The following is a 72,089-nucleotide window of genomic DNA, read 5'->3' as shown; positions in this document are numbered from 1 at the left end:
GCCTCGGGCATGGATGTGTGTGATGTCCTTACGTTAGTTAGGTTTAAGTAGTTCTAAGTACTAGGGGACTGATGACCTTAGAAGTTAAGTCCCATAGTGCTCAGAGCCATGTGTGGAATAGCACGGAAGCGGTCCGAATTGGGAGCATTCGATCCGGAGTGGATGGCAGATGGAACTCCAGTCACCACCCAGACATAAAACTTGATCCTGGTCTGCCAGACAACCAGTCTCAGGGAACACCTGATCAACACGTCGAGATACGGCTTCGAAATACTACGTTGGGAAGACACTGACCACTGCTAGGACACCCGATCTCGATGAAATGACTAAATACTGGGAATGTAGTGCTTTACGGACGTATTGTGTCTACATCTGTACTTGGCAGCCAACTTAGCGCAAGAAGATTGGGACAGCTTAGAGGGTGTATAACGGTAGCTGCTGGCAAGCATCAAGCATAACGCTACACCACGAAAACTGTCAATCTCTGAGCGTACGAACAACAGAGTACAACGAACACGTGACACCTGAAAGGTGGTACAATTCAGTTATGAAACTTTCAACATAGCGTCCCTGAACGTACTTGGAAGCGACCTTAGCTTTGCGGTTACTCGCAGAAACCTACACATGCAGGAAGCTAACCAGAGCCAGGCCGCCCAAACTGATGATCTCAAGAAATAAGAGGATGGCCCACAAGAGACTGTGGGATGATGATGGCATAGTGGTATTACCCACAGCCAAAGGGAACCCCGTGGTCATACTGCGGAAGACTGACTACGATCTGAAGATCCTTCAACTTCTGGAGGACGCTGCTTGTTATCCGTAGCGGTAGGGTGGATAGAAAAACGAAAGCTCTTGTTCAGGGCAGATGTAGACCAAAATTTATACTGTCATTTATACACGGCTTGTCCTACAATAGTACAGTTAAAGTATTAAAACTTGAGACTGTGATGTAGAATATGGTTCACAGTATTCTGTGTAGGTTTTGTTTGATAATCTTCATCGACATTCGTTTTATAAGGATCTCAATTTTGAATTCTTCGAGGAAGTTTCAAGAATTTTTCAGGCTTGTGTCAAATTTAACTATGTTAGCTTTTACAGTTCCTGAGAAATGGTTCATTATATATAAAAAAACACTCTTCGGCTATTCTCATTTAAATTTATTATTTGGTTTGTAATAATATTCCCATACGTCTAGTGACTAATGCTGTCCATTTCCCTAATCTCCATTCTTTACCTTGTCTTCCTTGAAAAATCTGTTCTCCTACCACCTTTGTTTAGTCAACTTCTGAAAATTTTCTTATGCTTGCCGGGCCTTTGTCAGTGGAGCTTCATCGGCACTTCTGACTATCTTCATACCGAATGCACCTGGATGGAAACCTAGTCTCTGTAGACACTTAGCCCTACCTACATTTTCAGTATTGAACGCTAGACAGGTATCACATCCAGCTATTTTCGTAATATTTGAAGTCACACCCGTCCATATGAGGTAACTTTACCCCTCCTTCGTGTTTTATATTTTCCCATGTACATATTTTTTCCAGTGGATCAGGATAGGCTACGTATCTGAAAATTGGTTTTATAATATTTAAAACAGCAAGTCGCAAACCACGATTATGGGTGAATGGCTTTCCAATGGCTTCTGCATCAAAATGTTTTCTCCACGATATGTCTCGAAGGGAATGTTGAGGATGCTCATGTGTGGGAAGTTTGTGGAAGAATGTCGCCTACACTGCTTGCTGCATTGCTTTCACACTATGTGTAATGTCCTTGGTGTAGTTTCCATGTTATAATTGTGGTCTGTGAGTTTCTTTGTCTTTCAGTCTCTTAGCACCTCAGAGTAGCTTCCTAATTTCTTTCGCTTTATTTCTTTCACAGCCTTCTGGATACATCTGCATTTCGTTTATACTGACCGACAAACAGGCACAGAGGGCAAAAGAATTTTTCGAAAACTTTTTTCTATTCAGGTTTCGATAACTAAACTTTTATATGTCCTTCGTACAGCATCAATGTAATAAATTAAGCAAAGAAAATTACCTACTTTTTCGCTGGTTCGCCCTTCATCTGCCCTTAAGGTAACAGGCTGGCCTGAGAAGGTTGCAAAGCGACTTAAATCTAAGCTTTCCCAGATTAAACTGGTAACCCAGATTATATGGATTACGCAAAATCCACAAAAAGTGTACCGCTACCTACCACTGTGAGAGACTTTGGTGCAGCCACCTACCCGACAGCACGATATGTGGGAACGTGCATCGACCACATCTGCAATTTGTCAGACTACGTGGAACGTCTCTAACATATATTTATCTCGGAAGCAAACGTCATGATCCGTGTGATGGTGGATCACTGTTCATCAGGGTACCACTCCAGGACACATTCGATTTGATCGGTGACAGATTTGATGCAGTTTTTCTGGATATTTTTCAAGCGTATTTTGACATCGACTTACTACGTCGTGGCCGGTTCTGCGAGCAGACTGAAATTGTAGCGATAGGTAGCCTCCTTTCCTCCGGTAGCAGCCAATCCGCTTATGGAGATGTTAGAGGACGAGGACGTTACAACTGCCATCTGTCATCTATATATGGATGACATCTTCATCATCTGGTCGCACTGCCGGGAAAGACTGGACGAGTTCTTGGCCTACCTGAACTCATGCCACTGCAACATAAAATTCGCCATGGAGCAAGAGAAAGATGGTCGCCTTCCGTTCCTGAATGTCTTCGTGAGGAAGAAGACAGGTGACACCTTTAGCCACAGTGTGAATAGAAAGCGAAGACACACTAATGTATAAGTAAACGCTCACAGCTGCCATCACCCAGCACAGAAGATTTGGGTGCTTAGAACACATATACTCTGAGCCAAGATACTTTCGGACTCTGGCAGCTTGACCACGGAATTAGAACATCTTCAAAGAGTGATCACTGACAATGCATATTCAACCACAATATCCGCAAAGCATTGTATTCCACCAGATGAACTGATACACCAGAAGAGGAACAAGAAGAAGTGACTAGGAAGGTACCTTTTCTACCGTTCTGCCAACATCAGTAGAATGCTGAAGAAACATGAAATCAGATGTGTGTTCCACCTGCCCAACAGCATCGGGGTTCTTCTTGGAACGGTCATGGATGATCTGAGGTTACGATAACCATGTATTTATCACACTATTTGAGTCTCCGGAATGTTTTATATAGGTCAGACTGTCAGACCAGTAGAGAACATGGAATATGATAAAACCAGGATTCTGGCCCAAGCCCCCAGATTGTGGGAAGTATCATCAATGAATTAATTAAAATCAAGACGGCAGACAATGCAGTCTGTTAGAAAGCAGGATACCAGCTCAGCACTGCGTGGAATAAAGAGTTTGAACTGCAATGGAAGCATAGGGAAAAAGTTCGCAGCTCTAGTAAAGAACCTCGGACAACTGTAGGTGTAAGTGGCTGGATTAGACCACATATGGAGCATAGGGCGGTAGCTACCACAGTGGGAGACAGCCACAGCCGGCTCAGAGGAGATGTGGGACAACATCAACAGCCTCTGACCTCAGGGATCGCGCGTCACTGGAGCAGCTCTAATGAAGAACACCAGTCGTCTCCACTGCTGCTGCAGTCGGAACGGACACAATACGAGACCCTAGCAGCAGCGTGAGACTGGAGGCAGTGCATCTCGCGGATGCGGCCCGAATACGGGACACCAGGTGACTGGTTGACTGATACTTCTGTTAAGGACAGCCAAACACGGGCGCTGACAAGAGAGGAAACAACCAATCCAGAGCGGACGGCAGAAGGTATTATAGGCACCACCCAGGCGTAAATATGGGATCGAATAATCCAGGCAGCCCCTATCAGGGAACACCGAATGAAGACGTCTAGCTACGGCATCAAAATACCGTGTATAGAAGACGCGGATCACCGGCAGAATTTCGCAAAATGTATGTGGGAAGAGGTAACATGTTGTCCAATTTTTCCCGGAAAGTGGTCTGTCGAAATTTCAATGGTAAAACCACCCGTCATGCACAACGCTCTCTTTTAGAGCACTACATGGCAATGCTCCAAATAGATGCAATCTAGGTGACGTCAGTTGAAATAAACGGTCATATATGTAACCTGTTTGTTGTTCTTGACCATGTAAACTTACTGGAATTTATTATTTTAGACCTTGGTCATAGCCTTCGATGAGATAGCGACATACAAATTATTTCAGTAACGTTAACTTATACTTTTATTGGAATGAATAGTTTTTAAATTGATTAGTTTGTATTTTACACTATTGACTACCTTGTATCAACTGGGTTTCACACTATTTTTTCGGTCCCTTATCATTTCTTTCCTGGTGTTTGGAACGAACTTGTCTAAGTAAATTACGCCACTGTTACCTTAGTATGACGACAGTACAGAATTTTGTAAACATAACTCTAGTCTACCTTGCCCACCGTTCACTACTAGTAAACAAGGTTTACCTAACATATGTCTGATTGGCAATGCGTATGTTCTCCTTTTTATAGTTCATTATTAAAATAATAATAATAATAATGTACAATGTTCCACGCATATATCATTATCCATTAGAATAACGGTTTGTCGCTTAAGCTTTTGTATACGCCCATTTTTAATACCTGATATTAACCTATAACAAAACGATTGTGCATATACAGCTTCATTTGTATTTAGTGTTGTTGTTGTTGTGGTCTTCAGTCCTGAGACTGGTTTGATGCAGCTCTCCATGCTACTCTATCCTGTGCAAGCTTTTTCATCTCCTAGTACCTACTGCAACCTACATCCTTCTGAATCTGCTTAGTGTATTCATCTCTTGGTTTCCCTCTACGATTTTTACCATCCACGCTGCACTCCAATACTAAATTGGTATTTAGTGATACCACGTAAATGGCTAATGTTCAGAGTGATGGCATTTTAACGGAAATGACAAAAAATGTAATCAGATTCATTAAAATTATCCATTATGTAATATGGTTATAATAGAATTGTTTTGCATAATAACTCATAAATTACTGTTGTTGCATTGTTTGTTTATGTATGGTATGTTGTATTTAGGGCCTGAAGATGATGTTGTAACAACAACAAAAAATGGCTCTGAGCACTATGGGACTCAACTGCTGTGGTCATAAGTCCCCTAGAACTTAGAACTACTTAAACCTAACTAACCTAAGGACAGCACACAACACCCAGCCATCACGAGGCAGAGAAAATCCCTGACGCCGCCGGGAATCGAACCCGGGAACCCGGGCGTGGGAAGCGCGAACGCTACCGCACGACCACGAGATGCGGGCGTTGTAACAACATCGAAGCTAGTTGCCAATAAAACCAACACCTTAATACAGCTGGAGGAGTTACGTCATTTTTAACAAATGCCTTATTAGTCACTTTCTTCGCGCATGAGTTACATTTCCTTAAGATTCTTCTTATGGACCTCAGTCTCACATCTGCTTCTCTTAGAATTAGTTTCATGCGGTCATTCCACTAAGAGCATTGTTTGTTTATGTATGGTATGTTGTGTTTAGGGCCTGAAGATGATGTTGTAACAACATCGAAGCTAGTTGCCAATAAAACCAACACCTTAATACAGCTGGAGGAATTACGTCATTTTTAACAAATGACTTATTAGTCACTTCCTTCGTGCATGAGTTACATTTCCATAAGATTCTTCTTATGGACCTCAGTCTCACATCTGCTTCTCTTAGAATTAGTTTCATGCGGTCATTCCACTAAGATAGATCTGAATAGTAACTCCTAGACATTTTATGGTAGATACAGTTTCCAGCAGTTTGTCATCAATAGTGTAGCTGAACCGAGTGGATTTCTTTTTCGTAAGTGTGTGCGATATATTACATTCTCTCTTTCTCAGGTTCAACTGACAGAGTCATCATTATGCATTATCAATCCTCTCTGCTTGTCATTCTGCAAATCGATACGACCTTTGGCATTGCTGCTATTCTATAGACAACCGCATCATCTAAGAACAATCTTAAAGAGGTTTCGAGGCATTCTAGTAAATCATTAATGTGCACTGCAAAATAGTAACGGTCACATCACACTTCCTTGGGTACTCCAGAAATTACCTGTATACCTGTCCAGTTCGTTCCTTTAATGGTGACGTGTTGAGTTCTATCTGCAAGGAACTCTTGAAGGTGATTGCAAGTCTGATATTATACTCGACAATCTCGTATTTTTATTTCACGAACCAAAAAGTTGAATGCAAGCGTTCAAGCGTCCATGAATTTTCTTGTACAGGTGCCTGATATCAGTTTGTTGGATGGAGTTCATGCCTGCTGCTGTTCGTATAGGGACAGGGACGGTTAATGGCGGTTGTGGGCGACGCTGGACTTGTTGCCCTATGATTTCCAATATATGCTCGACTGGAGACAGATCTGGTGATCGAACAGGCCAACGCAACATTTCTACATTCCATATAGTATATTGGGTTATAACAGCTGTACAATGGCGAGCGTTATCCTAGTGGAAAACACTCCCTGGAATGCTACTCGAGAATAGCAGGTCAAAAGTTCAAATCATCAGTATGACGTACAGATTCTTAGTCAGGGTGAGTGGGATACCAACGGGAGATCTCCTGCTGTCATTATAATCGTATCCGAGATCATAATTCAAGGTTCAGGTCAAGTGTGTCTAGCATTCAGACAGGTTGCTTCCAAGCATTCAACTGGCCTCCTTGCCAAGACACGGCCATCACTGGAACCGAGGTGGGATCAGCTTTCATCGGAAAGACCTCAGCCCTCCCCTCCACGACCTCTCGCTTGGTGGCAATGAAATCGCAAATGACGGTGGTTCGGGTTCAGGGGAACGCACGCTAAAGGGCTTCTGACTCGGAGCTGTCCTTGAAGAACCCGATTTGTAACCGTCCATTGTGTCACTGTGCTGCCGGTTACTGCTCAGATTGCTGCTGCAGATGCAGTACAATACGACATAACCATACATCGAACAGCTCGCATCTCGTGGTCGTGCGGTAGCGTTCTCGCTTCCCACGCCCAGGTTCCCGGGTTCGATTCCCGGCGGGGTCAGGGATTTTCTCTGCCTCTTGATGGCTGGGTGTTGTGTGATGTCCTTAGGTTAGTTAGGTTTAAGTAGTTCTAAGTTCTAGGGGACTGATGACCATAGATGTTAAGTCCCATAGTGCTCAGAGCCATTTGAACCATACATCGAACACGATGGTCTTCCCTCTCGGTAACGCCGTGTGGTCGTCCGGAGCCCGGTCGTCTTGCGACTGTACATTCTCGTGACCACCTCTACCAAAAATCATGTGTACCGGCTGCATTACTGTCGTGTCTTTCTGCAGTAAGGAACATCTAGCTCTTCGTAGCCCTTTTACAGATATCGCTCAGGCTCACTGAAGTGTTCGTAATTGCGTATTCGTCCCCTTAAAGGTGTTCTTGACTGTTATCAACTCACTACGTGCAATTTCATAGATAACTGACGCTCACCACACTACAGCGTGTTTTGAAGCAAATCTGATTTGCATCCTCATCATGGCACTATTAGTGCCACTCTTATGTGACTGATGCGAAATTTGTATAGACACAATCTTCCTGATGTAGAAATACACGTACCAACTATCCTTTATGTCACATTTCTCCTTCTTGGTGTTACGGCTTTTTTTCCGGCCACATATTATCGAATTTTTTACTGCAATAAATACTCCAAAATCACCGGCGACTAACCTGTCCTTACGATAAATAATCCATTCTAAGCGACTTTGGATTTAATTGTAATTCACTTCAAGTTTCAACGAACTTTCCGTTTCTGCACTACTGGCTATTAAAATTGCTACACCAAGAAGAAATGCACATGATAAACGGGTATTCTTTGGACACATATATTATACTAGAACTGACATATCATTACATTTTCACACAATTTGCGTGCATAGATCCTGAGAAATCAGCACCCAGAACAACCACCTCTGGTCGTAATGACGGCCTTGATAAGCCTGGGCATTGAGTCAAGCAGAGCTTGGATGCCGTGTACAGGTACAGCTGCCCATGCAGCCTCAACACGATACCACACTTCATCAATAGTAGTGAATGGCGTATTGTGACGAGCCAGTTGCTCGGCCACCATTGACCAGACGTATTCAATAGGTGAGAGATCTGGAGAAGGTGCTGGCCAGGGCAGTAGTCAAACATTTTCTGTATCCAGAAAGGCCCGTACAGATCCTGCCACATGCGGTCGTGCATTATCCTGCTGAAATGTATGGTTTCGCAGGGATCGAATGAAGGGTAGAGCAACGGGTAGTAACACATCTGAAATGTAACGTCCACTGTTCAAAGAGCCGTCAATGCGAAAAAGAGGTGATCGAGACGTGTAACCAATGGCACCCCATACCATCACGCCGGGCGATACGCCAGTATGGCGATGACGAATACACGCTTCCAATGTTCGTTCACCGCGATGTCGCCAAACACGGATGCGACCATCATGATGCTGTAACCAGAACCTGGATTCATCCGCAAAAATGAAGTTTTGCCATTCGTGCACCCAGGTGGTCCTGTCTGTGATGCAGCGTCAAGAGTAACCGCAGCCATGGTCTCCGAGCTGATAGTCCATGCTGCTGCAAACGTCGTCGAACTGTTCGTGCAGATGGTTGTTGTCTTGCAAACGTCCCCATCTGTTGACCCAGGGATCGAGACATGGTTGCACGATCCGTTACAGCCATGCGGATAAGATGCCTGTCATCTCGACTGCTAGTGATACGAGGCCGTTGGGATCCAGCACGGCGTTCCGTACTACCCTCCTGAACCCACCGATTCCATATTCTGCTAACAGTCATTGGATCTCGACCAATGCGAGCAGCAAGGTCGCGATAAGATAAACCGCAATCGCGATGGGCTACAATCCGACCTTTATCAAAGTCTGAAACGTGATGGTACGCATATCTCGTCCTTACACGAGGCATCACAACAACGTTTCACCAGGGAACGCCGGTGAACTGCAGTTTGTGTACGAGAAATCGGTTGGAAACTTTGCTCGTGTCAGCACATTGTAGGTGTCACCACCGGCGCCTACCTTTTGTGAATGCTTTGAAAAGCTAATCATTAGCATATCACGGTATCTTCTTCCTGTCGGTTAAATTTCACGTCTGTAGCACGTCATCTTCGTGGTGTAGCAATTTTAATGGCCAGTAGTGTAATACTGTCTGAACATTATAACTTTCAATCTGCCTTACTACTTCTGGGACATCTGCTTGGATGCTTCTGCAGTATACCAATACCGTATTATACTTACACGATCTGAGAGGACAAGCATTCACCGAGAATACTGTCACTGCTATAACTTCGATTTTTGCATGCAGTTCGTCTCTGATTACAATAGGATTTCTCTAATCCTAAAAACCTCATACACGCTTTACCATAAGCCGCAATTTTTCCAAGACATTTAGAGAAAATATAGGCTTCTACCGTCGTATTAACTCATGCTTCCAAGACCCTACAGGCTTTTGGGAAGGAATACAAAAGATAATAGTGAAATTCTAGTCAACATTTCAGTACAGTCCCTAACTGTGAAGAGCCATCTGAACATCTCTGCTGGTTCGCTTCCACTCTCAAACGAAGAAATCGTGAAAATAATCAATTCGCTGGAAAACAGTGAGGCACTTTGCGAAGGAGGAATTATTGCACACATATGGAAAAAACACATAATACCAAAAATTCACATAATAATATCAGAAGACCGCTAAACAGAGAAAATTCTAAAAGAATGGAAGAGCACCATGTACAAACATTTCACAACAAAGCAGATAAAACTACTACGATGGATTACATAGGAATCTCACTGCATCAGTGATTTACAAAGTTCTCTGCAAAGCTTTGCTAAACCAACTCTAGACTCAAGGGCACCATCACACTGGAGAGTATCTGGTGGCGTTCCAGAAAAGGAGACTCCGTTACGAACAAATCTGGAATCGCAAAACCAAACTACACGTCAGACAACGTTGGAATATCACCGTCAAAGTTGTGAATTTCAGAAAAGCTTAAGACTCTGTTGTGGGAAAACGCTGTTTAATAGCCTAGAAGTGTTAGAAGTCTGTCGGAACACCTGACCCATCATGAAGAAATTCTTATCATGAACCACCCGAAAAGTGTATTTCTTGGGAGAAATCTCCTATTCAGTCGAAATTCACACAGGAGTCCGATAAGAATATGGCTTATCAGCACTGTTGTTCAACATTGTAACGTCCCGGCGGGGTCAGGGATTTTCTCTGCCTCGTGATGACTGGGTGTTGTGTGCTGTCCTTAGGTTAGTTAGGTTTAAGTAGTTCTAAGTTCGAGGGGACTGATGACCATAGCTGTTAAGCGCCATAGTTCTCAGGCCCAGAGCCAACATTGTAACGGAAAAAAATCATCATCGAACAAGACGAACACATCAAGGGTATCCAAATTGGAAAGACAAAGGAAAAAGAATCATTGTCAAATTCTTAGCCTTTACAGACGACCTGCCTATAGTAACGAAAAACGAAGATGAAGCCCAGGTAGTACTAGAAAAACTATGTGAAGTTATCTTCGAAACTAGTGTCTAAGTTTGATATGAAAAGACTCAGTATATGGACCCAAATCAACCGGAACACTCCCACTGTAAAACATGACACATTTCTGTCACTTAACAGAAATCGTCCAACCTAGATGACGGGACACTTTCTCCCACACAGAAGGAATATTGAAACATCGAAATGCGTGCGAGCTGACATGGAATCACTACAAAAATGAGTGATACCTCTTAACTCAAAAGGACGCTATTACAACACGTTACTTTTGCCAGAAGCCTTATGTGCTTCAGAAACCGCAGCAATTAAAGGGACGATAAAACGTCATGACATAGAGAAACAAAAAGGGAAAATTTTTAGAAAAAAAGTATGGCACTGTTCTCAGAGTAGTAACTTGTCTCAGACGAACGAGCAAGCAAGTGTATGAAAACACAGACAAAATCATGTATAAATTTCGGAAAATATACCTGTAGTTCTACGGGTACCTACGTATGATAGGTCAAAGCAGACTCTCTAAGAATATTGTTACATAATTAATGGAAGCAAATTAAAGAGTAGTCGGATGAAAGAAACGCAGGAATACATGCAAAATTTGACAATTTTTGGCAGAAGTATATGAGAACAGAAAACAATTTAAAAGTAGAATGAAATGTCTCCTCGAAAGAATAAACAGGGAATATATGGACAAACGAAAGGAAGGAAAACACTGTGAATAAAAAAAGACCTTTAGAGAAGAAAAGAGGAAGAAGAAGTGAAGCTGCTATTAAGTGATGTTTACAGGCTCTTCTAAGTGGGAGTAACCGAAATAACAATAGTAATATGTGTTATCCACTGTAAGAATTTCTGTATCCACTGATAATACGATCCAATATTTACCGACGGCACATCAAAAAGGAGAGCAGTATCTCTCCTGCATCTATGGGGAAATTCAGTTTCTATTTATAAACGTAAATAGAATTAACCTAATAATTTTACAGAAGAACATACATTTTCCTACATTTATGCTATATATTTCATAATTCCTCTTCAAATCTAAGTATACCTTTTAGGGGAGTTGCTAAGCAAAGCTAAGGTAATCCATTCGAATGAAGTCGTTCAATGTATTTTAGCAAACTGTCATGCAGAAGAGGCTGTTGTCCGATATATCCTTTGAAATAATCTCCCAATTTCTCTACAGCCGGATAAAACATGAAATATCGGAGGAATAGAAAATAGCAAAGATTATTTCAACAACAATATGGGACTGTGGGTACGCCATGATGCAGAACACTTCTGTTTTTTTATTCATTTATTCACAGACTAATTTCAGCGACAATATCTCCACAACTGTGGGTTCTTTTAATTCTAGGCTGTTCAAAAATAGCATAGTTATAAACATTATAAAACATAATTACATATGTACAGTTCGACTCCAAATATTGCGTTCAGTAAATAGTTTTATAATACCTTATTTATTTTAAATAGTAACATGGTTTTTTATATCTATTCGGCATATTTTCTGGTATTTTTGTTGTAATGGCAACAGCGACAAGAAACGTATAAATCATGACATGACTTAAAGTAAATAAGGTGGTTTGAAACGATTCACAGAATACAATATTTGGAACCAAGACTACAAGTGCAGCAATATTTTATAATATTTATAACAATGATATATTTGGATGTTTTAGAATTAAAGAACCTAGTGAAGATGATGTATTGGGAATAAATGAATTAAAAAGAGATTTCATTAAGGTGGACCAACAGTTCCATTTGGTTATTTTTATGCACACACGAACCAATGGAAGAGTTTCAAGATAAAGTGATTGTAATATCATCATACAAGAAACGCGAAAGAAGTAATGTAGCTAATTACGGGGTTGAAAGTATTCTGAATATCGCTTACGAAATCTACAGTAAAATAATAAATGAAAGGCAACGAAATATCTCCTATACAGTGCTGGGGGAGGGTTTCCGAATGGGAAGATGAGCAAAACGAATTCCAAAATTATTTAGATAAGATATCTGTATGGTGCGGAAAGTGGCAGTTGACCTTGAATAAAGAAAAAAGTGAAGTTACTGAAATGAGTATTAAAAGAAATCCACTAAATTTTGATTAGCGATAAGTCACACAAATCTTAAGGCTGTTAATTCAAATAAATACTTAGGGTTGACGCATGCGACGTAGTCCAGTGACATGAAATTAGGATCAGGCCTACACAGATCTGTCATCATTCAAACATATCGGACATGTTCCCACGATGACAGATCTGTGTTGGCCTCATCCTGTTTTGCTTCGATAATTTTGAGGTCATATCATATAATAATTCATTAGACGTACTGTAAGCGGGATCTAAGTCTTCTTCAAACGTAATATCGCTAGCAGGGGAAAACGTCCGACGATGTTTTCATTGGCTAAGATAAACCCATTCACGTTAAATTTACATGAACTGAAAATGGTCTTTACGTCTGCTTTTTGTGTAACTATGTTTGGAGAGATTGTTTGCTATGACCTGGCCTCTTACGCAAATTAAATTGGTGAAGAAACAGTGGTTGCCTCATGCGCTTTGTCCTGAGCCTAAGATAAAGCCGTAGCAAATATTCGGAAAGGCAATGTATGAAGCAGTAGAATCAGTAACTCAACAGACTTCTACAAAACTGCTCCATGACACGGTAACATTTCACAGTGTAGAGAAACGCTTTGTGTGTAGGTAATACATCTTTATTGCTCTCCCTCTCTCTCTCTCTCTCTTTCTCTTTCTGTCTGTCTGTCTCTCTCTCTCTCTCTCTCTACTTATATATATATATATATATATATATATATATATATATATATATATATATATATATATATATATATATACAACAAATTTAATCTTCTTTATGTTTAATTACTTCGTTATTATTAAGTAATTAAGCGAAATATATTTTTTTTACATTCTAACCTAAGAACTTTTTCAAGTTAAATGGGTGCCTAAGAGAAGTAAGGAAAACCTTACGTAACAGAATAGCGACTAAAATCTGGACTCGTGGCGAACTGTCTCACGGCTGCACGTGCAGAAGTTTATTTTCGGTGTTCGCAGCTGTTTCATTAATGTCTGTATTGTTGTCATTAATGTGGAACCTGCACTCAGTCAAACAAGTAGTATGATACACATACATCCTTACCAAATGCACATTTGGCGTAATCCTTCTGCCTTTTCGTATACTCAGTTGGCAGCGGTCGCAGAGTGTCGTTATGAATTTGAGGCGCATCTGATATATAAACGATGTGAAGATGAGCTGTGGTACCACTTGGACAAAGCACCGTTAACCGTAAGTGATTCTTAGTTTTACTTGCACTGTACGTTTCCGACAAGTTTTTCTATCGTACTTTGTTCTTTCGTATAGAATTTCTGAAGTGGTTAGAGGGCGATACCAACTCAGATTTGCGAAACTGATCACTACAAATCTCTTGAAAATGTCTAAAAATTATCTCCGGCACCCATAATAACAGTGTTACGGTTTATCAGGCCAAAAAACTATTAACAGCTATATTAACTTAATGCTGGTACTTGCCTAAAAGAGGTTGAACGGTTATCGTCACTGAATTTTGGAAGTAACGGTATCGTTACATAAGTATTAAAATTATTGCAGCCGCTACGATTTTTCAGGTGAAGTGTATCGGATACCAGGAATTACTCTCATTTCCATGTGCAGTAGGTTCCACTTTTTAACGTGGAGGTTCCATGTTTGTTCAACCCATATCAATGATTTTGTATTGTTGCTTTTCTACTATAAGCAAGTTACAACAGAGCTATTTGGTACTTGGTTGCCACTCTTTCCAGATGACTGCTAGCCCATATCTTAATCTCCTTAATGGTCCCATCTCAAACGAAAATAAATCTCTTCACTGAAGAATACTTAAATTGTCAGTGGCAAATATTATATAAAATTCACTCAAAAAACTTGTAAATTCTACACGTAATTTTTAAATTATGGTTACTGAATAGTGTACACACAAGCAGTGTGCCGTTGAAAGCATATACTTTTTACGCCAAACATATAATTTATACTTAACAAAGTCAAAATGTAATAATGAGGCATTTCCGACCTTACTCCGTTGCTTCCACCCGATTTCCCCCAATTGTAGCATATTTGTAAATTTTTTTCTGCATAAGAAAGAAGGTGAAGATATTTTTAACGTTGAGTACGTTTATCAAGCCTGTTAAAACTATTAATCATTCTATTACTAGTCTGACTTTGTAATACGACGCTGTAAGTTCCTCATTGAACAAAAACATCACAAAGTAATATACACAAGACAAAAATCTAACAAGTTACTTTGCTTAACCACTACGCGTCTTACACTCTCAAGACGCATGGCAGTACTGAAATTGCGTCTATTATCATGGTCTAACTCGTAAAGAGAAATATGAGGGTTCACGGTTTCACCCCCATAACCGATTATAATCCATAATAACCCAACTTCCCCCGAAAGAAAGGCTTTGCGACAACTATGTTTTCCGAAGCTCCAATTTAAAAACTTCAATTATTTGTTAATTTATTTTTATTCTGTCTTTCGTCAATGGACCACATTTTGAAATATGTTTCATTGGCTCAGTATTTACTATTGTATTAAACATTATCTAATAATTATTGTTAATAACATTACACGGATTCAAAGAAGGTATAACTCGTTAAAATCGATTTTCTGCTCCTGTATTAGATTTAGTCTTTACTCAGTGGTTGTAATTTGTAAACACAAGTAGCGTGGTTTATTTTTTATTTTAACAAAATGATGGATTCTCTGTAGCTAAACAGAAGCGAAAATTATGACCAGTTGAGAGACTGACTATCAGGTTCTTATTTAGCGTCACTTCTCTTTATTTTTGTATGATTTACCGTAATTTCCAATTCCTCCACTACATACGTTGCTTAAGAATTTTGGGTCTTCTTCGACTTTCTTTTTCCTTACCCTATTCCGCGTCTTCACAGCGTCGCTTTGTTAATCTGGGTTTGACAACGTTAGCGGTAGATGGCGGACGGATGACCTTCCAGTCGCTAAACTTCTCCCTCTGAAACGGAATTTGGTGCCCTCGTTTGTCTGCGTCTTGATTTATCACATGCGAAAGTATGTAAACATTTTCGGAATGTTTGTATCTCATGTAACTGTGACGGTACTTGGGTACCACCCCGCTATTCCCTTAGTCTGTCGTGGTGAACAGCCTAAAAACCAGATCCATGTAGGCCAGCAAATGGGCCGTCGTCATTAATCCGCCCGGCGGATTGATCCGTAATGGCCGCGCCTCCCGGAAACCCGGAAGTGGCGTGCTAACACGCGCGGCTAACCTGGAATGCCTATACATTTCCTGGATTTTCTTTTATTCTTTTAATTAATGTTTTGTATGTGTTGCCGGCCGGAGTGGCCGAGCGGTTCCAGGCGCTTCAGTCTGGAACCACGCGACCGCTAAGGTTTCAGGTTCGAATCCTGCCTCGGGTATGGATGTGTGTGATGTCCTTAGGTTAGTTTGGTTTGAGTAGTTCTAAGTTCTAGGAGACTGGTGACCTCCGATGTTAAGTCCCATAGTGCTCAGAGCCATTTGTATGTGTTTGCTGCGGCTGACGTTATGATTTTGGTGGTTGAAGTTGATATTTTTCTTAAATCTACAGTTGTAACAAAGACCCATAGATATGAAAGATATCTTACGACTGTTAAGAAATTCTCTATCCTACAATATGAGGGACTGTCAATAAGTGAAAAGGCAAATTTCTGAAGGCAAAAAACTGTGCATTGTTACAGAATGAGACTTTTAATACTTCGATACCTCATTCCCACCACTATTTTTCTTTTTACCCACGCAAAGAAGCCTTTGTCTTCTTGTTTGACCCGTTTTCCCACAATTTCTTAGACATGCTCTTTGTTGCTAAACTTTTTCCCATGTAATGCCTCCTTGTGTGGATGAACCGAATGAAGCTTGTTTAGAAAGAGTCAGATTCACTTCCATGACGCTCTTTCATGCCTGTACATACTTTGAGTCCTGTTTTGTTGAGTTTACTATTTCCAGACCTACCTTCTACTTGCTTTATTCTAGTTTAGTTCGTTATTGATAATATTATGAACTTTACCAACACCTATTACCACTATTTTTGCTATAAGTTCTACAGCAACACGTCGGTATCCATGAATTATGTCGTCAATGTGTGTTTCAACGAAGGACATTTCAACCGGGCCGTCCACGACGTTGCTCATCATTCACTGGGGTTCGATTGTTTTTGAACCATGTTACCACCTAGTAAAAATATTTATGATTGTACAAGTTTCACTACACTGCAAAGTAATTAGAGAGAATAATTTCACAAAAACAGTATCACTGAACCATTTTCAGCTAAGGGGGAAACTTCAACTGGACACGCCTTCTTTAAATGTGGTAGTCCCAAGGATAGCCACCTAAAGCCATGAAAGTACAGAACTTCTGCTACAAACTGTTTCATTTCCACATCAGTTTGTCTCTTTAATTATTAAATGTACCACGTACATCTACGAGGCCCTGCCGAATTTTAATTTATACTTTTACGTGTGAAAACTCTTAAAGCTTTTTAAATAAAACAAATATTATCAACATGCAACATCTCCGTTTTTCATATCTACGTATTTGGACCACTATGCCGCTAGAGCGCTCGGAATCGTAGCGTGTAACATGGTAACCCGGTACTTGAGAAACAGTGTGCTGTGAACGAGTTTCACGAATCCGAAGAGTTTGTCCACACACGATGCTCCCTCTGCTTCAGCGTAACAACACCAGACCACACACGACTGCTGCGACGTCTACAACGACCTGACGCCTTGGGTTCACTGTCATTGACCATCGTCCATACAGTCCCGACTTCATTCCATCCGATTTTCTTCTGTTTGAGAAACTTAAAGGACATCCACATAGACATCACATTGATAGTAATGAATCTGTGCAAGCAGAAGTGAGATTGTGGTTCCATCAACAAAGTAAGACATTCTAGAGTGACGGTATCAACAAACTGGTTTGTTCTTAGGAGAAATGTGTTTGTCGTCATGGTCGCTATGGTGAGAAATAGATATGTAGGCATGAAAAATGAGGATGTAGAATGTTAATAACACCGTTTTATTCAGAAAGCTTTGAGAGTTTTCATGTAAAAAATCAGAAGCATTACTTGTCAGTATTCAGTCTAATGTTCAGTCATTAGTCTCCATTAAATGCTAGAACTAATTTCTTTGATATCGAATGTATCTATACTGTTATTGGGCTTATCCATGCTCTTTGACACATTCCCGAGTCATTGTAAAAATAAATGATTGCATCGCGACTTTAACATTTTCAGAGGTTGTGGTTCCATTTGAAGCCACACAGGATTTTCTCTGTTCGTGGTGCATGCACAGTATCCACATCAGGAGCCACCCATTTCGTCTGCAGTACATACTGCCTGTAGCGGTTGCAGTTTCAACAACTTCATATTCTTAGAATTGTAGCAGGGAGACGAGAGAACCTAGAAGCAATCTTTGTACACAGTGCACGATTCTCTTTTTTTTCTAACTGTGATTCAGTTTGCCTCTTTAAAGTGTGTTTGTGCATTAGGATTAGGCACAGAAAGCTTTCCTGTTCAAATATATACACTGTGTATTGAGATAATAGTTAAATTTATGAATTTATTTTCATAACTACTGTGGTGGTTTCTTTTTGAAACACTGCAGGTTTAAGGGCAACATGAGTAACTATGACAGGTTGTTGTATTTCCAGTCTTACACGATGTACTCTCGCAGAGTAAAGGAGGAAGAAATTCTGGCATGCCTTTTGGAATGAATTTCTTTCGATGCCGACTCGGACGGACAATAGCAGTGACAATGGAGATGGTGTGTTAGCTGAAAACGGTGGTCTCGATTTTCGAACGAAAGTATTCGTGTGTTCTTGCATTATTTCAAAGAATTAGTTCAAAGAATCAATTAGCAAGGAAATGTAGAACTGTTGTCCTAGTAAAAAATAAATAAATGAAAAAAAAACAGACAACTTATGCAAAGTGTCTACCAGTAAATTGCACCTCAGGCACTGTGTATATGTACCAGGAGGATGAACATCACACAAGCAGAGAATGTGTGCTCTCTGTCAGGCAGCCCGGTGCCTAACTACTAAGACGAACTGCATTTTGCCTTTTAACAAAAAGTAACGATATTCTTGTACAGAGTCTCAATTTCAATCCACCCAATATTTATTCAGTTTGTGTATGTAGCACGTGTTTGTCACACTGGTCTGTCTCAATGTATGTCTAATAATCTAAGAAGGGGGCCCAGAAAATAATTCACCGAATTTTTTTTTCAGCCGAAAACAACGCGAAACGTTACGTATGTATTATTCGAAAACTTCTAAGTGAGCGTGCCAGCTTTCCGTCACTTCCGACAGATAGCGTAGCTGCAGAACAGTTTCAAAGTGGCGTCTGTAGATGATCCACGTTACAAGCAACGCTCGGTTATTGAATTTCTCACTGCAGAGAAAGAAACTGTGGGGAATATTAACAAATTCTTGTGCAAAGTCTATGGAGTACCAGCTGTTGACAGAAGTACAGTTAGTCGCTGAACACGGAGGGTGACGTCACCATTCGCCGGACCTTCACGACTTGCAGCAGGCGGGGAGACAATCCACGGCTGTCACACCTGATACGTTGCAGCGAGCTGATGTTGTCACTGGCGAGGACAGGCGCATTACGATACGACAGCTGGTGCTGTATCTCTTGGTTAGCAAAGGAAGTGTGGATGAAATTATTCGCACTCATGGATATTCAAGCGCGTGAAAGATGGATTAAACGGTGTCTAACTGTGGATCACAAATCGCACAGAAAAAAATTGTCACGATTTGTTGCAACGATTTGAAGCTGAGGGGGAGGCCTTCTTGTCCCGGGCTCTGACATGTGATGAAACCTGGAATCACCAGTTTGAGCCTGGAACAAATCGATAGTCGATGGAATGGCTCCATTCCCACTCCCTACAGAAGAAAAAATTCAAAGCACCTGCTTGCACCGGTAAGAGCATGATCATCGTATTCTGGGACTGTGAAGGAGTGATTCTCATTGATGTGATGCGAAGAGGCGGTACCATTAATTGAGAACCATATGTCAACACATTAACAAAACTCCAGGAGCGCTTCCAGCGACTTCGGCGGCACAGCAACTCAGGAGATATTTTGCTGCAACACGATAACGCTCGTCCCCATAGAAGTCTGAGAACTGCTGAACACGTAGCAAAAGAAGGTTGGACAGTGTTACCCCGTGTACCCTACAGCCCCTTTGGAACTTCCACTTCTCTGGGACATTAAAGGATGCCATTCGTGGAAGACATTTTGAGGACGGTGAGGAGGTGATCCACACAGTGAAGCACTGGTTCCGCCACCAGGACAGGGATTGGTACCGACAGGCCATACACGCCCTTGTTTCGCACTTGAGGAAGGCCACAGAACGGGATGCCGACTACGCGGAAAAATATGGTGTGTAGATGCAACACCATTCTTTCCTGTGTCTAATTAGCATTACGTTCAATAAAGAACTGCTGAAGAAGAAAATGCGGTGCATTGCTTTCTGGGCAATCCTCGTAATAAAAACAAGAAAATTCGAAAGATGTATTCAGTAATTTTTGAGAACATCTCTAATGGAGAACGGCGGTCTTGCAAACTGTACTTTAAAAGTGAACACAAATAGTCTCGACTGCAAAAAACGTTTATTTTGTGGTAACTGGTTTCGGTCAGATCCTCATACCATAACGGTGGACGATGGCGGTGAATGGAATGGTTGTAACTCCACTTAACGTTCGTGGGGTTATAACATCCGCGCTCTTCACCGCCACCGCCTAGCTTAATGGTATGAGGATCCGAATGTGGCCAAGAACTGATCAAAACCGGTTACCACAAAATAAACTTTTTTTTGCGTTCGAGACAGTTCGTGCTCATTTTTTAAAAAAAGGTAATGTTCAATGTTTCGCTCCTGATGCCGGATGCCCCCTGCTGAACCTCGGCACTTGCCCGGCGTCCCGTTCTCTTGCAGATGACGTCCTCGCTGTTGCTGGTGGTTGGGGCGCTGCTCCTGGCCGGGACTGCCGTTGGCGACACTTGCGTCCTGCCGGACGCCTCCACGGAGACCTTCGACGTCACCACCGTGAGTCCCCATCGTTTCTCTCTTTTGCAATGATTTTTCCAACAATTACCTGTGACATCGGTCACAGTATCTGGAGCTATTACTAGATGTACACTACTGGCCATTAAAATTGCTACACAACGAAGATGACGTGCTACAGACGCGAAATTTAACCGATTAGGAAGAAGATGCTGTGATATGCAAACGATTAACTTCTCAGAGCATTAAAACAAGGTTGGCGCCAGTGGCGACACCTACAACATCCTGACATGAGGAAAGTGTGGTGTCACCCCCAGACACCACACTTGCTAGGTCGTAGCTTTAAATCGGCCGCGGTCCATTAGTACATGTCGGACCCGAGTGTCGCCACTGTGTGATCGCAGACCGAGCGCCACCACAAGGCAGGTCTCGAGATACGGAATAGCACTCGCCCCAGTTGTACGGAAGACGTAGCTAGCGATGCACACTGACGAAGCCTCGCTCATTTGCAGAGCAGATAGTTAGAATAGCCTTCAGCTAAGTCAATGGCTACGACCTAGAAAGGCGCCATTAGTAACATTGCATGTATCTAAAGAGTCTCACTTGTATCGCCACAATCTCCAGATGTACCAAAAGGATAGATTAAAGTTAAGTATTCCAGAAGCTACGTACGTTTCTTTATAGCATTCATTACGTATCCTGTTTCAGACCTCACGCCATCCTGCTTTAGCTTCGCGCGTGCCTTTCGGCTTCCTCTCATTGAGTCTAGGCTGTCTTGTCTAGACACAACAGAAAGTTTACCACCGATTTCTGATATACAAACAGCAGATGACCCGCGTTGCCTGGTGAAACGTTGTTGTGATGCCTCGGGTAAGGCGGAGAAATGCGTACCAACACGTCGCCGACTTTAATAAAGCTCGCATTGTAGCCTATCACAATTGCGGTTTATTCTATCACGACATTGCTGCTCGCGTTGGTCGAGAACCAATGACTGTTAGCAGAATATGGAATCGGTGGGTTCAGGAGGGTAATACAGAACGCCGTGCTCGATCCCAACGGCCTCGTATCACTAGCAGTCGAGATGACAGGCATCTTATCCGCACGGCTATAACGGATCGTGCAGCCACGTCTCGATCCCTGAGTCAACAGATGGGGACGTTTGCAAGACAACAACCATCTGCACGAACAGTTCGACGACGTTTGCAGCAGCATGGACTATCAGCTCGGAGACCATGGCTGCGGTTACCCTAGACGCAGCATCATAGACAGGAGCGCGTGCGATGGTGTACTCAACGACGAACCTGGGCACACGAATGGCGAAACGTCATTTTTTCGCATGAATCCAGGTTATGTTTATAGCATCAAGATGGTCGCATACGTGTTTGGCGACATCGCGGTGAACGCACGTTGGAAGTGTGTATTCATCATCGCCATACTGGCGTATCACCCGGCGTGATGGTATGGGGTGCCATTGGGTACACGTCTCGGTCACCTCTTGTTCACATTGACGGCACTTTGAACAGTGGACGTACATTTCAGATGTGTTACAACTCGTAGCTCTGCCCTTCATTCGATCCCTGTGAAACCCTACATTTCAGCAGGATAATGCACAACTGCATGTCGCAAGTCCTGTACGGGCCTTCCTGGATACAGAAAATGTTCAACTGCTGCCCTGGCCAGCACATTCTCCAAGTCTCTCACCATTTGAAAACGTCTGGTCAACGGTGGCCGAGCAACTGGCTCGTCACACTACACCAGTCACCACTTTTGATGAACTGTGGTATCATGTTGAAGCTATATGGGCAGCTGTACCTGTATTCGCCATGCAAGCTCTGTTTGACTCAATGCCCAGGCGTACTAAGGCCGTTATTACGGCCAGAGGTTGTTGTTCTGGGTACTTATTTCTCAGGATCCCTGCACCCAAATTGCGTGAAAATGTAATCACATGTCAGTTCTAGTATTATATATTTCCCCAATGAATACCCGTTTATCATCTGCATTTCTTCTTGGTGTAGCAATTTTAATGTCCAGTAGTGTATGTTTGTGACAACTGTACTGAATGTTTTGACCTTCGAAATAGACTGAAACACAATATCTTGGTGGTGTAATGGTGAAGTGGACCACAATCAATTAGACATTGCTCAGCACCGCAGACGGAGCAATAAGCTCGAACTGATCATAGAAATACTGAACGCATAATGAGAGTATCGTGCACGGAAACACAACTCCGCAGACATATGAGAACCGTGTCGAGGTTTATCCATTCTGGGAGGTCGGATCGTGATCCTTTTGAAGCTGAATGGTCCATATGAGCACCTGCCCAACACGATTGTCCTGATGTGACAGCAGCGTAAGAATATAAGAGCCATTATTCCGATGGAAGTCCACAGGCGTATGGCCATAGTTCAGGACATCACGACACAAATGACGTCCATTCTACTGATTTGACCAGCAGCCTTACTGAATTTCACAGCTACCGCAGCGTACATTAGGACGAATATAGAAACTCTACTGTTAGCTTCTACCACCAGAGCGTTACGGCTACAAGTGCCGCTCGCCAGGCTTCCACTCATACTCATCTAGTGTCTAACCTGCCTCCGGCTGTGGCCCCCAAAACGTGAATGTTCCAAAAAATGTGGTTTGTTTTGAGACAAGATTCTTCGTTGGCATCAGTAATAATCAGCTGCCAATGTAACGGCGACGTTAAAAGTGTTTCAGGTAGTAACATATATATCATGGGACAGGTGCCCCTTCCATATACCAATTTTAAACTTCTAGTGTTTACTTATGGAAGACAGAAGTGTGAAGACAGCATTCACATCACAACCCAGCGCCCCAACTTGTCATTCTTAGACGATCAGGGCGATGTATGCTGCCTTCAAAAGAATACCTCAGTGCCTGTTGACACACTTCTCATGTTATCCAATCCACTCTTTAAGATTACCGTGTTTCCTGGCCTGCACGACATCTGCTGCTGTTGTGCGTGTGTGCCAAATGATGAGACAGCCTCAATTACCGACATTATTGATGAAATTGAAGGAAAGGGAAGTGCTGATACTTACAAATTTGGTACCAGATATCCCTTTGTTTGATTGCGTGTGGTAGGGTACTGTGGTGTGCGTACTGTAAGACCTTCAGTACACACATACCATCAGATTATTTGACTTGTCGCTCTAATGAAGTAGACGAGTGCCAGCAATATGTCTCGTGGTCTTATCATGGCCTGTTTATCTTCTGCTGCTAGGTCAGACGATAGAAATGCCACTTGCACACTTAGAGTAGCAGATTGATAGTGACCAAAATTGACAATCTGAAGTTCCTTTGGTATTGGTACGTTAATCATACTCTCACATATATCTGATACTTGACAAAAGTATCTATACATTTATCTTCATGGCTATGTACAGGAATATGGTAATCTTATTAGGCGCAGACTTAAACTTGACTATAGACTGGTACAAACTAATGCAGACTGGTACAGACTGGTGCAGACAAAAGCAGACTGACTAATCGTAGGTCGGTACACTCGTTATAATACCTTGCGCGTTTATGTATCACTGCACGAGTGTGATCCGTGAGGATAAAAGGTTCCACGTAAGCAGCAGTCTCATTGGCTGTGTTACATATTAACACGTGGATCGGCGGAAGCAGAATTTGGTCCGTCTCTATGGCAGCGCCATCTCGTAGTGCGGGGACGGACGAGCGCTGCGCCTGCGCTGTTGTGCTTAGCGGGGCGCGCTCTAATGGGAAAGTTGTGTAAGCGCTGACTACGCGGAACTATGTACACAACAGGTATGAATGCTAAAATTAATGGGCAAGATAATTGGTGATGTCATTTTCACTTTTATACAATATTCGCTGGTATTATAGTAACGCATTTTCCTTTCTACACAAGTATTTGCATGGATGGTATCAGAAACAGTAATCTATACTGCAACTGCAAGCCAGGCAGAGTCTGCGAGAGGTTCTAGGTGCTACAGTCTGGAACCGCGTGACCGCTACGGTCGCAGGTTCGAATCCTGCCTTGGGCATTGATTTGTGTGATGTCCTTAGGTTAGTTAGGTTTAAGTAGTCCTAAGTTCTAGAGGAGTGATGACCTCAGAAGTTAAGTCCCATAGTTTTCACAGCTATTTCAACTTTTTTTTATTTTTTTATTTTTGGCAACTGCAGGATCATAGTCATAGGTCAACTATCCTCTGTTTATGATCGTAAATAGTGTGTGAATAGAACACATTCATGAGGTATAATAGTTCCTGATGATCATTTACCATTTTCGGTTTGGCGTGCCAATACGTTTTAACTTGCTCCTTTTCAATCGCTTAGTTTAGATAAATATTGGAAGAGAGTTACACTGCAAAATAATTTGTTTTATTGCTGTAGTAAAGTGTATACTCCTGACGACAATGTGAAGCAGATGTGGCTGTGAGTGTTTTGTGTGGTCCACAGGCCCACAAAACCTGGTACCTCCAGTACCGCTACCCCTCAGCTGAAATGGACCCCCTTGGCTGCCTCATTCTCACCCAGGACCCCGGTGAAGCTGCCAACCAGATGACGCTGAGTGGTGCCTTTAGCAAGGATCCCTCGTGAGTACCTGTAAATGTACTTCATCTGCTGATTACTACCATTTTCTTCAGTGTGATTTCCGACGGAAATGTTTTTCGTTGTCCAAAGTTTCACAGCACATACATGCTTGACTATAGTGAGTACAGGTTTCTGAATGCTAATATTTAGGTATCGCTTATGACGAATTATTAGGAAACATATTAAGACTGTGCCGGACTGGGATTCGAACCAGCAGTCTTTGCGTCTCTACCGACTGAGCCATATACGCAACAGTCGCGTTTTGCGAAAGGCAGAATTAGTGGGTACGAGGTTGGTCCAGTCACAGAGCTGTAGTCTGCCACAAAATTTCATGTCAGCTCTCACTCTGCTGTACAGTAAAAATTCATTCCGGAAGCGTCCAGAATCATTAGCACACTGTATAAGAAATTATCTTCATGACACATTCAATATGCTTTTACAGAATTTTTTTTTATCGTGAGGTCATCCACATCCAGCTTAAATTCGAGATGTGAACTCATGCGTCATACTATTTTATAAAGACATATCCTTACCTAGAGATCAGATGCATCATTGTTAAGATGTCTGTGTGATGCAGTGATGTACCGTTATCTTTTCTTGATTTAACGCAAGATATTGGTTTGAAAAAAAGGAACAGAAAGTAACTGTATTGTTTATTTATCCATGTCAATGTTGGTTCAGCCCCGTATCTGTTGAGTGACTTACTTAAAGAAATACAGTAACCAGCCACCCTTTCTGCAGCTTTCATTATACCAAAGACGTGTTTCTGCATTTCTCGCCATTCCAGTAGGCGTAACACAATATACAGGGTGATTCAAAATGAATACCACAACTTTAAAAATGTGTATTTAATGAAAGAAACATAATATAACCTTCTGTTATACATCATTACAAAGAGTATTTAAAAAGGTTTTTTTCACTCGAAAACAAGTTCAGAGATGTTCAATATGGCCACCTCCAGACACACGAGCAATATCAACCCGATACTCCAACTCGTTCCACACTCTCTGTAGCATATCAGGCGTAACAGTTTGGATAGCTGCTGTTATTTCTATTTTCAAATCATCAATGGTTGCTGGGAGAGGCGGCCGAAACACCATATCCTTAACATACCCCCATAAGAAAAAATCGCAGGGGGTAAGATCAGGGCTTCTTCGAGGCCAGTGATGAAGTGCTCTGTCACGGGCTGCCTGGCGGCCGATCCATCGCCTCGGGTAGTTAACGGTTGACTTTCCCGTTAGTGTGGAAAGTTGCTTCATCACTAAACACAATCTTTGAAACGAAAGATTCATCTGTTTCCATTTGAGCAAGGATAAAATCACAGAAATCGATTCTTTTAATATTATCAGCTGCAGACAGCGCTTGAACCAATTTCAGACGATAAGGTTTCATAACTAACCTTTTTCGTAGGACTCTCCATACAGTTGATTGTGGAATTTGCAGCTCTCTGCTAGCTCTGTGAGTCGATTTTCCTGGGCTGCGAACAAATGCTTGCTGGATGCGTGCTACATTTTCATCACTCGTTCTCGGCCGTCCAGAACTTTTCCCTTTGCACAAACACCCATTCTCTGTAAACTGTTTATACCAACGTTTAATACACCACCTATCAGGAGGTTTAACACCATATTTCGTTCGAAATGCACGCTGAACAACTGTCGTCGATTCACTTCTGCCGTGCTCAATAACACAAAAAGCTTTCTGTTGAGCGGTCGCCATCTTAGCATCAACTGACGCTGACGCCTAGTCAACAGCGCCTCAAGCGAACAAATGTACAACTAAATGAAACTTTATAGCTCCCTTAATTCGCCGACAGATAGTGCTTAGCTCTGCCTTTTGTCGTTGCAGAGTCTTAAATCCCTAAAGTTGTGGTATTCTTTTTGAATCACCCTGTATATCTCTGTCAGATAACGTTTTTATCGATTGAATTTGGAACGTTGCTTCTGCCATTCCTTTTCTAATTTCTGGACTGGAGGACTGTGGCTTTCAGCAGTGTTGCGGTGAATTTATAAGCGTTCGTACTACTGTTCATATTAAGACAGAAAAATGTGCCACAAGCTATAGAACAAACAGTACTACGAATTTTCAAAATTCAGTCATTAAAAGAGTTATGTTCGTGTAGATATGAATGTAATATGCCACTTGAAGCTGACCTGGAGTTCAACAAGCTTCTTGGCGCAAATAAGGCTATACGAGAATTGGGTGTATTTGGTATTTCATCTGGCAACGTACATTGTATCTTCAACTAAAATAGCTTTCTTTCTTTCTTGTGTTTTGTTCTTGCTATACGCTGACTCCGTCAACCATCTCCTCCTGTCTTGTAGTAATATTTCCTCTTCTTCTTGACGACTTCGCTTTGCATGCTCAGTACTACACACGCATTGCTGGAAGACTCACTGAGGATGCTGCTGGAGGTAGCTGAATATGGTGAAACGAAACGCATGAAACTGGTATTTACAATAGCTATCCTACCCACTGTTTAAACTTTGAATAAAAATAGTGTGCGGTGGCAACCGAAGACTTCCTAAACAAGTACGCATGCTCTTTCTACCAACAGCATTGTTGAAAAGGTTGGAGAAACGGCCAGAGATTCGTGCACAAAATGAAGTTAAGGTGAAATGGCCGCAAGAAAATACGAAGACGTCGAGACGAAATGATCTTCGTAAGGACAGTTTCAGCATATTGAAAACATACTGTGAAATTAAGAGTAAAACTGTCAATATTAATATAATCACAGAGGGGAGAGTTGGTAGCTGTGAGTAATTCATTGAGGTTCTCTGGGATGGAGAGGGACTGTCTGACGACCTGACAAAAGAAGAAATGGAAGTCAGCCTGTCTACTTACTTACTTTCCGTGTCCGGAACTGGACTTCAGACTTCCAAAAATCAGCAGCCAATATGGCCTTGTCATTTGCCCTCCATAAGTCATTCATTGTGCAGGGTTGGTCTAAATATGGACAGATAAGCAGGTGTTAAGAATCCTGGACAGAACCACACAGACATAGAGTGTTCTCATTCTCTTTTAGGTGACCCCAATGCTGCAGGTTTGTCTTGCACTTTGGCACTTCTAGTGCAAGACAAACCTGCAGCAATGCGGTTTCCTAAGAGAGAATGAGTAAGAATGGGGGATCTGTTACAACAGCGTCCAAAGAAACTTGTGAGGTACTAAGGGAGAACGCGTGGGTAACATTCGTTCCGAATCTCTAAAATAATGGGGGAAATGGCAGTCAAATGACTGTTTAGGTTCATGTGCACAGTGTATGAAGTAGCGGGCATACAAACAGGCATTCAGAAAAGTCGTCCACACTATCTGAAGAGTAGGTAAGTGATAGAAATATCGCACACCTTGCCCATCCATTTTGGAGACAAGAGTTATATACAGAACTGAGAATCTCTTAAGTGGTAATCATCATGGCTTAACGAAAGGTAAACGCACCTTAAAGGCAGTTTTGATGTTGCACTTGATAACGGAATCGAGAATTAAGAAAAATGGAGACACCCAGAAAAAGCATTCGACAGTTTTGAATCGTGCAACGCATTCTAAGTTCTCAAAAAATTAGTTATTAGTTGTAGAAGAAGACGGGTATTACTTAATATGTGTGAGAACTAAGAAGAAATAATAATATTATCATACAAAGGACTAAATGCTCGAAATGAAAAATATGTGAGACAGGGACGTGGTCCGTGTCTCCGTGTCACTGAGTGTTCGATCTGAACGTCATAGAAACAATCACGCAAATAAAAGATCTGCTCACGACTGGGTTTAAAATCAAGAAAGAAAGGAGGTTAGTCATAAGAGTCGCCGATGACATTGCCATCTTCGATGAAAGCGAAGAAGTATTTCAGGAACTGCTTTCGAAAATGAGTTGAAAGTGAAGCAAAGAAGGACGGAAATAACGGGAAGTGGCAGAAATGTGCTCGAATTAGAAAGCGTATAAAACGGCGATGTATTTTTTACCATCTTTATACAATTTATACATGCAACAAGTAATGACGAAAATGAGAGACAGGTTCGAGAGAGGGATTAAGATTCAGCGTGAAACGATATCAATAATAGGATTCGCTGGTGACTTTGACGTCCCGAGTGAAAGCGAGAGAAAAAGTGCAGTTTTTGTTGAATGAAATGAACACACGGTATGGACTGGGAGTAAATCAGAGAGACACGTAAGTCATGCGAAATAGTATAAATGAGACTAATGAGAAACTTGAGTTCAAAATTTGAGAGAATGAAGTAGACGGAGTGAAGGAATTCTGTAACCTTGGAACCAAAATAATGCATGACCGACGAAAGCAGACTTAAAGAGGCAAGAGGTATTTTATGGGTATAACAAATCCACTGTTATTCTAGATTGATCCTAATTGGAAGACGAAATTTCTGAGAATATACGTCTGCAGTACAGCACTGCAGGCTAGTGAATCATGGACCGTGGGAAATCAGAAACGAAAATAGTACAATCGTTTGAGATGAGTTCAAAATTTTTGGAGGCCTTGCGTACGGCAACAGGAGTGACCTCGTAATTGTTGAAAGGATGCTGCAGTTCACCAGTATGAAGGAAGAAGTGTACCAAAATCCATGTTCTCGCAGGTTAATGTAAGATCCTACTCCGCAGTGTACATTATTACACTCATGATTGTCCGGATCCTTCACTGGTTGCTCGGTCCCCTGATTTTTCACCCATAGAGCGTGGCTGCGGTGCGAAGGGAAAGCGTATACTTTCATACCACCAAACTCCTTGACCTGAAACGGTACGATTTCAGGTCTGGCTCACAAATCCTCAGGATGATGTTCCAAGGCTTCCCGTCGACAACGAAAACGTTATTGTAGTCGTGCCCGCTGGAGTCACATCTAACACTGGTGCACATGCGCGGCATCAGTCCGAATGGAATGACAGCTTAATTGGTCAATATCCTTTATTTTGTGAATATCTCCACAAAGTTTGACAAATTTCGGACTAGTGCTTCATGGTGCCACACTTTCAATTTTTGTCAGAGTTCAAGCACTAGTGCTGCGGATTTTCCTGTATCATAATATCTATTACTTTACTTAGTAATGTCTCTTTATAGTTAAATTAAAAAGACTTTGGCATTGAGCAACACACATTGTTGCAGGACGCTCATCACAGCCGATGTCACAATGGAGGGTAACCGTCTTCATTGCACCTACTACGGAAAATGTGAGTACAAGCCTTTGCACTAAAAGGAGTTTCACTGAGAGCTCGATCACATACCTCATTCTTATAACATATTTGATTAATAGAACTACAATAGCCCATGGTCGAAATTTGACCACTTGTGTTCATAAAGTAAAGAAAGTCATTTATTCACATGATTAAATGGATGTTTTCCGTATTCAGATTCTTAGTTCTTACCAGTACACTAAGAAGGTTTGAGGTTCTTACCCTAACGTTCTAGCCGGCCGGAGTGGCCGAGCGGTTCTAGGCACTCCAGTCTGGAACCGCGCGACCGCTATGGTCGCAGGTTCGCATCCTGCCTCGGGCATGGATGTGTGTGATGTCCTTAGGTTAGTTAGGTTTAAGTAGTTCTAAGTTCTAGGGGACTGATGACCTCAGATGTTAAGTCCCATAGTGCTCAGAGCCTAACGTTCTGAGGTAAAGACCGCTACAGGGGGAAGAGGAAGCATTGGGAAAATAAAGACATATATTAGGGAAGTTATTGCTATATATCCGCAGATCGTGGTCTCTGGGTAGCGTTCACGCTTCCCGAGCACGGGGTCCCGGGTTCGATTCCCGGCGGGGTCAGGGATATTTCACCTGCATCGAAATGACAGGGTGTTGATGCGTCATCTTCATCGTCATCATTCATTCCCATTACGGTCGGAGGAAGGCAATGGCAAACCACCTCCGCTAGTACCTTTCCTAGTATAGCAGTGCGCGTCCCCCGCATCGTCCCCTACGCTATGTCTAGGAGTATGGGACTTCATTATCATCATTATAATTTAACGATGCGAAACTTCAGTATAACCTATATGTTTCCTAAAATATTCTTTCATCAGTCGCTAAATGCCTTCTTCGGTATCTTCAGAAATGTAAAATTTCAAACTATTGGGAGATCTAACTCTGCTTAATGCAAGATGTAACTGACTATGCCTAAAACATGGTTTCATCAATATAATCCCAACTTTTCTCCTGGGACTTATCTATGTAATTGCTGATGCAGCATTATTTGCAAATCGTTTTGTTTGAAACTCAACAGGGAAAATAGGACCAGAATAAGTCATATCTACATCAGGAATCGAAAATCGCTTACGTTATGCTCCAAGATGCTACTCTAGGTGGCTGTAAAATGAATGTGCACCACGGAAAACAAAGGAAGGGAAAATGAAGATTTGGCCCTATTTGACAACCCCCTGAAGCAGATCTTATGGTAATGGTGAAATTATATCCTCCTTCTTGCTCTTTAACATATAAATTAAAACATAAATATAAATGAATAATTAAGGGAACTAGTAACTGCAAATGACGAATGCTGTTTCTGTTTATACACTTATTATGCATTAAAACCCCTTTATATTTTACAAATGGTCATATATATCAATATTCAGTGGACATAAAGAGATACAAATGGATTTCCTCACAAACATGATTGTTCAATTGCCCAAATATGCCCGTTCTTATGGCTACGCCATCTAATATAAATAACGCGAAATGATTGACATCACCTGCGTACCAAAAACTAGAAGAAACTACTTTCAAAGATGATCTACAGTGGTGTGCAACCTCAGTGGAAATAAAATTTACGTGATCACAACTGTTTAGCTTTATAGCCCCAATAAGCCGAAGCAATTAGCATTATCACCGTAGGTACTGCGTCCGGTGCGTCGGAGTGATGGATCTCGTACAAGTCTGCCACAAAATTAAAACTCAAACACTAGGACGTCAGAAGGCGGTCCTCTAACTAGCATAATCTAATACTGTCTTCTCCTCTCTGTATTCTAAGGACGAGAAACCCGAGCTCCCAGCCACAAGGACGGAATTCAGATAACGTCTCTACGTGAGTATAGACAGAGGAAGTGCTATCAATCACTGAAAGATGCGTACTCAACGATGGCTCCCTACCCGGAGGTGAAGTCCGGAATCGTATAACTTCGCAACAGCACATTGCCTAATCATTCCACCTATAAAATCTCCTGAGAGCAAAGACAGAAAGTCCATCTGTACCAGCAAAAGCTGATACTAAGCGACCGTCAAACACGGACACTTAAAACGGAAGACCTCATTCTCTTCATCGCTGGCTTCCCAGCAGAGATTTGCTCCCCTCTCTCGTAACTGCAGAAAGCGAATCATATTCTCGAAACGAGCGCAGTTTCTTCCGAACGCCCACCTACCATACTTTAGTCTTTTGTCATCTAGCACGGAAAGGTTGCGAGGAAATACCTATCCCCGTTAATTAGGAATTAAAACAATGGTACATTTCTCAGACTAATGATCCTCGGAAATAACTCAGCCTGCGTGATTTCCGAGGTAACGTTTCCTCGTTCCTCTTTGAGGCGTCCAAGACCTTCAGAGTTTTCGAAGTATTATCCGGATATCCTTCCGACCCCTCTACAATACTGGCCGGTCCCTGCTGTATTGTGCTTCAGAGCTCAGGTGCCCCGACCGTCCGTCTTGGGATACTTCCTGTGTTAAGCAGACCAGCACAGTTGTGCGGACTTTTCCACCCAGAGCCTGAGATACGCCTCCCGTTTCATTTCCACTTGCGTTCCAATCACTGATAGTATAGGTAATCATTCATTACGCCTTTTTGATAATAACGGCAATCCATTAGCTTTCATGGAGTAAGAGTCAACAACTATTTACAAGGTGTACGAGAGAATGCCAGTCTTCTTTAAATATTCATATATATATGATGTAGAGCCTATCAGATGATACCTAAATCCGGTTGTAAATCACGGCAAAGTACGTAGATGAGTGCTTTTAAGGTGTGAAATTATAGCCACCTTACAGTGTGTTACCATTTGATCGATTCCAGCCAGTTGCATTATTATCAGGACCGATCAACAAAGACTGAGAGTGATTTTTTCCTGTAGCTTCCATGATAGTTTCCAATCTGTACTACGGATATTTGAGAAGAGTTGATTTTTGTATATTACGCCCAAAGGCAGCAGTGATTCCGTAAAGTTAAGTGTAGTAATGATCTATTTGCCATGCTCTATTTGGCGTGCCGAACAATGCAGGTGACGAGAGAGGACCAGAACGGAGTAGTAAAACTCTGTGTTCGTTTAAGACCTACAGCAAATGAAATTTACGAAGAGCTGCAGCAAGCGTCAGATGAAGATACACTACTTCATACAATAATGTTTATGTGGACTTAGAAGACCAACTTGCTGTCTTAAGCAATGTGAGCCTTGTGTTTCGGCTTCTGCTGTGACAAGTCAACATCAAAACAGCTGCTGTTTATCTGCCTGAGGATCGGCTGGTAACATTTCGTGACCTCAGTGAAGTACTGAGAATTCCGTATGGCAGTGTCTTTCTGATATTGCATGATCATCTCGATCATCACCATATGATCTGTGTTCATGGCCGTTGGTTGTCACGTCTGTTGAGTCCGGAATCGACTGTCAACAGTGATGAGTAGTGGCTGCATCATTATAACCCTGAAGTAAAACGACCCAGCACAGTGTTAAAATCACCAGGTTCTCCAGCATTAAAAACGCGTAAGCTGTTCCATCTGCAGGGAAAGTAATCGAGATCACAGTTTTCGACTGTTATCGAATGATCTGCCAGTATATAGTTCCCCCTCGCACTAGTGTGACATCAGCATACCACACGTCAGTATAGCTTGAAATCAGGAAGCACATTGCAAGGAAACTATCAGAACTATCTCAGACCGGACGGCGACTTCATCATGAGATTGCACGGCCTCACATCGCATATCAAGGCATGCAGTTTATTAGCTAAGTTCGACATTATCTGTGTACCTCATCCACTTTATAGCCTCGATCACGCATCCTGTGATATTTTTCCATCATTAAATGTAAAGCTTCGGGGCATTAGGTTTGAAAGCTCTGAAGAAGTGCTCAAGAGAAATGAGACGGTTCTCAAGAACCTAGCAGAGAATGGCCTGCACCGTGTGTTCGACGACTGGTAGAAGCACGATGAAAATTGCATTCAAGTAGGAGATAGTACTTCGAAAATGGTCATGCAAACACTGAAACAGAATAATAAACGTCGGTGAAACAAATGTTTCAATCTTTGTTGATCAACCCTCGTGTAGAAATATTTAAAACGCATTCTGGTTCTATTAAATAGCACTTCGTTTGTTGCTTATACCACTAACAAGAAGAACAGTGCAATTAATTTTCAATTGCAACTTACGTGGCGGTAACCCAATGACACAAAGAAAATTCAAAACCTCTGTTGTATAGTAATTATTTACTCCGTAATCATTGTCACAAATTATTTTATCATAGCTGTGGTAAATTTTTTACCTCATCTGGAACAGCATTTACTAGATCGTTGAAATGAGTCATTGATATTATGTGTTTGAGAGTAAATTTTGCGTTAAAGGCGGTAAATGAACTTCCCCGTTAAGGCAACAGAATGTGAATGTCCTTCTATCACGTAAGGTAACAGCAGACGTGAAGTATTTTGCATTACAGTACCTGCATTGCAAATTCATCAGATCGCCGTTATGACCCTCAAAATAATTTGAATTGCTTCAGTGCACATTTAGCTGTATCTTCGAAATCAGCAACAGAATTATCGTTATTAATGACCGCATTATTCCAGTACTTTGTTTACGCAAAAAAGTCTTTCTGTAGCTCTTCATATTTCATTCTAGAAAATTAGGAACTTACTTTAAATTATGTAGTAACGTTGGCAAATGGAAACAAAGTTAGTTCCGTTTAATCTCAGACAAAAGTAAGCGAAAAAACGACTTCAATACGTGTATTACGTTCAGTTTGTGTTGCTCCTGACGGCTTCGTTACTGCGATATCTTGTTTACCACTGCTGACAACATCAGCGACATGGCTGTTGTGGCAGCTTCGCAGCTCGGTATACGTGTGTGAATAATATGCAAAATTTAAACACGAGCTTCCGTACAAAGCGATTTCACGAAACGTTGTTATCTTCGTGTGTAATTTAAAAATGTGTGTGAAATCTTATGGGACTTAACTGCTAAGGCCATCAGTACCTAAGCTTACACACTACTTAACCTAAATTATCCTAAGGACAAACACACACACCCATGCCCGAGGGAGGACTCGAACCTCCGCCGGGACCAGCCGCACAGTCCATGACTGCAGCGCCCCTGACCGCTCGGCTAATCCCGCGCGGCCGTGTGTAATTTCTAAAATAACACATGATCGGAACACGCGGTGGAGGTTGGTAGCAGTGTGTGACACAGAGAGAGGAAAACTATTCTCGGGTGTGTATATCTACTTCCTTTTACCTCTCTTCACGGCTACTTCTACGATTTTCTCGTGCACCTCTGTGGCAATGCACCTTTCTAACTGTATAAGTCTCACTGGCCTCCTTGTATAACTAATAATAAACAAAATGTTACATCAATTTTCTACGTTCACGTAATAATATTTTTGTATGATTACTCGTATACTGTAAGCTCTCTTTGTTTTAACATTACGTCAATTCTTACGGTAATTGAGTGAATATTTTTTCAGATGCTGATTTGTTGAGTGCTGATCGCAACCTCGTGTATGGAAGTTCCGACATCTTCATTGAACACTTATGCATGTCGACCGGAGGTAAGTGTCTACCCACCTTATGTCACAATCACCATGCCAAGAGTCACGTTCATAAATCTCTTTTTAGATGCTGGGGAATATTTCTGATCATCATTACACGTTTGCTACACTTTGTGCGAAACTCAGTGAAGCTGTTGTGTCATCAATTCAGGTATCAGGAAATGCCTTAGTCCAATATGTGCCTAGTGTATTCGATGTTTATACACTGTAAATAGGACAGGAAAAGGAGCCTATGAGCACTGAAAGTTCTATATAGAATTCATACATGCCTTCTTAATTTACATAAATCCATCTGATTACAGGCATTTAATTCTCCAAAACCCATTATCTAAATAAAAACATATCGTGACTTGTTACTGTAACTTGCAGATGAAATTGATCTAATCAAGTCGCCGGTTCTACAGATGAGTTATGGTTAAAAGATTAGTTTGTACTTGTAATTATTACTAAGAGTTCAGTTACTGGACGTATCCCAATAAATGCGATGAAATTAATTTAGAAAATCAGTATACGTAAATTCTATGCTTACCATTTCATGCTAATCTGAAGATTTAGTATGAATTACTCCTCACAACAGGAAAAGCTACCACCTAATATATGAATTAACTGAGCTGTGTGCTATGAGTGAAGTCGCTGTCAGTACTTGGTGCGTATGTGCACTTATTACAGCTACTTACAATGTTACGGAAATAGCTTCAAATATTGACAGTTCTGTAGTAGTCAGCATAGGAAAGTGAAGATACGTAGTATGTTAGATGCACTTGGGTAGTACATGAAACAACAGACTCGAAACAGATCGCTGGTGTAAGTTTGTTTTCCAATAATACTATCATGGGATTTACCTAATATTCCCAAAACTTGCGTAGCATATCCTTGCGACTTCCAGTTTCAGTGTTCACGCAGTTAATGGTGACTTTTTTCTGTCGGTCACTGAAGTTTCCTGTCAATAGCAATTGTAAGCCTGTTCCAGTAACAACAGCGTCAGAGGAAAGAGCAGTCCTTAATTTCATACGTGCGATGTCAAAAATTTACTTATGAATTCTATTCCTATGTAGATTCCAACTAATGTAACAAAGAACCTACCAACAAACACAGGGCGACGTCTGGTAGGGGATATGTTGAAAACTACTTCAGTTTGCAGTGGAACCTAACTGTAGGCCGTAGTTTTTCTTAGCTTACGCTAGTGCCTATGGATGAGTGAAATACCAATAAACAATGTTGTCTTTGTAGGTGAAGCACCTTCTGGTACGTGTAAAAAACATATACACTATACCGTTTCTCACAAGAAAATCATGTCCGAAAGAAGGGACACTACATACATACAAATAAACTAAATACAACACACGATGGAACAGAAAATGATTTATTCAAGAGAAAGAGGAAGTCAGTAACATGTTGGTTCACCTCTCTTTATCCAAACTGTTATTCGGCTTAGCATTGATTGGTAGAGATAATGAGTTATTGAATACCCTCCTGGGAAATGTCGTGCCAAACTCTGTCTAATTTCCGCGTTGGATCGTGAAAGTCCTCAGCTGGTTGGAGGGCCCTGCCCATACTTTTCCACACGTTTTCAACTGTGGAGAGATCCGGCCGCTATCTTCCCCAAGGTCGAGTTTGGCATGCAGCAATCACCGTTTTCGAGGGGCCACAATTTTGCTGAAATATCAGTCCAAGGTGGATTGCCACGCAGGGCAGCAAACCGGGGCGTACAGTATCGTCGACGTACGACTGCGTTATAAAGGTGCTGTGGACGACAACCGAAGCGGTCCTGCAACGAAAAGACCGCCACTCCTGGATACTGACCCATATGGCGGGTGACAGTCGGGCTGGTATCCCACCGTTGCCTGGGGCGTCTCCAGTCTTCAGCCTGGAATCTCATTGACTGCAGTAGAATTTTCAGTGTCGAGCCTTACTTCGAATGCAGCACCATGTCTGTAAAAGCCTCTGACAGTAGTTGCAAAGCTACCTTACTGTGGTCCTCCATGCAGCCCGACAACCAGGATTAATTATCTCGGTTGCCATTTGTTTCCATAGCAGAATGCCTTTGGCAGTCATCTGTAGCAACCTTACAACACAGCGGTATGTCGACGATATTCTGCACTCTGATTCGTTGCCCTTCATGCAGCGTAAATTTCAGCAAGATAATGACCGCCTGCACACGGCGAGAATTTCTACAGCTTGTCTTCGCGCTTGTTAAACGCTGCCATGGCCAGCAAGGTGGCCAGTAATTTCCCCAGGGGAGAACGTATGGAGTATTATAAGCGCTGTCCTGCAACCAGCTTGGGATTGCGACGACCTGTCAGAACGATAATCCTCAGGAGGTCATCTAATAACTCTATCAGTCAGTACCAAACCAAATAGCGGCTGGGGTAAGTGCCACAGCTGGACCAACACTACTGAGTTCTTACTTTGTGTAGCTGTTTCTCTTGATTTAATGAACTGAAACTAATTTGTTTGTCTGTACATGTAGATCACATCTACCTATTTCGACCACACTAGGACGATTCTTTTGTGGTGACAGCCATTAAGAGCATTGAAACTTCCGGGCAGATTGAAACTGTGTGCCGGGCCGAGACCTGAACTCGGGACCTTTGCCTTTCTCGGGCAAGTGCTCTACCAACTGAGCTACCCAAGCACGACTCGCACCCCGTCCTCACAACTTTACTTCTGCCAGTACCTCGCCTCCTACCTTCCAAACTTTATAGAAGCTTTCCTGCGAACCTTGCAGAACCAGCACTCCTGAAAGAAAGGATAATGCGGAGACATGGCTTAGCGACAGCCTGGTGGATGTTTCCAGAATGAGATTTTCACTCTGCAGCGGAGTGTGCGCTGATATGAAACTGGCAGAAGTAAAGCTGTGAGGACGGGGCGTGAGTAGCTCAGTTGATAGAGTACTTGCCCGCGAAAGGCAACGGTCACGAGTTCGAGTCTCTACCCGGCACACAGTTTTAATCTGCCAGGAAGTTTAATATCAGCGCACACTCCGCTGCAGAGTGAAAATCTCATTCTTGAAACCATTAAGATCATTTCTGTGGGCATGCTATCTCTCTCTCTCTCTCTCTCCCTCTCTCTTGAGCGAATCCAGCTCTATGAGACGAGAAATGACTACTGTGGACAGGGGACACTGTCTAAGTGGTCGGCGACAGGATGAGAACTTGAGTCACACGGAAACCTTGCTGACGCGGCCGCGCCTGTAATGCGGGATATCCGGTTACGAGTACCCGTCTGGCTCAAATTTTCTCTTGTCGCCATTCAATTAATTTCAATATACAGTTGCGACCGATGTCAGAACCTATTTTATTTCATCATATATGTGTACGGCTGCAGGATGAAGAATAGTGACCGAAAAGACAGACACCACACACACATACAAACACACACAGGATCAGTGATGCAATACCATGGTTTTTCACTATTTATTGTTCTCTTGTTGGCAGATGAGATGGTTTTCATCTACACAAGTGACCCAAATCCGAGTGACGAGCTGGTGAACCAGATATGGGAAGAAGTTGATGCCAGACCTGAAGTCGACAGGTCTAAATTTCAGAAAGTCAGTTGCTAACGGTGAAAAAGCTTGAAAATACATTACGTATTTGGAACTGAGTACGTTAATAAGTGTATTTCCTTCATGAGTATCCCTGCTAATGCTTATAACATTTCCAGTACGGAAGTATTTACTTCCGCGAAATGATTTACTTTAATTCAATTCACTCGACAATTATATCGCGTTATCTCAGTTGAAGTGTATTTACTACAAATATATACGTTCCGTATTCAACAACTTATTAGCTGCACCGGGTTCATTCCCACAATGTACATAATGTCCAAATGATGTGTTTGCTAACTATACAGATACTTAAACATCACAAATAGGATGTAGTAAATGGGGCTCATATGCCATCAAGTATGTAGTAAGAATTTTTGTGCGAAAGGGAATATCACGTTTGAACCATAACAGCCACCATTCCATCAAATTCCTTATCTTAGACATTTTTAGAATTTTTATAATTAGCAGAATATCAAGAAAAATTGACAACTCCGTCAATAGTTTCGGACTGGTCAACAGTAATGAATGGGCTTTAGAGTAGGGAGGATGTTATAATCAGAGGACCGTGGTGTTTTTTGGTCGGTACTTCAGTCTAGAGACTGATTTCAGAATCACATGAATCAATGCGCACTGGAGACCACCATTAGCAGTTTTCATCATTTTCTGTTGTTTTTACTGTTGCTAGACATGAAGTTGCTTATTGTGCAGCATTTGTAAATATTCCCACTTCTATATATTTATGATCTGTATCATGTATCTGAGTTATTTGGGATATTTTTCACGCCTTCAGTTACAGAAATTTAAGGCAAGTTAAACTGTATACGTATTTTTTACTCTAGTTATATAATGCGTGGACGATGAAGCCAAATTTCGCCGGTCACGCACCACGTTGTACCTCGAAACCGAACGTCTTCCACCGCAAATCGTGAAACGATGCTAATTAGCTGAGTTTCTTTAACTTCTTAAGACATTTACTTGTTTAGAAAATATAAATCTAGGTCAGATTTCAATACTACTGCTCGAGCAGCATATACCTACATCTACATCAACATCATACTCCACATGCCACCCGATGCCGTGTGTTGTAACGTACGTTCGGTACCACTATCTGATCCATGCAATCCTGTTCCACGCGCGAATAGTGCGTGGGAAGAATGATTGTCGGTAAGCCTCTGTATTGGCTCTAATTTCTCGAATTTTCTCCTCGTGGTCAGTACGCGAGATGTATATGAGGGGAAGTAATATTTTGTCGGACTCCTCCTGAAAAGTGCTGTCCCAAAATTTCAGTATTAAATCTCTCCGTGATGCACAACATTTCTCTCACAATGTTTGCCAGTGGAGTATGTTTAGCATCTCCGTAACGCTCTATCACCAGCTAAACGATCCCGTGACGAAACGCGCCGCTCTTCGATGGATCTTTTCTATCTCTTCTATGAGTCCTACCTGATAGGCATCCGAGATAGATGAACAATACTCAAGAACCGGGTGAACAAGGGCCTTATAAGCCACTTCTTTCGTGGATGAGTTACATTTCCTTAACATTCTTCGGATGAATTTGAGTCTTCTGTCTGCTTTTCCCACTATGTGTTTTATATGGTCTTTCCACTTAAGGTTGCCCTGGATATTTACGTCTAGATATTTTACGGCAGACGCTGTCTCCAGCTGTTTGTCATCAACAGTGTAGCTGTACAGTAGTGGATTCCTTTTCCTATACATGCTCAATATGTTACATTTTTCTACGTTCAGGGACAACTGCCAGTATCTGCACCATTTATCAGTTCTCTGCCGGTCATTCAGCAGATTATTTCTATTTTCTGGCGTTGCTTCTTCGGTGGAAACAACTGCATCATCTGCGAATAGCCTTAAAGGGCATCCGACGCTTTCTGTTAGATCATTTATGTACACTCCTGGAAACTGAAATAAGAACACCGTGAATTCATTGTCCCAGGAAGGGGAAACTTTATTGACACATTCCTGGGGTCAGATACATCACATGATGACACTGACAGAACCACAGGCACACAGACACAGGCAACAGAGCATGCACAATGTCGGCACTAGTACAGTGTATATCCACCTTTCGCAGCAATGCAGGCTGCTATTCTCCCACGGAGACGATCGTAGAGATGCTGGATGTAGTCCTGTGGAACGGCTTGCCATGCCATTTCCACCTGGCGCCTCAGTTGGACCAGCGTTCGTGCTGGACGTGCAGACCGCGTGAGACGACGCTTCATCCAGTCCCAAACATGCTCAATGGGGGACAGATCCGGAGATCTTGCTGGCCAGGGTAGTTGACTTACACCTTCTAGAGCACGTTGGGTGGCACGGGATACATGCGGGCGTGCATTGTCCTGTTGGAACAGAAAGTTCCCTTGCCGGTCTAGGAATGGTAGTACGATGGGTTCGATGACGGTTTGGATGTACCGTGCACTATTCAGTGTCCCCTCGACGATCACCAGTGGTGTACGGCCAGTGTAGGAGATCGCTCCCCACACCATGATGCCGGGTGTTGGCCCTGTGTGCCTCGGTCGTATGCAGTCCTGATTGTGGCGCTCACCTGCACGGCGCCAAACACGCATACGACCATCATTGGCACTAAGGCAGAAGCGACTCTCATCGCTGAAGACGACATGTCTCCATTCGTCCCTCCATTCACGCCTGTCGCGACACCACTGGAGGCGGGCTGCACGATGTTGGGGCGTGAGCGGAAGACGGCCTAATGGTGTGCGGGACCGTAGCCCAGCTTCATGGAGACGGTTGCGAATGGTCCTCGCCGATACCCCAGGAGCAACAGTGTCCCTAATTTGCTGGGAAGTGGCGGTGCGGTCCCCTACGGCACTGCGTAGGATCCTACGGTCTTGGCGTGCATCCGTGCGTCGCTGCGGTCCGGTCCCACGTCGACGGGCACGTGCACCTTCCGCCGACCACTGGCGACAACATCGATGTACTGTGGAGACCTCACGCCCCACGTGTTGAGCAATTCGGCGGTACGTCCACCCGGCCTCCCGCATGCCCACTATACGCCCTCGCTCAAAGTCCGTCAACTGCACATACGGTTCACGTCCACGCTGTCGCGGCATGCTACCAGTGTTAAAGACTGCGATGGAGCTCCGTATGCCACGGCAAACTGGCTGACACTGACGGCGGCGGTGCACAAATGCTGCGCAGCTAGCGCCATTCGACGGCCAACACCGCGGTTCCTGGTGTGTGCGCTGTGCCGTGCGTGTGATCATTGCTTATACAGCCCTCTCGCAGTGTCCGGAGCAAGTGTGGTGGGTCTGACACACCGGTGTCAATGTGTTCTTTTTTCCATTTCCAGGAGTGTATATTCTAAACAGCAAGTTGTGCTACACCGGATATTAATTTTACATCTGTCGATTTAGTTCTGTTAAGCGCGACGTGTTGAGTTCTATCTGAAAGAAAGTCTTGAGTCCAATCGCAAGTCTGCTCCGATACATAAGTACTAAGATCTCTTTAGTAATCGTCAGAACCGAACAATTACGTGGACATGTCGTTTCCCACGACAGTAGTTCGAATGCAGGTATAACATGCACGAAATAGTGTACTGGATGTCGAAGTGAATATAAACAAGAACAAGACACGAACGCTACCTCGTGCCCTTTTGTGAAGCAGTACAAGATAGTGCGACCCTATCGATATAGTATTTTACTTTCAACCTCATCTCACAGTGCACTTGACCCATGTAATGTAGCTGCTGGGAGAAAAATTTCCCTTCGTGGATGACATCAACACTAGTATAACAGGTAAATTACTAGAACTTCTTATAGAAAAGGAAGTCACATGCTCACTGATGTACAGAATAAGGTAATAAGCAACAATTTAATACTTAGCATAAAGAAAACATAACAGCATGGAACTGAGTTTGAAGACGGAAAATAATGTAGTAATAATTACACAGATTTTGTAACAAACGTAAAAAAAAAAATAGTTCAAATGGCTCTGAGCACTATGGGACTTAACTTCTAAGGTCATTAGTCCCCTAGAACTTAGAACTACTTAAACCTAACTAACCTAAGTACATCACACACATCCATCCCCGAGGCAGGATGCGAAGCTGCGACGTAGCGGTCGCGCTGTTCCAGACTGTAGCGCCTTTAACCGCTTGGCCACTCCGGCCGGCAACAAACGTAAAAGAAAGGGATGAATATTAAATATCAACTGAAGTGAACTGAGCGTACAACGATGCTAGCAAAGGTAATGCATTCATCCAAAACTATAGAGATTTGTTGACAGAGTGTAACACCATGAATATAGCAATTAGATGGTGTTACTATATACACATTTTCTGGGGATAAAGTTATAACAAAACAGGTCGGTCGACGTGACTTTTGGAAATTAGATTAAGCATATAATAATGTGGTGACGTAATATTTTTTTTAAATATGATGTTGTTATTTAAATATATTACTAAAATATCATTTAAATCCGAAGTGTAAATTGACAAATGAAATGAGTCATTTTTACTGTTCAATTCATTCTCTGGCCCTGTGTTATTTCCCGAAAAGCCAAAAGACGGAGTTAATCAGAAGGTAATAGAACTCGTAAAAACTGATTAATCTTTCAATGGCAACTTGGTTAACCATAGACAATTAGTATGATTAGCGATGGACAAATTTAATTCAAACACTCAATAAAGAATTAGCATAGAGAAAAAGCTACGTAAAAATAAAATCGTGTTAAAAAACAAAAGTTAATACGAAACCACCGGTTCATCATCTCTCATATACTTGTACTCCTTAGGCTACGTCTCACAGCCGGAGAGAAAAGGAAAATTAAGGCACAAGCCTAATGATGGCATGCTTAATGATTGCAAAGAACAAGTTCTGTCTCTTCAAAATTAGAAATATCTTCTACGAGCATAATTGTTGCCCGACAGTTTTGTAAACTGCACTGAACATACACTCCTGGATATTGAAATAAGAACACCGTGAATTCATTGTCCCAGGAAGGGGAAACTTTATTGACACATTCCTGGGGTCAGATACATCACATGATCACACTGACAGAACCACAGGCACACAGACACAGGCAACAGAGTACGCACAATGTCGGCACTAGTACAGTGTATATCCACCTTTCGCAGCAATGCAGGCTGCTATTCTCCCATGGAGACGATCGTAGAGATGCTGGATGTAGTCCTGTGGAACGGCTTGCCATGCCATTTCCACCTGGCGCCTCAGTTGGACCAGCGTTCGTGCTGGACGTGCAGACCGCGTGAGACGACGCTTCATCCAGTCCCAAACATGCTCAATGGGGGACAGATCCGGAGATCTTGCTGGCCAGGGTAGTTGACTTACACCTTCTAGAGCACGTTGGGTGGCACGGGATACATGCGGACGTGCATTGTCCTGTTGGAACAGCAAGTTCCCTTGCCGGTCTAGGAATGGTAGAACGATGGGTTCGATGACGGTTTGGATGTACCGTGCACTATTCAGTGTCCCCTCGACGATCACCAGTGGTGTACGGCCAGTGTAGGAGATCGCTCCCCACACCATGATGCCGGGTGTTGGCCCTGTGTGCCTCGGTCGTATGCAGTCCTGATTGTGGCGCTCACCTGCACGGCGCCAAACACGCATACGACCATCAAAGGCACCAAGGCAGAAGCGACTCTCATTGCTGAAGACGACACGTCTCCATTCGTCCCTCCATTCACGCCTGTCGCGACACCACTGGAGGCGGGCTGCACGATGTTGGGGCGTGAGCGGAAGACGGCCTAACGGTGTGCGGGACCGTAGCCCAGCTTCATGGAGACGATTGCGAATGGTCCTCGCCGATACCCCAGGAGCAACAGTGTCCCTAATTTGCTGGGAAGTGGCGGTGCGGTCCCCTACGGCACTGCGTAGGATCCTACGGTCTTGGCGTGCATCCGTGCGTCGCTGCGGTCCGGTCCCAGGTCGACGGGCACGTGCACCTTCCGCCGACCACTGGCGACAACATCGATGTACTGTGGAGACCTCACGCCCCACGTGTTGAGCAATTCGGCGGTACGTCCACCCGGCCTCCCGCATGCCCACTATACGCCCTCGCTCAAAGTCCGTCAACTGCACATACGGTTCACGTCCACGCTGTCGCGGCATGCTACCAGTGTTAAAGACTGCGATGGAGCTCCGTATGCCACGGCAAACTGGCTGACACTGACGGCGGCGGTGCACAAATACTGCGCAGCTAGCGCCATTCGACGGCCAACACCGCGGTTCCTGGTGTGTCCGCTGTGCCGTGCGTGTGATCATTGCTTGTACAGCCCTCTCGCAGTGTCGGGAGCAAGTGTGGTGGGTCTGACACACCGGTGTCAATGTGTTCTTCTTTCCATTTCCAGGAGTGTATTTTAATAGGTGTGGGTATTAATACTAAATTTTATCAGGATAATGGAAACAAGGGTCAGATAAATAAATTTCACTGTGTTACAAGAATTCCGAAGGACAGTGACAGTTACACGCTGATTGCCATTTAAGAGTATCAATGCCACTAGGTTCGAAATTTAATTTCATGCTTTTATCAATCTGTCTTCAATGGTGAACATGTTTTTATCTGTCTGCCTGATAGAATTACGTGTGCATATTCGAGAAGCTATCATACGTCATTACTGAGTCACGAAAACAAAGAGAAATGGAATTAGCCAAACTCATAGGGTGGTATATTTCTGCATGTATCAGTGCTAATACTAATGCGCCTTGGTAATAAGTCATTCAATAATCATTGGAAGAGCTACAATGAAAGTTGTTAATTTCTGTATAATTCATGGTTACACGCTTACTTTACATATATTTCAAACGAAAATACCTTACAATTTTACATGAAAATAATTAGGACGTGACTGTGAGAGCTCAGTTTTCATGTCATTTCGTGGGAAAAGTCTCTCGGACAGCTGGTTTTTACGCCTCACACGACGTTTCGTAAACAGCTGCCCTCGATTGGATAACCAAGATCAATACAGACAGCTAATTTGCAGGGACAGCTCATGATCACATATCAGAGTGTTCTTTGAGAAGGAGATTTGTCAGGGTTTTAAGAAGCTGGCTAAGCTCCACGACGGAAAAGAGGGTATCCTCAGCTCTCGTCGTTTTTATTGGTTTACTATGACCAACAATCGCGAGGATCTTCCATCATTTAAACATTGCAGCCACCCACCAATCACATAAGAAAAAAAAAGCTCATATATGAGGAACGATGTTGACGACTTGACACAAGATGTAAGAAACTGCTCGTGGTTCAGTTAAGAATGGCTCCTTTACTCTCACCTACTTCTAGGTAGTGGGCTGCTGTTGATCTCAGCGTTGTGCTACAACCATGCAATTCTCCACGTTTGAACAACTTTCAGCAAGGGTAAAACAACCTCAAGACGAGCAACGATAAACCGTAATAAATCTCACGAGGAAGAAAAGCTCTGATGGGGCGAAATCACTTCTAGAAAAAGGACTAAATTTGGCACCATGCGACCGTATGAATGTTTTGTTTTGATTGGTCCTGTACCTACCAACCTGTTACTTGCAAACAAACTGTTGTTGTCAAGAAACTTTTCTGTAGAATAAAGTTCGTCAGCCACCAGGTGAGATGTAGAAATTAAGTCACTGCTCGTAGGACCTCTGAATGCGTGGTTGGTGTGTTAAGATATTGCTATGCTAATCAAACACATTTGCCATAAATATGTTGAAAATCTAGTAGCCAAGATCAAAAATATCCAGGCAGGAATTTGTGGTAAAAAATTATTTTCACAATTCACAATTTTACGATTTAACAAAATGGAGTTGATCCGCTTCAAAAAAAAAAAAAAAAGTTCATTTGGTATAAGTTTTAAATTATAGCTGCAAAGTTACAATGTAGTTCAAATTACATGTTAAGGTCACTAGGCAATAATGGCCGTGAAGTTTCTGACTTCACACTAGTTCTCCTAACATGAATTATAAAAAATTTACGAGTTTAATTATTCACACTCAAATATAACAAGTCCCCGTTTAAACACTTAGAAAATATTCGACGCTATCGAATGGCGACCAGCATGTGGCTCAGGAGTGTCAGGTCCCTCTTCTACCCGAAGTTCTCAAAACAGAATGCCTCCAACAGACCACGAGCAAGATGGCTGCCGACTGTTTAAGCTCTCGGCTGTCATGAGTCAAGTTCATACACTCCCGTCTTCCGGAAAAGACATAACAACTATAAATTTTAATGCTATGCACATTTATCATACATCGCATTGTATGCACAGTTCATCAGCTTTCCATGGACGTTCTTGATTTTACACTAAATGAAATGTTTCGTTCAGTAATTGAGTTTACGTTATGGTAAAACTGTTTTTCGCTCTTTTGCCGCTAAAAAATTTAAATAAACGAAACTAAGAATATTCATACATTCCTGTCTTTAAGAAATTCCAGCGCGCCGCAGTAGCTGTGGGTCAGCAAAGTCTGTTAATCAGTAGAACGAGAAACCAGTCCAAAGTAGCATATTTTACTTTTTTTATTCACTCGATGACTATTTTTGGGTCGAGATCCACTTTCGAATCATCGTAACACAGTCAAAAATGTTATTTAAGAATATCTGAAAACCATGTAAAGAATGTGCAACGAACAGTCACAGCTCATACAGTTATCTGTATGCCAATACACTACTGGCCATGAAAATGGCTGCGCCACGAAGATGACGTGCTACAGACACGAAATTTAACCGACAGGAAGAAGATGCTGTGATATGCAAATCATTAGCTTTTCAGATCAATCACACAAGCCTGGCGCCGTTGGCGACACCTACAACGTGCTGACGTGAGGAAAGTTTCCAACCGATTTCTCGTACGCAAACAGCAGTTGACCGGCGTTGCCAGCCGAAAAGTTCTTGTGATGCCTCGTGTAAGGAGGAGAAATGCGTACCATCACGTTTCCGACGTTGATAAAGATCGAATTGTAGCCTATCGCAATTGCGGTTTATCGTATCGCGACATTGCTGCTCGCGTTGGTCGTGATCCAATGACTGTTAGCAGAATATGGAATCGGTGGGTTCAGAAGGGTAATACGGAACGCCGTGCTGGATTCCAACGGCCTCGAATCACTAGCAGTCGAGATAACAGGTATCTTATCCGCATGGCTGTAACGGATGTTGCAGCCACGTCTCGATCCCTGAGTCAACAGATAGGGACGTTTGCAAGACAACAACCATCTGCTCGAACAGTTCGACGACGTTTGCAGCAGCATGGACTATCAGCTCGGAGACCATAGCTGCGATTAACCTTGAACAGAAGCGCCTGCGATGGTGTACTCAACGACGAACCTGGATGCACGGATGGCAAAACGTCATTTTTGTGGATGAATCCTGGTTCTGTTTAAAGCATCATGATGGTCGCATCGGTGTTTGGCGACATCGCGGTGAATGCTCATTGTAAGCGTGTATTCGTCATCGCCATACTGGCGTATAAGGGGAAGTGATGGTATGGGGTACCATTGGTTACAGGTCTCGGTCACCTCTTGTTCACATTGACGGCACTTTGAACAGTGGACGTTACATTTCAGATGTTGCACGACCAGTGGCTCTACATTTCATTCGATCAGTGCGAAACCCTATATTTCAGCATCATAATGCACTACCGCATGTTGCAGATCCTGTACGGGGCCTTTCTGTATATAGAAAATGTTCGACTGCTGCCCTGGCCAGCACGTTCGCTAGATATCTCACCAATTGAAAACGTCTGGTCAATGGTGGCCGCGCAACTAGCTCGTCACAATACGCCAGTCACTACTCTTGATGAACTGTGGTATCGTGTTGAAGCTGCATGGGCAGCTGTACCTGTACACGCCTTCCACGCTCTGTTTGACTCAATGCCCAGGCGTATCAAGGCCGTTATTACGGCCAGAGGGGGTTGTTCTGGGTACTGATTTTTCAGGCTCTATGCACCCAAATTGCGTGAAAATGTAATCACGTGTCAGTTCTAGTATAGTACATTCATCCAATAAATGCCCGTTTATTATCTGCATTTCAGCTTGGTGTAGCAATTTTAATGGCCAGTAGTGTATTACGATGGCAGTTCAATAAGTAATGCAACACATTTTTTTTCAGAAACAGGGGTTGTTTTATTCAGCATTGAAATACACCAGGTTATTCCCCAATCTTTTAGCTACACAACACTATTTTTCAACATAATCTCCATTCAATGCTACGGCCTTACGCCACCTTGAAATGAGGGCCTGCATGCCTGTATGCCGGCACGGTACCATTCCACTGGTCGATGTTGGAGCCAACGTCATACTGCATCAATAACTTCTTCATCATCCGCGTAGTGCCTCCCATGGATTGCGTCCTTCATTGGGCCAAACATATGGAAATCCGACGGTGCGAGATCGAGGCTGTAGGGTGCATGAGGAATAACAGTCCACTGAAGTTTTGTGAGCTCCTCTTGGGTGCGAAGACTTGTGATGTCTTGCGTTGTCATGAAGAAGGAGAAGTTCGTTCAGAATTTTGTGCCTACGAACACGTTGAAGTCGTTTCTCCAATTTCTGAAGAGTAGCACAATACACTTCAGAGTTGATCGTTTGACCATGGGAAGGGACATCGAACAGAATAACCCCTTCAGCGTCCCAGAAGACTGTAACCATGACTTTACCGGCTGAGGGTATGGCTTTAAACTTTTTCTTGGTAGGGGAGTGGGTGTGGCGCCATTCCATTGATTGCCGTTTTGTTTGAGGTTCGAAGTGATGAACCCATGTTTCATCGCCTGTAACAATCTTTGACAAGAAATTGTCACCCTCAGCCACATGACGAGCAAGCAATTCCGCACAGATGGTTCTTCTTTGCTCTTTATGGTGTTCGGTTAGACAACGAGGGACCCGGCGGGAACAAACCTTTGAATATCCCAACTGGTGAACAATTGTGACAGCACTACCAACAGAGATGTCAAGTTGAGTACTGAGTTGTTTGATGGTGATCCGTCGATCATCTCGAACGAGTGTGTTCGCACGCTCCGCCATTCCAGGAGTCACAGCTGTGCACGGCCGGCCCGCACGCGGGAGATCAGACAGTCTTGCTTGACCTTGCGGCGATGATGACACACGCTTTGCCCAACGACTCACTGTGCTTTTGTCCACTGCCAGCTCACCGTAGACATTCTGCAAGCGCCTATGAATATCTGAGATGCCCTCGTTTTCCGCCAAAAGAAACTCGATCACTGCCCGTTGTTTGCAACGCACATCCGTTACAGACGCCATTTTAACAGCTCCGTACAGCGTGCCACCTGTCGGAAGTCAATGAAACTATACGAGACGAAGCGGGAATGTTTGAAAATATTCCATAAGAAATTGCCGGTTTTTTCAACCAAAATTGGCCGAGAAAAAAAAAGTGTTGCATTACTTATAGAACTGCCCTCGTATAATCTGAAAATGTTTCGCGAAATTTATCTACAGACAGTTTGTGAAATCATTAATTTTCAGTGTTCATTTTAGACACAAAACCTTTGACATTATTGAACCTAAGAACTCCTTGGTGGTCACAGTTAAAGTGGAGCCACTCAGGGAATCCCAGTGCTCTCTGTACTATCACATGGCAGTGAAATTTAGTCGAAATGCTAATTCGTTAATGAATTACCAATTGACGATGGACAGAAATAGTTGCAATTTTGGCCACCGTGTCCCAATCTGAGACTGTACTAAATCACTTCAACGAATCCAGTGTTCATGTAGAACAAATAGTGTAAGCATGTACGTGACTGGTAATAATAGAATCTGGATCATGCTATTCACACTTGTCTGACGTTTCCTGCCCATGTGACTTTCTTAAACTACTACATATGGAGACATTTCTATACGTCGTTCCCGCACCCAGTCACCAGATTTGTACCTGTTCTCCAAAGCAGCAATTAATTTCTTTTCTCAGTTAAATCGGTTCCGCATTAACGCACTAGCATACCTACCACTTGGCGCTGCGGTATGGTGATTACACCCCTCACTGAACCTCTGTGAGTAGGTACATTTTAATTATTAATACACGGTAGTTTTCCTACAGAGAGTGCGTTTTTACCCAAGTACTTATATTATTTTGGTCTTTATAACTGTGCTACTGGCTCCTCAGTAAGTAGTCTGGTTCAGGTTTTATTGCATTTATCTTACTTAATAGTTACGCCGATCATCCAATTGAGTCAGTGGAGTTATCCTCTCTGCGTCTCTTGCCAACTACTTATTCCATATGCTCGTACCTTCGTTAACAGCCTATAATGGGGCACCGCGTCAAATGCTTTACGGAAATCTAGAAATATGCGATCAGCGACAGTTGCTCTTCGTCCATAGTTCATAGAATAGTATGTGGGAAGAGGACAGACTGTGTTTCGCACGAGCGATGCTTTCCAGCAACATGCTGACTCGTGGACATAAGCTTCTCAGTCTCAAGAAAGATTATTATATTAGAAGTGAGAATGTGTTCAAGGAATCTGCAGCAAATACAGCTTAGGGATGGTTTGGCGTAATGTTGGCTCACCGAACGGCAACGTCCCGCCCCACAGGTGTCACGATGAGGACGAACAGGTTACAGAACGGGGATATAGTGTATCAGACCAGCCGTATGTTCTTAGCAGGCAGAACGCAGCATGTTATTTAATTACAAATGTTTAAGCCTCCTCCTCCATTTTGTAACTGAACTAGCTAGGAAACATCACAAATCTGCCGTTCTATTATGAAGAGAGAAAAACACACTTACAAGATATCAGTCCCAGAAATTCACCCTGTGCGAACGTTTGGGTCGTAATTCTGATAAGACGGGGTAATGTACTTCTGAAAGTATAGCTTTTAATCTTCCACACGCAGCAATTGTTTTTCACTCGCTCTGCTCCACTGCAGGTGCCTAATGCCTGAAGGCAGTGTTCTATACAGCGTACTTCGAGGGATGCGAAGATGAGGGAATAAGAGGGAAGAGTTAGACACGTGTGTCCAACGTGTTTTGAAATCTTGTTAAAGAATACATGTTATTATTCGTGAAAAACAGTAAGTAACATGAGCACCTAATATGCCAACCTCCCGCACATGTAAGTTCAATATTATTTTAAGAACATTCTCGAATTAGTATTCCGCAATTATAAAGGCATCAAAATCAAAATAATAAACCTAAGTGACTAGAAAATTATTATGAACTGAAGTAAATGATTTTCTCTTTACAATTTACATGCCAATCATATTGAAGACTAGTCCATCCCCTGCAAATATACCTTAATTTAACAGTGCTAACTTTAAAATCAAAGGAAAGTAAAGCACAACAGCAATGTTAATAATCAGATAGCGCTATGCTACTTATTTAGTGACATACTTATTCGTCTCATTCATTAAGACTGCATTTGTGAATAGCAACATAAAAACTGGCACAATGAACACAGCATTATCAGTGTCTTAGCAGTACTTCACAAATCTCTTACACACTGCACAGTGCAGTACTTCGCGCTCGAGCACTATGTGGCTGCAATGGACGGATAAACGACTTCTGTGCGAGGAACTTTAAAAGCTGTTCTTTCAGAAGTAGCTACCAGAACTGTGGCCCTAATTATTGCATCGGATCGATTGCCGTAGCTGATATTTCGGAAGTGTGCCTTTTTCTCCTTAAAATATGGCGACGAAAACGAGACAGGTGGGAAAAAAGTAAGTAAAATGTTTATTATTTCATTAGTAATGACAACAACTGTTAATAACAAGGCGACCAGTGCCTGCATGGAAAAATATTTGTACCATAATTGTACCCAGGCGTCCGTTTCCGCACCCGAAGCAAATCGATGGTCGTGAATGCTTTTCTTTAGGACGCCAAAAACATGGAGATCGCGTGAGGAGAGGTCGGGCCTGTATGAAGGAGGTGTACGGGCTTCCGAGCGAATCTTCTGCAACGTAATAGTAACAACATAGATAACATTATCCTGCAACAGACTGATACTGCCCATCGACATTCCAGGCCTCCTGGACTTGATGGCGCCCTTCAACTTTTGCAAATTGTCGACTTACCGCGGTGCATTAGTCGTGGCGCCGTGTTCCTGAAAGTCACGATCACGTTTCAGACATGAGTTTACCTGGTCCGCCAGTCACTTAGAAGCAGAGGTGCCGCCATCTATTGATGACACCGCCAATCTCACGCGGCTTCTCTGAGCACAGCCACAGTGCGGCCTCCGCGCCTCCTTTAGCTGTCTAAACGAGTGTACCGCCCCGAATGTGTGTGAATTCCTAAGGGATCAAACTGCTGAGGTCATCGATCCCTAGACTTACATACTACTTATAACTTACTTATGCTAAGAACAACACACACACACACACACACACACACACACACACACACACACACACATTCCCGAGGGGGGATTCCAGCCTCCGGCGGGTTGGCCCACGCAATCCGTGTCATGGCGCCTCAAACCACGCTACCAACACGCGCCGTCAGTGCGCCATCCGAGCTGCACCCGCTTCCTCACCACAAGACTCGCTCCCATATGCAAGTCTCTTTTATTTTAAGAACAGAAATAATCAGTCATCATCTGCTGGAATTTTTATTAAATTAATTCTTGACTAACTCGGCAACTTAATTTGCCATCCCCAGAAGATCATACAGTGAAGCTTACATCGGAAACAGTCGATAAGTAAACTCTGGATGATAGGGTCCTACAAAAATTGAGTACAGAATTAAAAAAGTGGGGAATACCAGGTTTTGTATCACAATTAACAACAGATTAATAACAGTAAGTGTACAGCAATAAACAGAGTATAAACGTACCTTCGTTAAATATTTTACTTAGTACTGTCAGTCAGTAAAAATTCGAAGAAATGGTGCCAAAACTAATCCGATTCATAAATAAAATTTTAAAAACCCACGAAACAATTGATGGTTAACAGCAAGAGACTGATAGGTTGACTACAAAGGATTTCACTTCCATAAGAAGCAACGAGCTCTAGTGGACCTATAAGCTTACGTAAACTAAGCACAATGAGGGCGCTCGTGTCTGTGACTGAAGTCAAACGAAACTGAACATTAGACTTAAAGAAATGAACCCCCATTAAGAACTTATATCACGTGCTAACCAAGTGTATAAATTTTTTGCACAAAAATCGATAGCTTTTGTAAAGGGCTGAAGCTAGGATACAATGATTAGGTTTATTCAATAATCAGCTGATGATGGCACCGTAGGCCGATGGAGAAGCGGCGCTACGTTGAACTTTCCAGTATCATGACGTTGAGTAGCCACGCCCCTTGAGTACTTTCAAGTTATTTATCCGTTTAGGACCTCTCCCAATAGCTCTTATGAATACTCGCTTCAGCACAGCATGTCTGGTTTAGTAACTTAAAATCTAAGCCAGATAACGGCGTAACCTAGGAATATATTACACACACTGACCACTACAGAGATAGTCCCTGTTGATCCACTGTGGACGTGGGACATCGGATGGCCAAATATTTTACGAAGAAATTCGCCAGACAGCCATGCAGATTGAGAAGTTATTTTATTTTCGCTATCAGCAATTTAGTATACCATCTTCAGGCTCCATATCACCTCTAAATAATTATCGATATTTGCATACTAGGGCCCACCTGTTTCTGGATAAATCGCGCTTCACAGCTGCTGATTGGCAACCACGAATACAATTTTAGAGTCCATTTTTCAAAGTTATCAGTCACAGTTATAGGAATGTATCTCCATAAACAACACCGACATCTGCACCTGTTGCTTATTTCATTAGTCGTATAGAACATGTAATGAGCAGCCTCTCCATACGCGATGTGGAAGATGAAGCGGGGAGCGCACCCACCAGCCCTGCTCCACCGAAGACAAACATCCCGGAAGCGGAAAGAGCTGCCACCCGAGAACGCTATGACCCGTATTTAGTCATTTTATCTGCAATAAAAGGAATACCGCTGTAATACCTCCAATGTCAGAGAGCAACAGCAAATAGATCACCTTATCCAAGGACCCAGAAAACAGGATATCAAAAGGACACAAGAGCAACAGTAATAAAAGGAAGACCATAGAACTGCTCACCAGAAGTTCACAAACAAGACCATCCTCTACAGTCTCTTATAAGCAACACAGGCCCACTGGCATACCAGTTGGCCAAACATCAAACGACAATATAAATGGCAGCACTGTATCAGGTACATTGCATTCTGCGTCTGCAATCTGTACACCTGCGTAACCAGAAACTTAGGGATGACGTTGATATGTTCTCCCTCTTCAAAAGGATGCCATGTTTGGATCCCTTTCAGCACATCAGGGATATGTGCAGCTCCACAAAGACGAACTTCCGAAGCTGTCCTCGGAGCTAATTATTTCTCTTCAACGGTGACTATTGTGATCAATCGGATGGCATCTTCATTGCCTGCCGTCAGCCTAGATTTCGGGCAAGCCTCTGGAGAAAGCTACATTCAAGCCCAAATGGTTCTTCATATGTGTTGATGACACCTTTTCGGTGTGGCCAAAGTGAGGGGAAACGATCCAGGAGTTCCTCCAACATTAAAACTCTCTATATCATCATGGAGGTGGATAACTTCCCTTTTTGGATGTTCTTGTAAAACTCAAAGCGAATTGCACCATGTGATACAGTATGTACAGGAAAGTCACACTGGCAATCCTCTAGGAGCCAATAACCTTCATACAATGAGAAAGGTAACGCACAGTGGTCCACAGTGGTAGTGCAGTACCGAAGAGAGCCTTCTGGAGCTCTAACAATCTAACAACGTATTGAGCGCAGATACGGCGAGATAAAACTCTGACGAGCTTTCAGACAGAGCGTTTCCAACAAATGCACTATGAGATGAAAATGACTTACAAGTTCGTTGCGCCCTCCATCGGTTATGCTGGATTTGAATATGGTGTTGGCAGACCGTTAGCCTTGATGACAGCTTCTACTCTCGCAGACAAACGTAGAGTCAGGTGCTGGAAGGCTTCTTGTGGAGTGGCAGCCCATTCCACACGGAGTGCTGCACTGAGGAGAGGTATCTATGTCGGTCGGTGAGGAATGACACGAAGCAGGCGTTCCAAAACATCAAAAAGTTTTCTGGTCAGGACTCTGAGCAGGCCAGTTCATTAAAGGGGATTTGTTGTAGTGTAACCACTCCGCCACAGGCCGTGCATTATGAACAGGTGCTCGATCGTGTTGAAAGATGCAATCGCCATCCCCGAATTGCTTTTCAGCAGTGGGAAGCAAGAAGGTTCTTAGAACCTCGATGAAGGCCTGTCTGTGAGAATGCCACACAAAAGAACTAGGGGTGCAAGCCCCTGCCATGAAAAACTCGACTACCCCATAGCACCACCGCCCCTGCATTTTACTCTTGGCACTACACACGCTCCCAGATGACGTTCACCGGACATTCACCATACCCACACCCTGCCATTGGATCGCCACACTGTGTACCAAGATTCTACACAACGATTTTCCACTGTTCAGTCGTCCAGTGATTACGCTCCTTACACCAAGCGAGGCGTCGTTTGCATTTACCGGTGTGATGCGTGGCTCATGACCAGCCTCTCGACCATGAAATCCAAGTTCTCTCACCTCCCGCCTTACTGTCATAGTACTTGCAGTGGATCCTGATGTAGTTTGAAATTCCTGTGTGATGGTCTGGAGAGATGTCTGCCTATTACAAATTAAGACCCTGTTCAACTATCGGCAGCCCCTGTAAGTCAACAAACGAGGTCGGCCTGTATGCCTTTGTTCTGTTCGTGTCCCTTCACGTTTCCAATTCTATGTGACATCGGAAACAATGGACCTAGGGATGTTTAGGAGTGTGGAAACCTCGCGTACAGCGAATGACACAAGTGACAGTCAATCACCTGACCGCGTTAGAAGTCCGTGAGTTCCGCGGAGCGCCTAATTCTGCTCTCTCAGGTGTCCAATAAATGCTGACGTCGCCGATATGGAGTACCCGGCAGTAGGTGGCAGCGCAATCTGCCTAATACGAAAAGCGTACGTTTTTGTGGGTGTTCGGATACTTTTGATCACATAGTGTAGGATGGGCTAAGGGGGACAATGGCGGATCTGCTGCACGCCAGAAAAGTATCGGACAAAATCGTCAGAATCCTGGCGCAGAGTGGTAAACAATTAGTTCTCCGTCCACCTCCGAAACCGCGAGCACTACTTCGTATGGTGAAAGAGGACTTGGTACTCCGTAAGCCGGGTGCCTTCCGTATTCCATGCTACTGCGGTAAAATATACCTAAGATATACAAAGTGTGGCCTATGCGGACAGTAGAAGGAAGATACCAGGACTAGAGGGTACACATGTGACTCAAACAACCCAGTGAAACAATGGTCGTAAAGCACTACTTAGCTGCAGCGAATTCGACGGAATACAGGCTAGGACCTAAAAAAAAAAAAAAAAAATAAAAAAAAACCCTACTAAGAAATTATTTGAATTGGAATGAGGGGAAAGCCGGTAGGTGTGATGTACATGTACAGACAAAGAAAATGATTACAGTGTGCGAATGCATGATTTTGTGGCGATACGCACTGATAAAATTTTCTCGGTCTACCCGACGCGTCGAGTTCTATAAAATCCAAAAATCGATTTCAATCCACTTGACACCACACAACGATTTCCAGATGACGTTCACCGGACATTCGCCATACCCACACCCTGCCATTGGATCGCCACACTGTGTAACAAGATTCCACACAACGATTTTCCACTGTTCAGTCGTCCAGTGGTTACGCTCCTTACACCAAGCGAGGCGTCGTTTGCATTTACCGGCGTGATGCGTGGCTCATGACCAGGCTTATGACCAGGTAGAGAGACTTTTATAGAAAGATTACGATATCAGGAAAATTGGATGATGTATTCAAGAGTAAGAGCGTCACAAACTGAGCATGTCAATTACGCGTTGGTCCACCTCTGACCGTCATGCAAGCACTTTTTCGGCTTGGCATTGATAAAGTTGCTGGATGTCCTCCTCACGGATATCGTGCCAGATCAGTCTGCACAATAGGTCTTCAGAACCCTGAGATGGTTTGCAGCCCTGCCCTTAACGTTGGGTTTGGAAAGCATTGAGACACGCACTAGAACCTTTCGTCGTGTGCGGGCGGGCAGTGGGTTGCTGAAATGTAAGTCCATGATGGCTTTCCACTGAGGATGAATATCGCATTAGTACCACTGTGCTCTGCCGCGGATGACAAGAAAAGTAATCCTTCTATGAAATGAAGTGCCACACCGGATGATCACTCCTGTTTGTCAGGACGTAGAGTGCACGACAGTCAGGTTGGTGGTACTCCACTTCTATCTGGGGCGTCTCCAGACACGTCCTCGCTGGTCATCGGTTCTCGGTTCGAAACGGGACTAATCTATTAAGACAGTTCTACTCCAGTCAATGTGATGCCATCTGAGGGCGCTCCGGATACCAGTGGGACCACGCTGATTGTCACCAGCCATTCGCCCGATAACCACGAGTGGTGGTCTGGGGTGTCATTTCTTTTCATAGAAGGACCGTTTTGATTGTCATCCGCGACATCATTACATCACAGTGATACGTCTAAGGCATTCTATGTCTCGTTTTGTTGCCCTTCATGGCAAGCCATCTTGGGATTACATTTCAGCAAGATAAAGCCCACCGGAATATTGCGAGCGTTTCTACTGCTTTTCTTCCTGTTTGCCAAACCCTACCCCTGTTCTGTCCTTTTCTGACAAGGTATGTATGCTCCTAGATTTGCGTGCAAAAAATGTTACTGTCCTGTGAATTATTCGAAACTGTTTCAGGTTCGCCACTTGATCCGTCTTTTTTCGTTCTAAAGGTACTGTTGTACTTCTATTGATCCATGGGTTTTCGAAGGTTTCATAATTATGGAGTTAATATGGTTTTGTCGTCACATTTTTCAAAAACTTTACAAATATATTTGATTTTAGAGGTGATTTTAAGTTCACTGCAAATATCCCAGAGAGCATTTTAAAGTTTTCTCTAAAGTTTCCTTTTCATTTGTCTTTAATGACCCTCATGGTTTTCTTTGTTTCTGAACTGTTCATGCAGCTAAGTAACGTAATATGACTTACTATGTATCATGATCTGAGACTACATTTTGAAAGGATACACTTGTGTTTGTCTAATTCCCGCTTTTAGAGTGAACTCATTATTTATTTGTGTACTATTATCTGGAGCTACCTTTGGCAAAATATATGGCATATTCGGTTTTAAGTGGGTATTACATTTGGTAAATAAGTTTTTTGCGTTAGCTACTATTATGAAATTCTCATTAAACCGATCACTTATTAGTGATTTCGTCTTTCTACCCGACAGACAGCACAATTATCTATCACAAGTGTACACGAAAACTTTCCACCTACTGAGTGGGGGCCTGTATACTCTAACAGTATCAAGTACTACATTATCAAATAACAAAAACATGATGTTATATGCAGACCTAGCACGATTGCTTAACGTATTTATAAACACCTAATGGTTTTCTATTCCAGAGATGATAAGTTGCTGAGTCAGATAAATGTTATCAATATACTTCCCACTGAGACATCAGCAGGTTAAACCAACACATGATTTACTTTATGTTCATTCTCTCAGAAGCTAATATCCCACTTCCCTCTACCCTTATATGTTGAAATGGGGGTCTAATATTATTTGATTTCTAAACCCGTTTGTAAAGGAGGTGTATGACCTGACCATGCAGAAGCTACAGGATTCTAGACCCCATTATTCTACTCAAAGAGGTAATTAGATGTCTCCGTTCCTACAAAATACTAGTTCTTGGATTTTAAGAATCAGTTTATAAAACTTACTGCCCAACAGATAATACTGTAGCGGGAAAAGCCAAATACAACACTATATTGCACTGTTTATTATACAAGCGTAATTCATATTACCAAATATGGTATTCCAATGCAGCAAATGTTACCCTCTAGGAGGATTTGAGTAAATTGACCGTGAGTTGCCTAATGGTTTTGGATTAGCGAACCTGAATTTAATATAACAGTAGAAACCAGAAAGCTAATGATTGAATTTTGGGAAATACCTTAAGTAACAAAGTTTACTTAAATGAAATAAATTATGGTCGTCAGCCTAGTTAGGGATAGTAATATGAACATTACTTTTAAAGAATCGGTATTGAATTTTGAGAAAGGATAGCTACCATTTCTTCTTTCCCAGTGAAGTGCAATGAAACTCCACTATAATCAGATAAGTTGGTACGGTGATTTCGAGCAGTTATAAATAGTATGTGCAAGCTCTCACACTTTATCTATTCTCAACAGTAATACTGTGTCATATATAAGTCATATCATTATCAAATGTTGTGAAAGACACTACCAAACCAAAACTGGGCCTGGACATAGCCCTGTTTCAATAGTTACTTTTCACATAGTACAAAGATAATTATAAGTCACTTGCAACAGGATTCTTACACTCTCTGTGAAGCAATTTTATTTGTGTTTTTTTTAAATAAAAGCAATAACAGTAACTTTATTTTTCATAGGCAATGTCTTAGGTGGGAGCCCTCAAACTGACTTTCCAATTTTTCTTACAGAAAGCACACAAAACTCTAGAGTTACTTCATAATCCAATTAGTAAATTCATTGTTCAAGACTGTTTCTTCATATTAAGCAACACTACAGTGGGGATTCTCAACTTACCATTACAGCAAAGTAAACTAAACACACATTTCTCAAACGATTTTTAAGGTGCAAATTTACATATTACTCTTTCACAAATTTCACTCACCTTGCAGGACTTTGAAAAAAGTTAACGCCGGTAATCTTTTAAACAGGCCCTTAAGAATGACTTTAAATGCATTTTACTCTAACCAACCTCTAAATAACGTGCTTACTTTTATCATTAGCATAACTAGTAATTTTCACTGACAGGATTGAGTGCAGTTAATCTTTGAAGCCCAAATACTTTGAATTAAAGCAAATCAGACATTATGGAGGTTTTCATAATCGCAATACTAACTACCTCCCTTGATTTCAGTGAAACCCACAGTATTTCTACACATCTTGTTGCTTTCAGAATTAAGCAACACCAACAATCACTTATTTCCAATCGTTTTTCACTTACAGGATCCTCGCATGTTAGTAATTATGTGGAATGGTCCTCAGAGGTATGATGAGAGGAACCAATTCAGGGGTCAGACACACAGTTTAACATAATCTGCCTTATTGTTGCAAATTAAACAACACTTAAATGTACTGGTTCACACTTTGACATAAATCTGACCTCTTAAGTTTTGCTGAAGTGACGGCGCAATATTGGTGGCGAGTACATGGTGGGTACCTGGTCTTTCCTCCGGATGTAATTTGCTCTGTTACTTTCTTCTTAGCAACGTAATTACCAACTTTGGAGCCTTATCCAATAATAGAGCACCATTTTAGAGTCATAAACACTTCCGAGGCCTTTCCATATTAATCCAGGGACCTGCCGACTCACTGGGCTCTCTCACTTGGCGCCCAGACTGAGCGCCACATTCACCTTATCCTAGCGCGCCAACTCAGTTCCGTTGCAGATGGGAAGTACTATTGTTTTTCATTTTATACAATGCAAGTCCCTAGGTATGAATCAGCTTGTACTTAGATGTAAATAAACATCTTTTAAAAAATATTTATATTTAAATACATTAACATGTCAACACAAAAGCCACATAACAAAATATCATTTCCCTCAAATTAATAGAAAGGATTTAAATAGTAAAGAGAAAACATTTTATACAACTTTCCACTTCATTAGATCAAAGACATTACACAGTGAAAAATACGACATTGAACAGAATTAATCAGTGCAAAATATCTACAATATTAATTATGGTGTTAAAAGTTCTGTCAAAGCCTCACCCCCTTTCTCTATCTTATCTTGATCAGGATAGAAAAGACGAGAAGTTTATCGTGTAACAGACGGAAATGTCGCTCCACTTGTTGTCAGTGCTCTGGAACTTAGATACGCTCAACTTGGAAGTATAGCATCATAGGTAAGCGCCAGATATGAAGGAATAACTTGCCTTTGTCATTTGTCAAACCACGGTTACATTATAGTCTTGTTCCGTAGCGCAGGAACTGCCAGTGAAAGTAAGGGACACGATAACAGTCTCACAGAAGTTCTTGTTCTCCCGCCGCATGTTTCTACGTCCGTAGCGGAACTGACATTGGTTTGCTTCATTAAAACTTTTTGCAGATGCTGTTAAGCCTAGAATCGTGGCAGCCGTCGCTTCTCGTTGATCTGGCATTCGCCCTGTGGCCGTTTCCTTCTCATTTCCGCAGCTGTTTAGGCCACCATTCAACTGAAAACCCAGAGAAAGCCTAGCTCCCTACATCACACATTCAAATAAAAAATCTGTATCATTAAAACTTCTGGCAGAAAAATAGAACCAAAGCATTGTAATGCCACTGGAGCTTCGTGAGACAGCATCTTAGCCCTCAATAAACGCAATGGCAGTTAAACTTCAGGATGATGGATATTTTTTGTTGCATTGATTCGGGATTATTCTGGTACTTTTGTTGTCGTATATATCAGTATGAAGGCTGTTAGGTACGGGTCTCCACGAGTTGGTTGGTCCTGGGTGCAAATTATAGACGATTTGCGAAATTACAGCACTTTACGAAGAGTGTCGAATACGTAAAGTATCCTGCCGAAAATGTCTAGCCTCGTTTATGACTTGGTGATGATGTTAGTGCTCCTCTAATTAGTCATCCGTCAATGATACACAATTTCCTAACGCTGGACGACTTGGCGGACACCTTAGTTTTACAAACTTCCGATTGGATTCCTGAAGAAACGTTCAAACTTGAAAATAACCTCGTTGTCTTTATGGAAACGCCTGCCCTTCACTGATTTATGCAACAGGGGAAGGAGGAAGAATAAGTTACTGTCGTTCATGATAATGGGAGGTGGGAACTGAATTGCACAAAATGTAATAGCCTAGAGAAGCAGGGCGTGAAACTATACCCTGCGCAGAAATAGACGGAGCGAAACCACGTCCTAGGACTGCTTCCTGCTGTGCTTCGTCTCGACAGCTTTCTGTGGCCTCTTAAGGAGATTTTGCTAACGCGTTTCTGTGGCGACTGCAACCTAAGCGCATGATCTGTTGGTATCGCACTTTGGCAGTCTCCCCAAACGCCATCACCTTGGCCGATGGTCACTGGGTCTTCTCCTCCTTCAGCTGTGGTGAAACCACTCGTTTGCACCATATGCTTTGGGCTCGGGGCATGGTGATACACCAGAATTCATCCTTAGTGATTAGATTACTGAAGCAGTAACTTTGCTGCTGCTACTACAGTTGACGGACTTCTTGAATGGAAGTGAACAGTTAGAGATTCAGCAGCTTGCGACCTGTCAAGTTGAAAGTGTTTTGAAAAAGTTTTAAAACTCAATATCACATTTTCGACTATCACCTCAATTGCAACAAATAGGGCTTTGATCGTATTCCTCTAAGCAATCACTTCTATTGAATGTAACGTAATACACTTAATATTACATTCTGTTCCACAAATGTAAGTTTTTTACTTTCAACCCGAGACTATACTGTAACACTTGGTTTATTAGGTTAAAACTTCACTTGTTAGCACATGCTTCACACGTCCCATGTGTACAACAGTACAGGGTTATTACAAATGATTGAAGCGATTTCACAGCTCTACAATAACTTTATTATTTGAGATATTTTCACAATGCTTTGCACACACATACAAAAACTCAAAAAGTTTTTTTAGGCATTCACAGATGTTCGATATGTGCCCCTTTAGTGATTCGGCAGACATCAAGCCGATAATCAAGTTCCTCCCACACTCGGCGCAGCATGTCCCCAACAATGAGTTCGAAAGCATCGTTGATGCGAGCTCGCAGCTCTGGCACGTTCCTTGGTAGAGGTGGTTTAAACACTGAATCTTTCGCATAACCCCACAGAAAGAAATCGGATGGGGTTAAGTCGGGAGAGCGTCGAGGCCATGACGTGAATTGGTGATCATGATCTCCACCACGACCGATCCATCGGTTTCCCAATCTCCTGTTTAAGAAATGCCGAACATCGTGATGGAAGTGCGGTGGAGCACCATCCTATGGTACGTTTAGCTCCCTGTTTGCTTTATTCATCGACTTCCGCGGGCTACGCGTGAAACTTGCCCGCATGCGTTCAACCATTTCTTCGCTCACTGCAGGCCGACCCGTTGATTTTCCCTTACGGAGGCATCCAAAAGCTTTAAACTGCGCATACCACCGCCGAATGGAGTTAGCAGTTGGTGGATCTTTGTTGAACTTCGTCCTGAAGTGTCGTTGCACTGTTATGACTGACTGATATGAGTGCATTTCAAGCACGACATACGCTTTCTCGGCTCCTGTCGCCATTTTGTCTCACTGCGCTCTCGAGCCCTCTGGCGACAGAAACCTGAAGTGCGGCTTCAGCCGAACAAAACTTTATGAATTTTTCTACGCATCTGTAGTGTGTCGTGACCATATGTCAATGAATGGAGCTACAGTGAATTTATGAAATCGCTTCAATCATTTGTAATAGCCCTGTATTTTCATTGGTAATTGCAACTTGACATTGACAGGTGGTCTTTAGTATGACCTACTGTTTGTGGCAGCAGGTCAAGAATCTTTTTGTCTTATCGGATTCGTCAATTCGGTACTGCGAGAACTTACCTACACGTCTCCCGCTGCCGGCCAGGGTGGCCGCGCGGTTCAAGGCGCTTCAGTCTGGAACCGCGCGATCCCTACGGTCGCAGGTTCGAATCCGGCCTCGGGCATGAATGTGTGTGATGTCCTTAGATTAGTTAGGTTTAAGTAGTTCTAAGTTGTAGGGGACTGATGACCTCAGCTGTTAAGTCCAATAGTGCTCAGAGCTATTTGAACCATTTGTTGTCCTGCTCCTCTTGACGATAGGAGTTTTTGTATTCGATTTTTCACTCTCTGCCAATCATCACGTAATATTTTTGGAAATTTCTTTGCTGAATCACCGTTCCTTCCATACATAAATTTCACTGAATCAAATAACGGAGGGAGTTGTGGACCATCTCATACTTTGAGAGTCTAGTTCCCTTATCTATTTTAGAGTTGTTCCTGACACGATGAGTGGGAGCTGAGTGTTCACATAATGACTCAGCATCTTTGAAACAGCGTGATGCACACATGCTGTTCTGCCGTCATGCTCATGATGTAATGGACTAGGTTGTAGTTCTCAAATTTGTATCAACTTGATAGCTATTTCGTTAAATCAGACATAAAATAAATGCCCCGAGCGTATGTTACTGTACTTACTTGTTGGTCCATAATAGCAATCATTGTGACAAAACGCGATAAATAATCTGTCACATTCAATCTGTAATCCTTACTTTTGTGTGTACGATTAAATGGGCGCAGAATATCAGTCCCTAAAATTGATAAATGTTTGGATGGTTCTTGTAACCCATGTAATGGTGTTCACAGGTGACTGTGGATGGCATTTTGTGATCAAGGTGTACAATTCTTGACATATTGTATCACGTCCTGTTTCTTTATCTTCCATTAAAGCTTTTCAACCATTCCTTAGCCAGTCGCTCTTCATCTGCTATGATCTGTTGAGACATGGTCATGTACTGCTGCAATATTCAATCCCTAGATGCTACAGGTTCTACACATGTGGTTTGTCTTTCATTGCTGTGCACAGCAAGACTGCATATAATCCTAATTCCAGCTCCGGACGTGAATAGCTGGCAGTCAGGATCACCTGCATGAGACTGTCCACACTCGACAATGTTTCTACCCAATGTTTGCCAAACGTAGGTCTTCCTATTCAAACTACCAGCATTACGATGCTATTTTCCCGGTTTCTGTGCCACCTCATTGACCCGTGCACAGCTCGCGTTCGTGCTATTTATTGTTTGTCATCTATTACGGTATTGCCCCCTCGTTGTCTTATTTCATTTACTGGCGTCACTAACTTCCCGTCTTAATTCCCCGTCAGTAGCAGCAGCAGCAGCACATATCGATAAGTGCACTGTTGTACCATCTCTGGAGCGACCGGTAGTATTTCTGGGTTGTCAGGTGTCTGGCAGTCAGTTGGAGATGGACCAGCAGTGCAGTCGGGACACACCAGCAGTGAAGTTAGGGATGGAGCACCAGTGAGGCGCCGACAGCCAGTGCTCGTCGACTGCTGGCGACACACCTGAACTGCCCGACGGAGTGAGACTGGAGCAGATCGACCGTTGGTTGGTCGTTCGGTTGGTCGTCTCATCTGCCTACGTATATTTGTCCCTTTCACTGTTTTCGGGCCTGGGCAGTTGGTCTGTTGGTGTGGAGCAGCGAGGAAATCTCCGCGGCGCGTAGTTTGGCCGGGCAGCTGGAGGCGTCCACCCTCGGTCGGACTGTTTGGTGCTGTTGCCATTGCTATGAGGTCTGTGGCTCACTGATCCTGCACACGAAAGTTGAGTTTTGACTTAATCTACCTGCAGGACACGACTATTCACATTGTGTCGTTTGGATTTCGTTGTCGGCTGTCGGGACATTCCTGTGAGCAACAACGTGTGTTTTCAAGTTGGCAAATTTTAGCCACCCTCCAGTGGAGTTTAACTCTACTTGGTTATTTGGAATTGCAGTGCACTAGCGGAATCCTCTGCCTTGTGGCCGTTAACGTTGCGGTTACCTACCCAGGCCGTTGACCTAAACTCAGGCAGTGTATTTTCCTCATCGTGTTCTAGCTGTCCAGCATGGTGTGTAGTTTGACAGCTCAACGAATAATAGGTTGTCGACGCCAATACCCTCTACGTTCTTCCATTGAGCTCCCTGTTAGGTGCTGGTCAGGTGAAGCGAAAGTTATCTTGTCAGAGGGTCCGTGGACTGTCTGTCAGTTGGGTTGTTGTTGGATCGAGAATGGTTGGGCCGACTGCCTGTCTCACCTAAGCGAGCGTTAGTGTTTGAATTCCAGGCCTACCCTCGGAACCCTCTGAGAGCCATTGGATAAACTGCCTTTTCTTATTTGTTCTATTTGTCTGTATTTGTATGGATTCAAACCGATTCTTAAATTAAGGTTGTTTAGCCCTTAAGGCGTAAGATTGTTTGAGCCTTTGTTTTAAGTAAGGCCCTTGGCCTTTTTAAAAAAAATTAATTATCTTGAGTCTGAAGTTATTGACGTTCAGCTGATTTTAAATTAAAGAGGTCTTGCATTAAGGCATGAGATTGTTTGCATTATTAAGTTGGTTATTAAGTTCCAAAATATAATGTTGAGTTTTTTTTAAATTTTCTTGGCTCTTGTAATGTTTGGTCAAATAAATAAAGTTTTATGTTCGAGTGTAACTGACAGCCACTTATTTTGGCCCCTTTCCGCAATTTAAACTACCTGTCTTGTTCTGCGAGTTTAGCAGGGTGTATCACACATATTCAAATTCGCTCAACTTCAGAGCCTACTGTGTTAACCTGCTCACTGTCTTCTTCAGTCCTAGCAACCACCATTTCCCAGTGCCATCTCTTACTCCTCTGAACATTATGTGATACAAGTTAACAATGGAACATGTCAGAATATAAACAACAGCCAACATCTCATTATCTGTGGCAGAATAATTCTGCTCTGCCTTATTCAGTAGTCTGTAGCGACACCACAGTTTAAGACAGGGAAGTTGGATTTGGCGCAATATTTCGGAGCCCACAAGTTACAGCCAGGTGCAGGCCGGATTGCAGTAAGTTACTCTTACCAGTGGTTGCTAAGTGGAGAGGAGGCCACAGTGGCCATCGAACCAGTGAACAATGTAAACACAGCGGTATGCATGTCACAAGTTACAGGAAGAAGGGGCCCCCTGGCGCAACCGGGGTATGGGGCATACATGACTTGGAGCGATGCGTTAGCGAAACAGAGGCGTGCAGCCGAGTATAAATAGGTGTTATTTTCTAATGAGATTCATTCAAGTGGGGCAGCTCTCCTGGACAGCGGCGCGTGTCACATCACCGGGTTAAATGCAGCAACATATGGGGCGACAGCATCCCAGTCCACGGAGGGTCGTTGGTTCCACCTTCTGAGTCCGACGCGGGGTCCGCAGCCAGCCGTGGCGGGCCACTCTTCGGCTCGCTACCGCGGACAGTCGTCTCGGCTCTCGACACACGCCGGAGACTTCCCGAGGCGCGGGCCACAAATTAGGACGCCGGATAGCATGGACGGTCATTGCCGGCACGTTCCCAGCTACGCCAGCCGAGGAATAAGCAGCAGCGGCGCCGGCCTACAGCTCCTGGCGGAGCAGCGCAGAGTCAAGGGGGAAGGTGGCCGCCGAGTTGGTTGCTTGTGCAGCCATCACGACGTAATCGGAACTCTACAGCTGGCGAACAAGGCCGGCACGACACAGCGTTGCATTGGACAGGCCGCTGCGGGTACTTCCTCAGCAATGCGGGGCCTGTGACACGGACCGAGCTGAACGAAGTGCTGTAGTGGTAATGAATAAATCATTTGAAAAGCCCGGCCGAGTTTCAATACGGCACCTCCTGGCACCCATCCACTACCAGTCTAAATGCATATATCACTGAGTGCTCTTTGACATCCATATTTTGGTTAAGAACACATCGAATCACATTGTTACTTGCATCACAAACTAAAATAAATCCTTCACTAAAACCTGGAACGCTATTGCCATATTCGTCGTTAATGCGTGTACGAAGCTCCGAAAAGCGATTTCACGTCAGAGCACCTCTGTAATTTAACATATTTTTTTCAACAACCGATTCAATGGCTGAGAAATTTCAGCGAATCGCGTAATGAATTTCCTATAATAATTATATAGCCCAAGAAGTGACTCATATTGCTTTGATGTCTGTGGTGGCACTAAAACACGGAGTGCCTAAATCAAATATAGATTAGTACTGACATCCTCCTGACTAATCACGCGACCTAAATTATTCACTTCACTTGTATTGTTCAGAAGTGATACTGATTATACTTAGTGTTAGTCATATAGTTGGTAGTCTCTTGGTAGCATCCTACAGCTGTTGCACATGCTTTTCCATCGAAAATACAGTGAAGTCGTCGAGATAAAATATACACACTTACAGTAACTTCGGTAAGATAGCTGGTCATGTACAGACAAAAGAAATGATTACAGTATGCGAATGCATGATTTTGTGGCCATACGCACTGATAAAATTTTCTCGGTCTTCCCGACGCGTGGAGTTCTACAAAATCCAAAAACGGATTTCAATCCACTTGACACCACACAACGATTTCCAGATGACGTTCACCGGACATTCGCCATACCCACACCCTGCCATTGGATCGCCACACTGTGTACCATGATCCCACACAACGATTTTCCACTGTTCAGTCGTCCAGTGTTTACGCTCCTTACACCAAGCGAGGCGTCGTTTACATTTACCGGCGTGATGCGTGGCTCATGACCAGGCTTATGACCAGGTAGAGAGACTTTTATAGAAAGATTACGATATCAGGAAAATTGGATGATGTATTCAAGAGTAAGAGCGTCACAAACTGAGCATGTCAATTACGCGTTGGTCCACCTCTGACCGTCATGCAAGCACTTTTTCGGCTTGGCATTGATAAAGTTGCTGGATGTCCTCCTCAGGGATATCGTGCCAGATCAGTCTGCGCAATAGGTCTTCAGAACCCTGAGATGGTTTGCAGCCCTGCCCTTAACGTTGGGTTTGGAAAGCATCGAGACACGCACTAGAACCTTTCGTCGTGTGCGGGCGGGCATTGGGTTGCTGAAATGTAAGTCCATGATGGCTTTCCACGGAGGATGAATATCGCATTAGTACCACTGTGCTTTGCCGCGGATGACAAGAAAAGTAATCCTTCTATGAAATGAAGTGCCACACCGGATGATCACTCCTGTTTGTCAGGACGTAGAGCGCACGACAATCAGGTTGGTGGTACTCCACTTCTATCTGGGGCGTCTCCAGACACGTCCTCGCTGGTCATCGGTTCTCGGTTCGTAACGGAACTAATCTATTAAGTCAGTTTGTGATGCGGCGGTTAATTTTTTGAAAAATATTCTAATTGCTGTATAAATGCTTGCATGTTGAATCAGTTTCTGGCTTTTAGAATGTTGTTAATGCTGTCTTTCGCCATTCTCAACACTGGCTCTCTATTTACTTTTTAACACTTAGAAAGTGATTTAACAAAACGTAGAGCCAGTAGTTAGAGATCCTAGTGTCCACTTCATCTGAGAATACCATTATAGCTGCAGCTTATAGCTCTGAGGAATTAGGAGATTGTCCAGGATTTCTAATCAAAAACGGTTTTCCAAAATAGTTGAGTACATTCTGAAATTCACTGATAAAAAACACAAGTATCCCTACAACCTAACTAACAGAGCAGTTCAGAGTCTAATGCGCTGATGCAACTATAAATGTCCGAATTAAATGTTAAAAAGAATGCTCGCCATAATTTGATGAGATTATTTCGTCAAACGCCACGCTAAATATTTGGTAGAATGTCTGTCCCGCGACGGCACGTGAAAATACGACAATACGCAAACTGAAGTTAGATAATGAAAATCATCCCAGAATTAACACTTCACTTGAAATGTTTTCATGGTTCCGCGTATCTCTAGTAACTTAATACGGCACCCGAGGCTGTTTGTAGCAGTGATACCGATGCGACGCGACTCCCGACACAGATGGCGTGTCATTCAGCGTCTGGAGAGAACTCGGGCCTTGCTTCCTCGCGCAGTGTTCTTATATATAATGCCGCAGTGCGGACGGCTAAGGGAACGCCTGATCAAATCGGCTCTCCCGATTAGCCGCTGGGCTAGTAACGCACCACTTCAAGTTACATAATAATTTATAGCTTCTTTTGCTGATGGCCGATGAAGCTCTTAATTTAAACGTGCATTCAGCACGCAGGTAAGTATTGATAATAAAATTTTGACGTGGCTAAGTTAAATATTTTGGGCGAGAGAATTAATTAAATTACACTGCACGCAGTAGATGAGCTCTGAACTGGCCCTTTTGAGATCCGCTATCGCTATAATTTTACAGATATTCAAAAGAAACTTTTCACATCTTCATAGTCATAGTGGACCTCCAACCTATTTGAATCTAAACATCCTAGCCTTATTTATTAGCCTACTTAATCTATCTTGCTTCCTTCAGTTTTGAGACGAAAACCAGAAAATCATGAATTTCCACTAAAATCTTAATTTGTGAAATCCAAAGTACTGTTTTTATTAAATCATTATGAAAGATGAATCTAAATATAAATTTTGAAGTCTCTGGCTCTTTTTTGTTGCGCCAATGATTTTTTCAGAAAAACGTCCAAATTTCGAAAATGGCTGAAATTATCGAACTGATATTTAACACACATTAATTTAGTATTATTCCTGACATGCTAGAAAAGTTTTAGGTCATTTGCTTGATTTTTAAGGTATTGCGCAACATTTATGACGTCAGAGCTAGTTACAGCAGACTGGCTGGCACACAATGGAAACTGATGTGAATTTACTACAGCGTGAGTAGGCTGCTTCCCTACATCACCCTCTACTTAAATTTTTTTTTTATGAATGTTAATGAATGAAAAAGAATTTAGTTACAAAAAGGGAAGCAAGAGTACAGCTTAACTCCCTATGAAAAATCAAAATTGAAATATAAACGTGTAGAAACATTAAAGAAAACTGATTACCTACATTAATAATTTGAATTGTGGGCATGTTCACTGCCTTTTAAACAATGTCTTCACTCAAAATTTTAAGCAAAGTCAATGAAATATTTTGGCATACATATTGGCTTGGACAAACAAACACATTAAAAATATGTA

General features: G+C 42.7%; 1 protein-coding gene across 1 annotated transcript; it reads left to right on the top strand.

The window, feature by feature from the left end:
• Positions 1 to 13,751: 13,751 nt before the first annotated feature.
• On the top strand, positions 13,752 to 39,501 carry LOC124622229. The gene is made up of 6 exons (XM_047147882.1): positions 13,752 to 13,800; positions 20,524 to 20,634; positions 25,039 to 25,175; positions 30,279 to 30,343; positions 35,812 to 35,895; positions 39,333 to 39,501. The coding sequence occupies exons 2-6, from the start codon at positions 20,524 to 20,526 to the stop codon at positions 39,455 to 39,457; spliced, it is 522 nt and encodes a 173-aa protein (XP_047003838.1). The 5' UTR covers positions 13,752 to 13,800; the 3' UTR covers positions 39,458 to 39,501.
• The last annotated feature ends 32,588 nt before the right edge of the window (positions 39,502 to 72,089 follow it).

The sequence above is a fragment of the Schistocerca americana genome, chromosome 7 (assembly GCF_021461395.2).
Source record: "Schistocerca americana isolate TAMUIC-IGC-003095 chromosome 7, iqSchAmer2.1, whole genome shotgun sequence".
In the NCBI taxonomy this organism is placed as follows: domain Eukaryota; kingdom Metazoa; phylum Arthropoda; class Insecta; order Orthoptera; family Acrididae; genus Schistocerca; species Schistocerca americana.
The sequence above is the reverse complement of the archived record's forward strand: the minus strand, read 5'-3'. Positions and strand labels throughout refer to the sequence as shown.

Excerpts from the sequence above, each read along its gene's own strand:
- LOC124622229 (XM_047147882.1), top strand. The coding sequence starts at position 20,524 with ATGACGTCCTCGCTGTTGCTGGTGGTTGGGGCGCTGCTCCTGGCCGGG. Across the intron at positions 20,635-25,038 it reads AGACCTTCGACGTCACCACC|GCCCACAAAACCTGGTACCT; the intron begins GTGAGTCCCCAT and ends TGTGGTCCACAG. Across the intron at positions 35,896-39,332 it reads CTTATGCATGTCGACCGGAG|ATGAGATGGTTTTCATCTAC; the intron begins GTAAGTGTCTAC and ends TCTTGTTGGCAG.